The sequence below is a fragment of the Eubalaena glacialis genome, chromosome X, assembly GCF_028564815.1.
Source record: "Eubalaena glacialis isolate mEubGla1 chromosome X, mEubGla1.1.hap2.+ XY, whole genome shotgun sequence".
In the NCBI taxonomy this organism is placed as follows: Eukaryota; Metazoa; Chordata; class Mammalia; order Artiodactyla; family Balaenidae; genus Eubalaena; species Eubalaena glacialis.
The window spans coordinates 133,678,086-133,746,099 of record NC_083736.1 but is presented as its reverse complement, the minus strand read 5'-3'; the positions used below and the strand labels follow the sequence as shown (position 1 = coordinate 133,746,099).

General features: G+C 54.1%; 6 protein-coding genes and 1 pseudogene across 11 annotated transcripts; 4 read left to right on the top strand and 3 right to left on the bottom strand.

The window, feature by feature from the left end:
- Positions 1 to 4,982: 4,982 nt before the first annotated feature.
- On the bottom strand, positions 4,983 to 5,786 carry LOC133082573 (melanoma-associated antigen 10-like). Its single transcript, XM_061179204.1, has one exon. The coding sequence runs from the start codon at positions 5,784 to 5,786 to the stop codon at positions 4,983 to 4,985; it is 804 nt and encodes a 267-aa protein (XP_061035187.1).
- A 4,199-nt stretch (positions 5,787 to 9,985) lies between these two features.
- LOC133082574 (melanoma-associated antigen 10-like) lies at positions 9,986 to 10,786 on the top strand. Its single transcript, XM_061179205.1, has one exon. The coding sequence runs from the start codon at positions 9,986 to 9,988 to the stop codon at positions 10,784 to 10,786; it is 801 nt and encodes a 266-aa protein (XP_061035188.1).
- Positions 10,787 to 20,142: 9,356 nt separating this feature from the next.
- LOC133082464 (melanoma-associated antigen 10-like) lies at positions 20,143 to 21,099 on the top strand. Its single transcript, XM_061179062.1, has 2 exons — positions 20,143 to 20,292; positions 20,443 to 21,099. The coding sequence occupies exons 1-2, from the start codon at positions 20,143 to 20,145 to the stop codon at positions 21,097 to 21,099; spliced, it is 807 nt and encodes a 268-aa protein (XP_061035045.1).
- A 13,595-nt stretch (positions 21,100 to 34,694) lies between these two features.
- Positions 34,695 to 35,494, bottom strand: LOC133082572 (melanoma-associated antigen 10-like; annotated as a pseudogene).
- Positions 35,495 to 38,535: 3,041 nt separating this feature from the next.
- On the bottom strand, positions 38,536 to 49,020 carry EOLA1 (endothelium and lymphocyte associated ASCH domain 1). 6 transcript variants are annotated; one of them, XR_009698923.1, is made up of 5 exons: positions 48,654 to 48,866; positions 47,940 to 48,011; positions 45,395 to 45,675; positions 42,888 to 44,574; positions 38,536 to 40,288 (listed from the first exon to the last, which is right to left on the bottom strand). XR_009698923.1 is itself a non-coding variant. In XM_061178730.1 (5 exons), exons 4-5 carry the CDS (start codon positions 45,645 to 45,647, stop codon positions 44,351 to 44,353), a joined length of 477 nt encoding a protein of 158 aa, XP_061034713.1. In that variant the 5' UTR covers positions 45,648 to 45,675; positions 46,836 to 46,929; positions 47,940 to 48,011; positions 48,654 to 48,866; the 3' UTR covers positions 38,536 to 44,350. The 6 variants fall into 6 exon arrangements, 5 of the variants coding, with proteins under 5 accessions (XP_061034713.1, XP_061034715.1, XP_061034714.1 ...); XM_061178730.1 differs by adding an exon at positions 46,836 to 46,929 and having other exon boundaries at positions 38,536 to 44,574; XM_061178732.1 differs by lacking the exon at positions 48,654 to 48,866 and adding an exon at positions 48,885 to 49,020 and having other exon boundaries at positions 38,536 to 44,574.
- Positions 41,560 to 43,058, top strand: HSFX3 (heat shock transcription factor family, X-linked member 3). The gene is made up of 2 exons (XM_061178240.1): positions 41,560 to 42,033; positions 42,486 to 43,058. Exons 1-2 carry the CDS (start codon positions 41,560 to 41,562, stop codon positions 43,056 to 43,058), a joined length of 1,047 nt encoding a protein of 348 aa, XP_061034223.1.
- A 272-nt stretch (positions 49,021 to 49,292) lies between the features above and the next one.
- LOC133081932 (homeobox protein unc-4 homolog) lies at positions 49,293 to 53,351 on the top strand. The gene is made up of 8 exons (XM_061178239.1): positions 49,293 to 49,299; positions 50,058 to 50,289; positions 50,354 to 50,551; positions 50,627 to 50,822; positions 51,261 to 51,415; positions 51,964 to 52,209; positions 52,501 to 52,553; positions 53,240 to 53,351. The coding sequence occupies exons 1-8, from the start codon at positions 49,293 to 49,295 to the stop codon at positions 53,332 to 53,334; spliced, it is 1,182 nt and encodes a 393-aa protein (XP_061034222.1). The 3' UTR covers positions 53,335 to 53,351.
- Positions 53,352 to 68,014: the final 14,663 nt, after the last annotated feature.

The window sequence follows — 68,014 nt, the reverse complement described above, 5'->3', positions numbered from 1 at the left end:
AGCAACACCTCAAATCAATAGCCTCACCTTGAACACGGACAAGCAAGAAAAAGAGTAAGGCGAATCCAAGCATTCTGGTAACAAATTTTCACGAGAAAAGACAAACTGCACTAATCCACGTATGCGGGGATCAGAAGACATGTACTGGTTTGGAATCTTCACAACATGGGGGAGGGCGCATCTTTCTTACACACTCAGTAACAAGAGCTACATCCACCGACCACTTCATTAGGCCCAGGCCTTTTACAAACAGGTCACATCATGGGGAAACCCACACCAATGCTTTTGCCTTGTACTATTACGAGGCCCATTTTACAGATGGAGAAATCGGGCATAGGGAGTCTCCATGATTTGATCAGCTTATCACTAGAAGGACTCTTATTCAAGCTGAGCTTCGGGTACGTGCAAAGCCCCGTCCCCACACTGGCCTGACTTGTCTCCCCAACAGTCAAGGGGGATTCAGCTGTCCTCCATGGGGTCCTACTACCTGATGCCTCAGGCCACATAATGGAGAAAACACAGGGAAGCCAGGCATTAGTGCCCATGAGAGCCTGACACTGGATTCTGCCCACGTGGCCTCCCCAGCCCCATCAGGTCACCATCTCTCGTGAAACGGACACGAGGGCCAGGGAGGAGGGTGAGGGTCTAGGACTGAGGGTGTGAGGATGGAGAAGGGTCCTGGATGTGGGGGTCCGAGGCACGGCCCTCTGAAGGCGGCTCTTCTGTGCAGGCTTGGGCCCTGCTCTCTCCTTCCACTGCCCACTCTGCTCCCTTCTCTCCCGGCGGCGTGGTGGCCCCACCTTCTCCTGCAGGCTCACTTCCCCGGGCAGACTGGCTGTCAGGCAGGCGGCAAGCCTGCATTCAAAGCACGGGGACCGCCGGGCTGGTGGACCCTCACAGTGTCCTCACGGGCGTGAGTGTCTGTGCCCTTCAGAGCCCTGTGGATGACCTCAGTCTGGGTACTGGAACATACATGACCTGTTCCCTATACATACATGTGGTATGGCGATGCATGTGTATATAGGCACATATATTCTACACACATGTTATATATATATACAGGACACACACTACACTGCACAGACATGTAAAATGTATTACTCACTATGAATGAGGATGAAAAAGTGACAGTCACGTAACTCCAACAGGTAATATGATGTAATCATCAAAGCAAGCGTTTCCCTAAATCACCTGCCACTGCTCAGGCCTCTTCAGCTAAAACTAAACGTTTCTTAAAACAGGTTTCCAAAGTCTGGAGGCTGGTGAGGAGCCCCGAGGGGACGGTGTGCGGTTCTCTGTGCTCCCCCCACGGTCATGGGCGCGGCAGCCCCCCATCCAGCATCTGTGCTGGGACTGCAGCCTTTCTCTCCTCTGCCTGCCCCCAGACCTCATCCCTGTGCGGATCACAGAGGGATTGTCTTCAGCGTCCATTTCTTCCCGTAGAAGCCCTTCTCGTGGCCCAAGAGTGCTCACTTTTGGAACACCTGCGTGTATCCTTTTCCCATCGCCTTCCCAGACCGTCGGATTCAGCCTCCCTGCAGGCTGCCTCGAAAGCCCTGTTTCCTTTCCGCAGTGGGGGGGTTTGGCTTCTGCTGCCCCCGATCCTGGCCTCCCACGTCCACCTTGGGTCTCCGTGGGTACTTGCCCTTTGAAGGACTTGATTTGGGGCTTCAGCGTGTAGCCTGTCCCATTGAAAGCGAGCATTTCACTGGTGCGCTCCCAGGCCAGCCCTGCTCTCCTTCCCCACGCCCGCCCCTGCCCCACCTCCACCTCCACCCCCGGGGCCCTGTCCCGCTGTTACCTTGAGGATACATAGAATGATTTTGTTTGCTTTCAGCTTAGACGCTTTTGAATGGGCCTAAGTGACATGGACTCACTCCCAAGGAAATTTCCTACTTGCCGACCTAGACGTGACCGGAGGAAGCCCCCATCCACGTGCATTTGGAAATAGATGAGGGTCTGGGTGTCAGACGCGCTGAAACCTGAATGAGAGTCGTCCGTCTTCACCGCAGGTGGGAGGATAGGATGGTGGGTTTGGTGATGCGCGTTCTCTGGCCGTTGTGGGCGACTTTGTCCTTCATAGTCACTGTGGAGGGGACAGAGTGGCATCTTGGAAAGGCCCGTCTGCGAGGATCCTAGGTCCCTGTCCCAGCTCTGCCACTAAGCAGGGTCATCTGCCCTCTGTGAGCGCCACTGCCCTATTTCTGAAAGGGGAGAGCTAAGAGGGTGTGGAAGAGGACCTCCCGAGGTGCCTTTCAGCCTAAGGACCGGCATCCTGGATGGAGCTCCCAGGCCTAGATTCGGGCCTGCTCCCTGGTCTTTGTGCTTCTAAAGTGGTTTACAAAGCATTCTTTCAGGTCAGTTCCTCCTGTAGGGACATGACCTCGGAGGCTGCGAATTTCGGTGGAGGCCGTCAGAAGGGGCCCGAAGGCTGGGGCCTCCTTGGGCGGGCCTGCCTGTGTGGCCTTGCCTGCTGCCCCCCTCCTCGGGCCCTCCCTCGCCCCCTGGGTCCCGTAGGAGCTGCCTCCTTCCTGGTCCCCCTCCCTCCCAGGTGCCAGCCAGGCCCCGGCAGTGGGTTTGTGTGGCACCGTGGGGGTCTTTGTCAGCCGGGTCTCGGGACCCCTCAGTTGGGCAGGCACAAGCCCTGGTGACGTCCAAGGCCTGCCTTTCCCAGCCTCGCCCTGCGGCCCCTGCCCTTGGCTTCCGCGCCCTGATGCCCCCAGCCCAGAGGCCCTCCAGCCGCTCCCCTCCCTCGCTGCCGCCAGGGTCTCGGGGTGTCTGCCAGCATTAACTTCCCTCCAGTATCTGAGGAGGCTCCTGGAGGGGCCTTATTCCGGTAGGCACTGGGGCCTTACAGTCAGTCCCAGGCAGTCTCAGTCCCTCCCTCCCCATGGCTCAGCCACGAGCAGCTCAGCAGGCCGGGCTCCCGTTGGGCAGGAGGGCCCCAGGGCAGGAACAGGGACGGGGCGCCGTCACGCGGGAAGGTGGCGGCACTGGACAGAAATGCCGGCACCTGGCAGTGGCGGATCTCAGCAAACCACAGACAAGCCCCACACTGCCTCTGCTTCTCCTTGGCACCTTCCTTTCTTGGGCCTGCTTTTTGTCAACTGAAAGACACCGTGTAGCACTGAGAAGAGCAATGAGTCACCAGTCAGAAGGTCGGCCACGGGCCGGGGGTGGGTGGGAGCAGCGTGGGCTCGAGAGGAATTCAGACCAGGGCTCTGGTCCCCACCCCGTCACTTAGCAGCACGTGATCCTGGGAAGATTCCCAAGCCCCGTGGCCTCAGGTTCTTCACCTGTGAAGCGAGTGGGTGTGACGAGCCGTGTCTTGTAGGGCTGCAGGGATGCGTGTGAGCTTCGTAAAGCAGCTCACAGGACCTGGCGTCTGTGGGAACGTTGATGATTGGCACTTATTTCTCATATTGTTTGGATCACAGACCCTTCCCCTCTCTCCTCTGGCCTTTGGTTGGGCGTTTTCTTGTCCCTGTCATGTCAGAGAATATGCAGCTCAATAGGATGTGGAAAAGCTAATCAGCCAAACAAGATGTTTCATAAATAAAACTAAGTAAATTTTCCCAAATAGAGGATGTGTTAAATTCGGGTGCGGAGGAGTGTTCCCAGCGGGATACAACACGAAGCTCCAGGAAATAGAATCAAGGAACAAGGCTTTGCATCCCTCCCAGATGCTCTTCCATCCAAACCATTCCTTTGCTTCATTTCAGCCCCACCAGACATCGAGTCCTTGATTACAATTGCCAAATTACAGTCACGATAATGATTAAAGCTAATTAACACCTTGGGTTCTGGTTCCCCCCCGAACAGGGAAAAGAGGGCCTGTCCACGGACTTCTGGGCATCACGTCAAGGGAGTGTGACCGCACTTCTCCAGATGTTGCATATATAACACCTACTTCTTCACTATGGTCAACAGCAATGCGACAAGAGCCAGACCCCTTCCTTCCTGCCCGAGTATGAGATTTCTCTCAGGTTTATCCGTGATCCAGAAGGACACCTCACAGCCCTGTCCCATTTCAGACTTTCCCCCCAAACCCAAGACACACCCTCTGCAGGTCTGGCTGCTGCCACCACCCAGCTTCATCACCATCACCTCCCACAGAAGGAAGCCCCGCTTCCCAAAGGCCCAAACTGCCCTGGCTCGGGGCACTTACACTCCAGGGCTCGCTCCTGGAGCCCCACCGCCTCGTCCCATGTTGACTTGTTCTGTGGGACCTGGGGGACGTCTCACCACCTTCCTCATGTGACTGCGGCTCCTAGACCATCCCCCTATGTGTGGGTGTGTCCTGCTTTTCGTAGTGTTCCCGCTACTAACACAGGCCCTTCCAGAGAGCATAGGCTCCGTGGAGGTCTGCCGAATAAGTAAGCCAGAGAGCAGGGGGCTTACTTACTCAAATCAATTTTTTCATACTTTTGTAAATCACCGTGCAAAACCAACTAAACAGAGATAGCTTAGTTTTACAGAATGACAGACAAGGAGGATAAGAAGCAAAAACTCATTACGATTACTTTTATTTTTCTAATTCTTCCCCCATCTATATTACTGCTAAGTGCTTTCACATTTCCAGAGCAGTTTTGATTCCAATTCCATGTTATCTGCTTCAGGGTCACAAAATGAAATGGGAGATTTCCCAATCTCTTTTACAAAAGAGCAAAACTCTTGTTCTTAAACTGGGTAATTATAAACACATTCTAATCAATGTCATTCACAAAGTTAGAGACTGAAGCTTGTTTAGTCTTCCATTAAAACGAATAACATTTGAAAAATTCCTAAAGAAAACAGAGACGAAATTCCATGTCATCATACACAACAGGTACCCAAAGATGCTGCACACCGGGTTCCCCCGACAGGCCCGGGCCCTCACTGCTTAGAAGGCTGACTGCTCCCTCTTCAAACTCAGAGTGAAGGACCAACCTCACTTCCTACCAGTGAACTGGGCCTGGAAGGAGCCTGGCTGCTGCTCTGGCTCAGGCCCCCTCTTCCTCATCGTTCACACCCTCTGCACACAGGGATGAGAAGGACGTGGGATCCAAGGTATTGACCCTGAGCAGATGCTCCAGGACCTGCCACTTGCTGGCCTCCGCGTGGGCCCGGGGACCCCACAGGAACTCGTAGCGGGCGGGGTCGCTGTGGGGCACCTGCCGGTACTCCACGTAGCCCTCCTGCACCCACACTTTGGTGAGGAGCTCCCTGGGCTCCCCATAGATGTAGTGCTGCCTCCCGGCACACACACCCACCTTGCTAAGTGCTCCCCACACCTCCTCCTCAGGGGCAACAAAGTCGTCCTCCAGGAGGATCAGGCCCAGGAGCAACACCAGGAAGCCGGTCTTGGGAATGCTCGGCCCATCAGTCAGCACTGCATCACAGGTGAGGCCCAGGGTGGGGACGAGGACATAGGAGTGATTGCTGGCTTCCACTTGCTTCACGTCGAGGCCAAGGATCAACTGCATGCACTCGGAGGCTCGCCTGAAGACCACGGGGAAGTGGTCCCGATGGTCACGGAGGACCATGTTCAGCATCTGCGCCTTGGAGATCGGCTCCTTGGCGCGATACTTGAGGAGCAGGAATGCCACCAGGTCAGCCATCAGCACAGTAAGTGCCTCCTGGGGCAAGGACTCGGCATAGGCGGAGAAGGAGGGGGCGACGGGGGAGGAGGAGGGCGAGGGGGATGCGGCCTCCTCCCCCGCAGCCCCGAACAGCTGCGCCTCCACCGGGCCCTGGGCCTGGACTGGGTCCTGAAGGTCAGCCTCAGGCTGGCGCAGCTCACTCATCTCAACCAGGGGCCTGATGACTGGGGTCGGGCCACCGACGGGAGTCTGGGCAGGGGTGACAGATACGGACCACGGACCTGGGGGAGAGGGGGTGTGAGCGGCCTCGGCGGAGACACGCACCCTGGGCAGCTCTGACAAAGGCCACTTACAGGGCTCGCCTGGAGGAGTGCCCTCGGGCCTCACAGGGGCGCTCCTCCTGGGCGGCCTGTCCCCTGCCAACCTGAAGAAGGAAGCAAGGGGGCTCCTCAGGGTGCAGCCAGCACAGCCCCAGGTACCGACCGGGGCTGAGAGGGGTGTGGGGAGGTGCGGTGACTTGGGCCTTGTGGGGTCCCCTCTGTTCTGGGAGGGGGAGCCCCTGGGTGCACACTCAGGGCACGCACCTCACCTTGACTCCTGGCGCTGCCTGGGCCTCCTCTGCTCTGTGGCCTGAGGACACGTGCCTCAGACCTGGGCCTTCGCCTCCCGGTTCCTGGAGCCCCTGTAAGAGGAATGGAGGGCGCACCTCTTGTGTAGACTGTGGCACAGCCCTGGGCCCCTCGGTGCTGGCAGGAGGGGTGGGCCGGACTCTGTGAGGTCCCCCCAGTTCTGAGTTCTGGGGTGGGTGGTCCCCTCGGGGCGCGCTCGTAGTGCTCACCGTTCCCCTTAAGGGCATGGACCCTCCCCTTTGCGGGCCTGAGGGGAAACTCACAACAGGACCCCGAGTCTGAACAGAAGGCAGTGAGGGGGCCCCACATGTGGCCGCACCTGCCCAGGGCCTCCCGATGGTCCGAGGATGGGGACATGCTGGGTCCTCACCTCCTCCTCACATCCTGCCTGGCCTCCCAGCACTGACCACAGGGGCAGGTTTCTGTTCAGGCCCCTGTACCAGGGCTGGGGGTCTGCTCAGTCCTCCCTCGGGGTCCTGGGAGTCCACCCTCTGCGGACCTGAAGCCTCACCCCTCACACCAAACACCTGACCTCCCGAGGACCCTGAGCCAGAAGTCAGGAAACATCTCCTCTGCTGACCGTGCTCTGGCGCCTCCAAGACCCCCGCGGAAGGGCAAAGGATCCCTCCCTGTGTGGGGGTCTAACGTCCTCGATCCTTCCTTCCTCGCGTGCAGGCTGGACTCTGGGCAGGACCTGGGACTGTCGCGTCTGCCAGTGTGACTCCCTGCTCCGTATACCAGGTCTCCAGTCTCTCAGAGACCCGGACGTCAGGAAGTCAGGACAGGCCTACTGTGCTCATCCCGCCCCGGGGCCTCCCAGGGCCACCTGCAAGGGCGGGGATCTGGTGGGTCCCTTTTGTCCTCCCTCAGGGTCCCCTCAGTCCTGCCTAAGGGCCCTAACCTTAGTCCACCAGGGACCTGACATTTTACCCTCTGTGCTCATGAGGCCCCGTCCCTTATCCCAGGTCCCCAGCTTCTCTGAGACCCGGATGTCAGGAAGTGCTGCCCGTGCTCAACCCGCCCTATGGCCTCCCAGGGCCAACGCTGTTCTAGGGTCCAGGGTCCCCTCAGTCCTCCCTCAGGGCTCTCACCTTGACTGCACGCATGAGCTGGGATTCTGGCCATAGCACACCTGAGACCAGCCGCTTATACCTGTTCCTAAGCCTCTCTGAGACCTGGATACATAAGTCAAGACTTGCTGCCAAGTGCTCATCCTGCCTCAGGGCCTCCCAGGGCTGAAGGCAGGGAAGGGTATAAGGGTCAGGGTCTCAGACTGTGGAGCGGGTATAAGGGGCGGGGTCTCAGAGAGGCTGGGGAGGGGGTATAAGGGGCGGGGTCTCCGGCGGGCACAGGAGAGCATCCCAGGTCCTGCGTGGAGTCACGGTGAGAGCACTGAGGGAGGACTGAAGGGAACCTAGGCCCCAGAACAGCGTTGGCCCTGGGAGGCCATAGGGCGGGATGAGCGCGTGCAGCACTTCCTGACATCCAGGTCTCAGAGACGCTGGGGAGGGGGAGTAAGGGGCGGGGTCTCAGAGAGGTTGGGGAGGGGGTATAAGGGGCGGGGTCTCAGACGGGCACAGGAGAGCATCCCAGGTCCTGCGAGGTGTCAAGGTGAGAGCACTGAGGGAGGACTGAGGGGAACCTGGACCCCAGAACAGACTTGACCGTTGGAGGCCATAGGGCGGGATAAGCACGTGCAGCACTTCCTAACATCTGGGTCTCAGAAAGGCTGGGGAGGGGGTGTAAGGGGCGGGGTCTCAGAGAGGTTGGGGAGGGGGTATAAGGGGTGGGGTCTCAGACGGGCACAGGAGAGCATCCCAGGTCCTGCGTGGAGTCAAGGTGAGGGCACTGAGGGAGGACTGAGGGGAACCTGGACCCCAGAACAGACTTGACCGTTGGAGGCCATAGGGCGGGATGAGCACGTGCAGCACTTCCTGACATCCGGGTCTCAGAGACGCTGGGCAGGGGGTGTAAGGGGCGGGGTGTCTGGTGGGCACAGGAGAGAATCCCAGGTCCTGCGTGCATTCAAGGTGAGGGTCCTGAGGGAGGACTGAAGGGAACCTAGGCCCCAGAACAGCGTTGGCTCTGGGAGGCCATAGGGCGGGATGAGCACAGCAGCACTTCCTGACATCCGGGTCTCAGAGACGCTGGGGAGGGGGTGTAAGGGGCGGGGACTCAGAGAGGCTGGGGAGCGGGTATAAGGGGCGGGGTCTCTGGTGGGCACAGGAGAGAATCCCAGGTCCTGCGTGCAGTCAAGGTGAGGGTCCTGAGGGAGGACTGAGGGGACCCTGGACCCCAGAACAGCGTTGGCCCTGGGAGGCCATAGGGCGGGATGAGCACGTGCAGCACTTCCTGACATCCGGGTCTCAGAGATACTGGGGACCTGGGATAAGGGACGGGGCCTCATGAGCACAGAGGGTAAAATGTCAGGTCCCTGGTGGACTAAGGTTAGGGCCCTTAGGCAGGACTGAGGGGACCCTGAGGGAGGACAAAAGGGACCCACCAGATCCCCGCCCTTGCAGGTGGCCCTGGGAGGCCCCGGGGCGGGATGAGCACAGTAGGCCTGTCCTGACTTCCTGACGTCCGGGTCTCTGAGAGACTGGAGACCTGGTATACGGAGCAGGGAGTCACACTGGCAGACGCGACAGTCCCAGGTCCTGCCCAGAGTCCAGCCTGCACGCGAGGAAGGAAGGATCGAGGACGTTAGACCCCCACACAGGGAGGGATCCTTTGTCCTTCCGCGGGGGTCTTGGAGGCGCCAGAGCACGGTCAGCAGAGGAGATGTTTCCTGACTTCTGGCTCAGGGTCCTCGGGAGGTCAGGTGTTTGGTGTGAGGGGTGAGGCTTCAGGTCCGCAGAGGGTGGACTCCCAGGACCCCGAGGGAGGACTGAGCAGACCCCCAGCCCTGGTACAGGGGCCTGAACAGAAACCTGCCCCTGTGGTCAGTGCTGGGAGGCCAGGCAGGATGTGAGGAGGAGGTGAGGACCCAGCATGTCCCCATCCTCGGACCATCGGGAGGCCCTGGGCAGGTGCGGCCACATGTGGGGCCCCCTCACTGCCTTCTGTTCAGACTCGGGGTCCTGTTGTGAGTTTCCCCTCAGGCCCGCAAAGGGGAGGGTCCATGCCCTTAAGGGGAACGGTGAGCACTACGAGCGCGCCCCGAGGGGACCACCCACCCCAGAACTCAGAACTGGGGGGACCTCACAGAGTCCGGCCCACCCCTCCTGCCAGCACCGAGGGGCCCAGGGCTGTGCCACAGTCTACACAAGAGGTGCGCCCTCCATTCCTCTTACAGGGGCTCCAGGAACCGGGAGGCGAAGGCCCAGGTCTGAGGCACGTGTCCTCAGGCCACAGAGCAGAGGAGGCCCAGGCAGCGCCAGGAGTCAAGGTGAGGTGCGTGCCCTGAGTGTGCACCCAGGGGCTCCCCCTCCCAGAACAGAGGGGACCCCACAAGGCCCAAGTCACCGCACCTCCCCACACCCCTCTCAGCCCCGGTCGGTACCTGGGGCTGTGCTGGCTGCACCCTGAGGAGCCCCCTTGCTTCCTTCTTCAGGTTGGCAGGGGACAGGCCGCCCAGGAGGAGCGCCCCTGTGGGCCCGAGGGCACCCCTCCAGGCGAGCCCTGTAAGTGGCCTTTGTCAGAGCTGCCCAGGGTGCGTTTCTCCACCGAGGCCGCTCACACCCCCTCTCTCCCCCAGGTCCGTGGTCCGTATCTGTCACCCCTGCCCAGACTCCCGTCGGCGGCCCGACCCCAGTCATCAGGTCCCTGGTCGAGATGAGTGAGCTGCGCCAGCCTGAGGCAGACCTTCAGGACCCAGTCCAGGCCCAGGGCCCGATGGAGGCGCAGCTGTGCGGGGCTGAGGGGGAGGAGGCCACATCCCCCTCGTCCTCCTCCTCCCCCGTCGCCCCCTCCTTCTCCGCCTATGCCGAGTCCTTGCCCCAGGAAGCACTTACTGTGCTGATGGCTGAGCTGGTGGCATTCCTGCTCCTCAAGTATCGCGCCAAGGAGCCGATCTCCAAGGCGGAGATGCTGAATATGGTCCTCCGTGACTATCGGGACCACTTCCCCGTGGTCTTCAGCCAAGCTTGCGAGTGCATGCAGGTGGTGTTTGGCATAGACGTGAAGGAGGTGGACCCCAGCGAGCACATCTATGTCCTGGTGTCCACCGTGGACCTCACCTGTGATGCAGTGCTGAGCGATGGGCAGAGCATGCCCAAGGCCTGCCTCCTGGTGCTGCTCCTGGGCCTGATCACCCTGGACGGTGACCGCACCCCTGAGGAGGAGGTCTGGGGATTGCTTGGCAACAAGGGGCTGTGTGCTGGCAGGCAGCACTGCGTCCATGGTGAGGTCAGGGAGCTGCTCACCAAAGTGTGGGTGCAAGAGGGCCACCTGGAGTTCCGGCAGGTGCCCCACAGCGACCCCGCCCGCTATGAGTTCCTGTGGGGTCCCCGGGCCCGCGCGGAGGCCAGCAAGTGGCAGGTCCTGGAGTATCTGCTCAGGGCCAGTGGATGGGATCCCAGGTCCTTCCCATCCCTGTGTGCAGAGGCTGTGAGCGATGAGGAAGAGGGAGCCTGAGCCAGATCAGCAGCCAGGCTCCTTCCAGGCCCACGTCCAGCAGCTTCTCCCGTGGGGCAGGAAGGGAGGCTGATCCTTCACTCTGAGTTTGAAGAGGGAGCGGTCAGCCTTCTAAGCAGTGAGGGCCCGGGCAGTCGGGGGAACCCGGTGTGTAGCATCTTTGGGTTCCTGTTGTGTATGTTGACATGGAATTTCATCTCTGTTTTCTTTAGGAATTTTTCAAATATTGTTCTTTTTAAAAGAAGGCTTAATAAGCTTCGGTATCTAAGTTTATGAATGACATTGATCACACATGTATTTGCACTAATTGTGTTCAACGACAAGAGTTTTGCTATTGTGTAAAGCAAACTGTAAGATTCCCATGTTATTTTGTGATCCTGAACAAGATAACATGGCATTGGAAGATGAAACTCTTGGAAATAAAAAAGAACTTTAGAATACAATTGATGAGGTCAAGAAAAAGAGAAATACAAGTACAAGTTAGTTAATTCTTACTTCTTGTGCCTTCTCATCTGTCATTTTCCAAAACTAATATGCATACATATATGTATATGTAAATATCAGATTAGCGTGGTTTACTTAAGAAATAGCTGAAAATTAATCTGAGTCAATAAGGCCCCTGCTCACTGGCTTGTTTATTCCGCAGACCTCCACGGAGCCTCTGCTCTCTGGAAGGGCCTGTGTTAGTAGTGGGGACACTAGGAAAAGCAGCACACACCCACACCTAGAGTGATGGTCTAGGAGCCGCAGTCACATGAGGAACGTGGTGAGACGTCCCCTAAAAGTCCCACAGAACAAGTCAACATGGGACGAGGCGATGGGGCTCCAGGAGCGGGCCCTGGAGGGCACGTGCCCCGAGCCAGGGCAGTTTGGGCCTTTGGGAAGCGGGGATTCCTTCTGTGGGAGGTGATGGTGATGAAGCTGGGTGGTGGCAGCAGCAGGCGTGTAGAGGGCATCTTAGGGGTGAGAAGAAAATCTGAAATGGGACATGCAAATTAGAAGTTCCTCTTCTGTCGTGGATAAATCTTCTGGGGCAGGAAGAGAAGGTGCACTTTGGGCAGAGACCCTCAGAGTCCTGGTTATTCTGCCTGCGCCTAAATACGCTCAACATCTTCCAAATGGGGAGGGGTGAGTGGAGTTTGGTTTGGCTCACAATTTACTCAGCCTTGGGGTATACAGTTGAAGCAGCTTTGGTAACCACCCCCGAATTGTTGGTAGGATTTTAATGGGGAGTCTTCTTTGAAAGTGGCTGCTGGACACTTAAACTGATGGATCAGCTTTCCTAGGTGGTCAGACCCCAAAGCCTTAGATGACGAATGGTCATAGAAACCATGGCGGCAAAAACACCGAGTGAAGCTGAATTCCACACATCTCAGAATCCTCCTTGGAGGTGAAGGATGGCTCCTGTGGATATCCTAGCGGGATGTTACCAAGGAAACTAACTAGCCCTCCTCCCACAGTCTGGTGTCTGGTCCCTGCCCCACAGGAAGGTCGCGGCTGTCAGGGTGCCCGAGGGCAGCTGTGCCGGTGCTCAGGCACGTTCCGTCGTGTGGCGGCAGCTGAGACTCCCAGGCTGAGATGTGTCCTTGCATGAGGAGGAAGGGGCACATCCTCAGCCTGCTGAGACTACGGGCTTGATTGCAGAGGGAAGGGCAGGAGGTGCTCTGGAGGGAATAGGGGGAGCCCTCCCTGTTGACATTCACAAGAGCCTTGGAAAGTAAATGGGATCTTGTATTAGAAAGTACCCGTCACAGAGTAGCGACTAGAAGTAGTTGCAGATTCAAGGCACATTTGGCTTTGTCGGAAGCTCCTCCACCTAATGAACGGAATTTTTGTCAACGCAAAGTTATAGCAGCTGCTTTTTGTTGAGCACCTAGTACACAGCATTGCAGGGGAGAGACTCACTCCAAGTCCTGGCCCATATGTTGTCTTCCTCTGCTTCCTGGCAGCTGCCTGCAGGGAATCTGGGATCCTTTATGTAAACCTACAAATATTTTAAAATAAGATGGTGTTTAAATCACTGTCTTAAATACAAAGACAGAAGAAACTTTCCACTTAAATAAAAATAATACATTGGTGCGGAAAAATTGTGGATTCTGGGCAGTGCAGAAGGTGTCCTAGGGGTGGTACATCCAGAGGGACCCAGGAGGGGCCGAGATCCCTGGGAGCAGGGGGCAGGGATGCAGCCTAGGAGCCTGGAGCTGAGCTGCAAGCGAGAACCCCATGAGGACCCTGCACTCCTCTCACCACTAGCCTCCTTCCGGGGACAAGCCTTCTGTCCCCTTCCCTTCCCCACGTGGTAGGGCCTGGCCAGGTGGAGAGCAGACTCGGGGATGGGGAACTGGCACCTGAGCCTCTCGGGAGAGGAGCCCACAGTGCCCAGGTGGGAACCGCGGCTTATAGGTCAGGAGGACCCTTATCGTGTCTCCTGGGGGAAGCATTCTCACTTTGGGAACCATAGGTCCTGCCAGCCCTGTCAATAGGGCACCAGTAGCCACATGAGAGCGCTGTTGAGTACTGACACGTGGTTAGTGTGTCCCAGGGCCTGGACTTCTACCTTAAAACACCTTAAAGTTAAATGTCAATAGCTAGATGTGCCTAATGACTGGACAGCCCAGGTGTGGAACTACAGACCCTAAACTTGGGGGCCAGAAACTCCCCTCTTAAAGTACGCACACCAAATCTCACCTGCTCCAAGACCCTGTGCAGAAGCAGTAATTTGAAAGAGTCTGCGTCAGACCCACCTGCTCATCACAGATAGCCTCCTGCGGAGGAAGTGAGTGGCTGGAGCTGACCCTGGGGCATGGATACTGGTGGCAGCCACGTGGAGGCGCTCGTTGTAGCACAAGGACGCTCCCGCTGGCAAGTGCCATTTTGGAGGCCTCCCTCTACCTTATTGGCAAGGGGACTCAGCCATGCCCACCAACCTGTTGGCATCAGGACTGGGAAGCCTCAGGCCAAGCCGCTAGGTGAGCATGGACACAGCTCCACCACCAGCAGGCCAGCTGCTTTAGGACCCTCTGAGCCCCAGCCTACCAGGACCTGGCCTGCCACCAGAGCACCCAGGAGGTTGCTCCAACCACCTGTGTGGGCGAACAAGCCCCGGGACCCTCCGCCCTGCAGCCAGCTGTCCAGACCCTGCCCCATCCACCAGCAGGCCGACACCAACTTCAGCAACCCCAGGGCTCAGCAGCCAGAGACCCTGGGCCCAGGTCTGCCTACCAGCTGGCTGGCATCTCTTCCAGCACACCAGGCTCTGTAACCAGAGACCCCAGGAAACAGCTCCATCCACCAGTGGTCTGACACTAGCCCCAGGATCGGGCTGTACGCACCAGGGAGCAGGAACCAGCCCCAGGACCACTGTAGCCCTGCAGCCTGCCATGTCAGATCTAAGCCCACCCCCCAGCAGGCCAGCAGCAGACCTGGGACCCCCTAGGCCCTGGATTTCCAGACCAGCAGGCCAACACCTGCTTCAGGGCACCCTGGACCCCGCCACCAGCTATGTCACGAAAGAGCCCCAGCCAACAGCAGGCTGACACTAGATTTGAGAACCCTTGGCCCTGTAACCACCCATCCCAGAACACTGCTCCACCCACCAGTGGGCCAGCACCAGGCCTGGGACCAGCCAGGTCTCAGCAGCCAGACACCTCATGCCCCAGCCCCGGCCACCAGTGATCAGCAGCCTCTGCACAAGGCAAGGCCCGGCAACCAAGCAGACCAGGGGCCAGCCATGCCTACCAGGCTGCCCACGCCAGTCAGCCTGCCACAACAGAAGGGACCACGTGGTCCCCATAGGGGGGCAACACGAGAGCATAGAGCTCTGGTGACAAAAGGACAGTGGAGTGCTGGGATGCATAGGTCGTCTCCTTCAAGACACCACTCCTCCTAGACCAAGAAATATAACCAGCCTGCCAAATACAGAAAAGTAAAAAGAGCGAATTAGGGAAAATGGGGGTGGGGGGAGAGAGGAATATGGTCCAAATGAAGGAATAAGATAAAACCCCAGAAGAAGGACCAAGTGAAATGGAGAAAGCAATCTACACAATAAAGAGTGCAAGGTAATGATCCTAAAGATGCTGAGAGAATTTGGGAGAAGAATGGATGAACACAGTGAGACACTTAACAAAGTGTTAGAAAATATAACAAAGAACCATACAGAGCTGAAGACTACAAGAGCTGAAATGAAAAATACACTAGAAGGTACCAAGAGCATATTAGATGATGCTGAGGAACACGTCACCCAACTGGAAGGCAGAGTAGTGGAAATCACTCAAGCTGAACAGATAAAAGAAAAAAGAATTTTAAAAAATGAGGACAGTTTAAGAGACCTCTGAGACAACATCCAACACACTAACAGTTGCATTATAGGGGTCCCAGAAGGAGAAGAGAGAGAGAAAGGGTCAGAGAACATAATGGAACATGAAATAGCTGAAAATTTGCCTATCCTGGGAAAGGAAACAGACATCCAGGTCCAGGAAGCAGCCAGAGTCCCAAACAGGATCAACCCACAGAGGACCACATCCAGACCCATTGTAATTCAAATGGCCATAATTAAGGATAAAGAGGGAATATTAAAGCATCAAGGGAAAAGCAATAAGTTACTGACAAGGGAAATTCCATTAGGCCATCAGCTGCCTTCTCAGCAGAAATGCTGCAGGCCAAAGGGAGTGGCACCATATTTCAAAAATGCTGAAAGGAAAAAACCTACATCCAAGAATGCTCTACCCCGAAAGCCTATTGTGAAGGAGTGATCAAAAGTTCTGCAGAAAAGCACAACTAAAGGAGTGCAGCACCATGAAACCAGCTTTTCAAGAAATTTTAAAGGGACTTCTCGAAGCTGTAAAGAAAAGGCCGCAATTGGAAATATGAAAATTACGAGGGAAAATGTCATTGTTCAAACAAATGTACAGTAAACGTAGAGGAAGCGTGCAGGAAGGGCACATGACAGAAGTAGTAAAATCATCTGTATCCCCAAAAAGTAGATGAGGGATATGCAAAGCAAAAGGAGATATGATATCCAAACCGTTAAGCATGGGGGAGGAAGTACAAGGCAGTGTTGTGAAAAATGCATTTGAATTTAAGAAATCAGCAACTTAAAATAACCATATGTACAGAAACTATATATATATATACACACACACACACACACACACACCCCATACGTACATACACATATATAAACATACAGCATATATATATACGCTTGTGTATGTATGCATACATATATCCACACATATTTAAACATACAGTAATGTGAAATGTTAGAAGCATTCTTGTGAGGGACAAGTCCTAGAAATATTTTATCATCTCTAATTTTTGAAGCTGCACTGCAATAGGAAGCCAGAGCTATGGATCTCAAAATAAAGAAGAAATACGTAAACGGAAAAGAACTAGTATTTCGTGTTACCACATGATCAACTATCTCGCAAATTCAGAGGAAGGTGCCCATGGAATACTCAAATGAATAAGGGACTTCAGAAAAATAGAGGATGGAAGGTCACCGCCGCCAAATCAAGAGCCTTGCCGTGCAAGAGCAATAACTATTTAGAACATGTATTAGAAAATGCCTCATTTTAAAACGGCAATACATTTTAAAAGTTACCTAAGAAGACGCCTAACAAATATGTAGACAAGGTCTTTATGGAGACATTATACAAGTTTACTGGAAGACTCAGGTTCAAGGGTTCCTAAATAAAAAAGCAGCATAGCATACCCAATGATGGGAAACGGTATACGGCGACCATGTCGATCCTCCTTGTTTATAGATTTACAGAATTAGTGCTATAACTTTATCTGCCAAGATGACAGTCAGTTTTGAGCTTCTGTCTTCTGGTCCCATGATAAATCCTAGAAAACTATAGGAGGGAGAATGAAAGAAACTATATCTATCTATATGTAGATATAGAATATGTCTATATAGATATATAGATAGAATATAGGTATATAGATATAGATGGAAATAAAATGTATCTCTCACCTTGGCTCCTGAGGGGAGCCAAGGTGAGGAGCAGCGGGAGGACTGCGGGCTCCTGGGACCCAGATCACGGTTGGAAGGTGGGTTGTCCCTGCCTTCAGCCCTGGGAGGCCCTGGGGCGGGATGAGCACACGTCCGGACTTCAACATCCGGGTCCCACAGAGACTGGGGACTTGTGGTGAGGGGTGGCGCCTCAGGTGGGCAGATGAGAAGCCTAGGGCCTAGCAGGACAGAAACGGAGGACCCTGAGGGAAGACTGACGGGACCCTGGACCCCAGAACAAAGTCGGCCCTGGAAGGCCAAAGTGTGGGATGAGCTCTTGCAGCACTTCCTGACATCCGGGACTCAGAAAGGCTGGGGAGGGGGTGTAAGGGGCGGGGTCTCAGAGAGGCTGGGGAGGGGGTATAAGGGGCGGGGTCTCAGACGGGCACAGGAGAGAATCCCAGGTCCTGTGTGGAGTCAAGGTGAGAGCACTGAGGGAGGACTGAGGGAACCCTGGACCCCAGAACAGATTTGGCCCTTGGAGGACATACGGCGGGATGAGCACGTGCAGCACTTCCTGACATCCGGGTCTCAGAGACGCTGGGGAGGGGGTGTAAGGGGCAGGGACTCAGAGAGGCTGGGGAGCGGGTATAAGGGGCGGGGTCTCTGGTGGGCACGGGAGAGAATCCCAGGTCCTGCGTGCAGTCAAGGTGAGGGTCCTGAGGGAGGACTGAGGGGAAGCTAGGCCCCAGAACAGATTTGGCCCTTGGAGGACATACGGCGGGATGAGCACGTGCAGCACTTCCTGACATCCGGGTCTCAGAGACGCTGGGGAGGGGGAGTAAGGGGCGGGGTCTCAGAGAGGCTGGGGAGGGGGTATAAGGGGCGGGGTGTCTGGTGGGCACGGGAGAGCATCCCAGGTGCTGCGTGCAGTCAAGGTGAGGGCCCTGAGGGAGGACTGAGGGGAGTCTGGACCCCAGAACAGAGTTGGCCCTGGGAGGGCATAGGGCAGGATGAGCACAGGCAGCACTTCCTGACATCCGGGTCTCAGAGAGACTGGGGTCCTGGGATCAGAGGCGGGGCCTCTGCTGGGGGGAGGGGAGAATGCCAGGTGCTGCCATGAGTCAAGGTGAGGACCCTGAGGGAGGGCTGAGGGGATACTGGACCCGAGAACGTGGGTGGAGTGTGGTGTGTCTTGGAGAAATCCGTCCCTGCCCTCAGCTGTGGAAGCCCTGTGGCGTGATGAGCAGGTGGCAGCCTGTCCTGACTTCCTCATCCGGGTCCCACAGAGACTGGGCACCTGGTATGAGGGGCGGTGTCTCAGGGGGGCAGCGGGGAGAGTCACGTGAGCCCACAGTGAGCGTGAGCACCCTGAGGGAGCGCTTAGGGGACCCCACTGAAACCCGCCCCTGCTGCCAGGCCTGGGAGGCCCTGGGTGGGAAGAGCACACGAGGTGTGTCCCAACTTATGCATCCGGGACTTAGAGAGAATGGGAAGCTGGTGTGAGCAGCGGCGTCTCTGGATGAAGACGGACCAGCCCAGGACCTGCAGGGACGTTAGTTGGAGACGCTGAGGGAGGGTCGGCACTTGGACTCCAGAACCCTGGGGCCTCTCTCCACCCCTGCTGTGCCCCTGGGGCCTGGGCTTTTGGCTCCAGGTGCCGCCCCCGAAGGGCAGCCTTGCAGGTTGGACCCGGTGAGGGTCTGGGTTGAGGGATCAGGAGGCTCAGGCCCGGGGGTGTGGGGAGGGCCTGGGTCTGAGGCGCCCCAGGATGAGCCAGGGCGGGAAAGGCCCGATCCGCCCTCGTGGAGAGCTGTAGGTCCCCAGCTCCCTGAGAGCAGTGACCCCAGGGGCCCGGCTGTCCCCTGTCCCCCGCGGGAGCCCGGGCAGGGAGGCCGGGGTGACGCGCCTTCTTGCTGCCCCATGCTTGGGGGGTGCTGAGCGGCTCAGGCTTCAGGGGGAATCGGTCAGCAGGGCCAGGCTCCACGGGAATAGGGCCGAGGGTCCTGGGGCCGGACTGAGGACGCAGCCTTCCAGAACAGAGGGGGCCCTGCGTGGGGTCGGGGCAGCCTGCTGGGGAGGGGGTACCCGGCGTGGGAGGATGGCGTCGGGGCATCTAGGGAGCACATCTGCTCAGCAGCGGGAGGAGCCCCGGAGCCGCCAGGAGTCAAGGTGAAGACCCTGAGGGAGGGGTGAGGGGACCCCACCCTCACCACAAAGAGGGGGCCCACAGGAATCCCTCCTGCCAGCCCTGGAAACCCCCGTGGGGCCCGCACGCCAGCCTCCTCATCCAGACGGCTGGTCTCGGCCAGGGGGCCTTGCTCCATGGGTCTGGCCTCAGGCCCTGGCAGGGGGCATCGTGAGCACTGGGGAGACCCCTCCTCAAAGAGTACTTGGTGCCCAGCCGGCCCTGCCCCTTTTGTCAGCCGTGGGTGCCCCAGAATAGGTGGGTACATTGACTGCCCCTCACTTCCTCTTCTGGTGTCTTATGGAGGTGAGGCCTTGGCTGAAGGAGATGGGTCACAGTCAGCAGAGGGAGCTGTCCCAGGCCCTGCAGGGTGTCAAGGCGGAGACTGAGCCGACCGCCCATCGTCCCAGCACGGATGGACCCCACGGAGTTTGGTTGTCCCTTGTGAGCCCTGTTAGCCCCTGGGGACCATGGCCAGATGTGGAGGTCCTCCCTTCCTTCTTTTCAGTGCAGGGAATGTGTCTTGAGAATTTTGCCTCAGGACAGCAGACAGAGGGCCCAGGCCCTGCCAGGGGGAAGGGGAGGCCCTGCCCTGAGTGAGCACAGAGGGGGCCACGCCCCCCAGGACAGTGGGAACCTCACAGAGTCCGGCCCACCCCTCCTACCAGCACTGAGGGGCCCAGGGCTGTGCCACAATCTACACCCGAGGTGCGCCTTCCATTCCCCTTACAGGGGCTCCAGGAACCGGGAGGCGAAGGCCCAGGTCTGAGGCACGTGTCCTCAGGCCACAGAGCAGAGGAGGCCCAGGCAGCGCCAGGAGTCAAGGTGAGGTGCGTGCCCTGAGTGTGCACCCAGGGGCTCCCCCTCCCAGAACAGAGGGGACCCCACAAGGCCCAAGTCACCGCACCTCCCCACACCCCTCTCAGCCCCGGTCGGTACCTGGGGCTGTGCTGGCTGCACCCTGAGGAGCCCCCTTGCTTCCTTCTTCAGGTTGGCAGGGGACAGGCCGCCCAGGAGGAGCGCCCCTGTGAGGCCCGAGGGCACCCCTCCAGGCGAGCCCTGTAAGTGGCCTTTGTCAGAGCTGCCCAGGGTGCATTTCTCCGCCGAGGCCGCTCACACCCCCTCTCTCCCCCAGGTCCGTGGTCCGTATCTGTCACCCCTGCCCAGACTCCCGTCGGCGGCCCGACCCCAGTCATCAGGCCCCTGGTCGAGATGAGTGAGCTGCGCCAGCCTGAGGCTGACCTTCAGGACCCAGTCCAGGCCCAGGGCCCCGTGGAGGCGCAGCTGTTTGGGGCTGAGGGGGAGGAGGCCGCATTCCCCTCGCCCTCCTCCTCCTCCTCCTCTTACCCTGTCCTGTTCCAGGTCACCCTGGAGGAGGGGACTGATGCTGGGGAACCCAGTCCCCCCCAGAGCCCCTCCCCTACTGCCATGGCCGCCACTCCGTGGAGCCAATCTGAAGACGATGACTCCAGCAGCCAAGACGAGGAGGGGCCGAGCACCTGGCATGACCAGGAAAATGCGGATCCCTTGCACCTAGACCCACTACCACTGAAGGTGGCTGACCTGGTGGCGTTCCTGCTCCTCAAGTATCGCACCAAGGAGCCGACCTCCAAGGCGGAGATGCTGAATATCGTCCTCAGAGACCACTGGGACCAGTTCCCCATGGTCTTCAGCCAAGCTTGCGAGTGCATGCAGCTGGTGTTTGGCGTGGACGTGAAGGAGGTGGACCCCAGCGAGCGCACCTACGTCCTGGTCCCCACCCTGGGCCTCACCTGTGATGCAGTGCTGAGCGATGGGCAGAGCATGCCCAAGGCTGGCCTCCTGGTGTTGCTCCTGGCCATGATCCCCCTGGAGGGCGACTGTGCCCCTGAGGAGAAGGTCTGGGAAGTGCTGAGCATCATGGGGGTGTGTGCAGGGAAGCAGCACTGCATCTATGGGGAGCCCAGGGAGCTCCTCACCAAAGTGTGGGTGCAGGAGGGCTACGTGGAGTACCGGCAGGTGCCCCACAGCAACCCCGCCCGCTACGAGTTCCTGTGGGGTCCCCGGGCCCACGCGGAGACCAGCAAGTGGCAGGTCCTGGAGCATCTGCTCAGGGTCAATACCTTGGATCCCAGGTCCCTCCCATCCCTGTGTGCAGAGGCTGTGAGCGATGAGGCAGAGGGAGCCTGAGCCAGAGCAGCAGCCAGGCTCCTTCCAGGCCCACGTCCAGCAGCTTCTCCCGTGGGGCAGGAAGGGAGGCTGATCCTTCCCTCTGAGTTTGAAGAGGGAGCGGTCACCCTTCTAAGCAGTGAGGGCCCAGGCCAGTCGGGGGAACCCGGTGTGTAGCATCTTTGGGTTCCTGTTGTGTATGATGACATGGAATTTCATCTCTGTTTTCTTTAGGAATTTGTCAAATATTGTTCCATTTAAAAGAAAGCTTAATAAGATTCAGTGTCTAAGTTTGTGAATGACATTGATCACACATGTATTGTTCATGGACAAAAGTTGTCCTAGTTTGTAAAACAAATTGTAAGTCTCCCGTTTTATTTTGTGATCCTAAACAAGATAACATTTCATTGGAATAGGAATTTTCTTGGAAATCAGAAAGAACTTAAGAATAAAATTGATGGGGTCCAGAAGTACAGAAGTTGGGAATTCCTTGGCGGTCCAGTGGTTAGGACTCAGCACTTTCACGGCTGGGGTCCCTGGTTTGATCCCTGGTTGGGGAACTAAGATCCCAAAAGCCGCATGGTGCGGCCAAAAAAAAAAAAAAAAAAGAAAGAAATAGAGAAATAAAAGCAAAAGTTAATTTTAAATCTTTTAACTTCTTCTGTCATTGTATAAAACGAAAATATCTATATTTAGTTGGATTTGCATGGGCTTTTTACGAAAGTAGGAGATAACTGGTCTGAGTCAATAAGCCCCCTGCTCACTGGTTCATTTATTCAGCAGACCTCCACGGAGCCTCTGCTCTCCGGAAGGGCCTGTGTTAGTAGCGGGAAGGCTAGGAAAAGCAGGACACACCCACACCTAGGGGGATGGTCTAGGAGCCACAGTCACATGAGGAAGGTGGTGAGACGTCCCCCAAGTCCCACAGAACAAGTCAACATGGGACGAGGCGTTGGGGCTCCAGGAGCGAGCCCTGGAGTGTAAGTGCCCCGAGCCAGGGCAGTTTGGGCCTTTGGGAAGCGGGGCTTCCTTCTGTGGGAGGTGATGGTGATGAAGGTGGGTGGTGGCAGCCATCAGACATGCAGACGGTGTGTCTTGGGGGTGAGAGGAAAGTGAAATGGGACATTACTGTCAGATGTCCTTTTGGGTCATGGATAAACCCGAGAGAAGTCTCCTCTTGGGGAATGAAAGGAAGTCATCCTGGAGCCTGTCACATTGCACCTGAACTGAGTGAGGAGCTAGGTGTTTTATACCCATCATCTCCAAGGGCTTCCTTAGACTAAGAGTGAATCTCCCCTGAAGCGACACCCAGAACCCACTGGACAGGAGGTCTTCTTCCGGGTCTCAGAAAGCCAGGATCGACTCAAGGGAACTGACCAAATAGATGTTACCTTGAGTGTCATTTGGCCTGTTTTAAGCACGGTCTAGATTTTTGTGGGGATGAAATGAATGAAAATAGTGTCTTGGGAGGAAGAGAAGCTGCCGAAGACAGAAAGAGTTGGTTAAAAATTCCGGCTGGAGGGAAGCGCTGTCTTAGTTGTGCTTTCTTTCAACTTTATTGAAGTGTAATTTGCATACCATAAAATTCACCCATTTAAAGTGTACAATTCAGTGATTGTTAGTAAATTTACCAAGTCCTGCAGCCATCGTCACAGTCCAGTTTTGGAACATATCCGTCACCCAGGAAGATGACTTCTGCCCACATACAGTTCATCCGTGTCTTTCCAGCCCACTCCCGTTCAATCACTACTCTTCTTCCCATCTCTAATGATTTGGCTGTCCTGGAAATTCCATATAAAAAGAATCACAAGGCTTATTTGGTTGAGCCACACTGTACCGCAGACTTGTACCTCTTTTCTTTTCTTTTTTTTTTCTTCTGAAAGGGCATGAAGCACACCTCTTTACTTTTTTTATTTTTATTTTTTCACACACACACACACACACACACACACTGTATTTTATTTTTACAAGAGATAAATAGACTGACACCAAGCACTGTACATGGATGACCACAACAAAAGCAACAATGATTGCAATTACCAAACATGAAACACACTCATACTATGTCATAATATTGACATTCAGTCCAGTAGTCCTCCACTGTAACAGCTCCTTTACTTTGCAGTGAAAATTGATTTGTATATTCTTTGCCTCTGAGTCCTTGTGGGATTTTTTTAAAAAAATTCAAACAGAAAGTCACAAAAATTATACTCATCCGCATCAGTTCACTCAGTCCCATGTAATTAATTTTTTTTTCATCTTGATCTTTTGTTAGCACTTTTATGAGTTCATCAGTTTTTCATTAGAGTTCTGAAAATGCTTATTCATTCAGTTCAGCAGTACAGTCAGGTACCAGAAACCTGTACTTGTCAGAGTCTTTTCCATGAATTTCCTGAAGATGAAACCCTTTTATAGGAATATATTTGCAAAAGCATCAGAGTACACCCAGAACTGTCTGTAAATGACAAAAGACTTAAAAATGACCACGGTTAAAGATTTGATGAAAGTTCATAATAATGCAGTTGACAAGAAAATTAGTTATTTCTGAGATATACATTTTAAAGTAATAACTAGGATTATGACTTATAACATTATACCAGAACATATAAGATTTTTAGAAATTTCATGTAATATCTGAAACATTTATATTAACATATTTCCATACAAATAACCCAATGAAAGTTTAGTATTAGTTGTTTTGTTTGTTTTTTTATACTGCAGGTTCTTATTAGTCATCAATTTTATACACATCAGTGTATACATGTCAATCCCAATCGCCCAATTCAGCACACCACCATCCCCACCCCACCACAGTTTTCCCCCCTTGGTGTCCATATGTCTGTTCTCTACATCTGTGTCTCAACTTCTGCCCTGCAAACCGGCTCATCTGTACCATTTTTCTAGGTTCCACATACATGCGTTAATATACGATATTTGTTTTTCTCTTTCTGACTTACTTCACTCTATATGACAGTCTCTAGATCCATCCACATCTCAACAAATGACTCAATTTCGTTCCTTTTTATGGCTGAGTAATATTCCATTGTATATATGTACCACTACTTCTTTATCCATTCGTCTGTTGATGGGCATTTAGGTTGCTTCCATGACCTGGCTATTGTAAATAGTGCTGCAATGAACATTCGGGTGCATGTGTCTTTTTGAATTACGGTTTTCTCTGGGTATATGCCCAGTAGTGGGATTGCTGGGTCATATGGTAATTCTATTTTTAGTTTTTTAAGGAACCTCCATATTGTTCTCCATAGTGGCTGTATCAATTTACATTCCCACCAAGAGTGCAAGAGGGTTCCCTTTTCTCCACACCCTCTCCAGCGTTTGTTGTTTGTAGATTTTCTGATGATGCCCATTCTAACTGGTGTGAGGTGATACCTCATTGTAGTTTTGATTTGCATTTCTCTAATAATTAGTGATGTTGAGCATCTTTCCATGTGCTTCGTGGCCGTCTGTATGTCTTCTTTGGAGAAATGTCTATTTAGGTCTTCTGCCCATTTTTGGATTGGGTTGTTTGTTTCTTTAATATTGAGCTGAATGAGCTGTTTATATATTTTGGAGATTAATCCTTTGTCCGTTGATTCGTTTGCAAATATTTTCTCCCATTCTGAGGGTTGTCTTTTCGTCTTGTTTATGGTTTCCTTTGCTGTGCAAAAGCTTTGAAGTTTCATTAGGTCCCATTTGTTTATTTTTGTTTTTATTTCCATTACTCTAGGAGGTGGATCAAAAAAGATCTTGCTGTGATTTATGTCAAAGAGTGTTCTTCCTATGTTTTCCTCTAAGAGTTTTATAGTGTCCGGTCTTACATTTAGGTCTCTAATCCATTTTGAGTTTATTTTTGTGTATGGTGTTAGGGAGTATTCTAATTTCATTCTTTTACATGTAGCTGTCCAGTTTTCCCAGCACCACTTATTGAAGAGACTGTCTTTTCTCCATTGTATATCTTTGCCTCCTTTGTCATAGATTAGTTGACCATAGGTGCATGGGTTTATCTCTGGGCTTTCTATCTTGTTCCATTGATCTATGTTTCTGTTTTTGTGCCAGTACCATATTGTCTTGATCACTGTAGCTTTGTAGTATAGTCTGAAGTCAGGGAGTCTGATTCCTCCAGCTCCGTTTTTTTCCCTCAAGACTGCTTTGGCTATTCGGGGTCTTTTGTGTCTCCATACAAATTTTAAGATGATTTGTTCTAGCTCCGTAAAAAATGCCATTGGTAATTTGATAGGGATTGCATTGAATCTGTAGATTGCTTTGGGTAGTATAGTCATTTTCACAATGTTGATTCTTCCAATCCAAGAACATGGTATATCTCTCCATCTGTTGGTATCATCTTTAATTTCTTTCATCAGTGTCTTATAGTTTTCTGCACACAGGTCTTTTGTCTCCCTAGGTAGGTTTATTCCTAGGTATTTTATTCTTTTTGCTGCAATGGTAAATGGGAGTGTTTCCATAATTTCTCTTTCAGATTTTTCATCATTAGTGTATAGGAATGCAAGGGATTTCTGTGCATTAATTTTGTATCCTGCAACTTTACCATATTCATTAATTAGCTCTAGCAGTTTTCTGGTGGCAGTTTTAGGATTCTCTATGTATAGTGTCATGTCATCTGCAAACAGTGACAGTTTTACTTCTTCTTTTCCAATTTGTATTCCTTTTATTTCTTTTTCTTCTCTGATTGCTGTGGCTATGACTTCCAGAACTATATTGAATAATAGTGGTGAGAGTGGACATCCTTGTCTCGTTCCTGATCTTAGAGGAAATGCATTCAGTTTTTCACTGTTGAGAATGATGTTTGCTGTGGGTTTGTCATATATGGCCTTTATTATGTTGAGGTAGGTTCCCTCTATGCCCACTTTCTGGAGAGTTTTTATCATAAATGGGTGTTGAATTTTGTCAAAAGCTTTTTCTGCATCTACTGAGATGATCATATGGTTTTTATTCTTCAATTTGTTAATATGGTGTATCACATTGATTGATTTGCGTATATTGAAGAATCCTTGCATCCCTGGGATAAATCCCACTTGATCGTGGTGTATGATCCTTTTAATGTGTTGTTGGATTCTGTTTGCTAGTATTTTGTTGAGGATTTTTGCATCTATATTCATCAGTGATATTGGTCTGTAATTTTCTTTTTTTGTAGTGTCTTTGTCTGGTTTTGGTATCAGGGTGATGGTGGCCTCATAGAATGAGTTTGGGAGTGTTCCTTCCTCTGCAATTTTTTGGAAGAGTTTGAGAAGGATAGGTGTTAGCTCTTCTCTAAATGTTTGATAGAATTCACCTGTGAAGCCATCTGGTCCTGGACTTTGGTTTGTTGGAAGATTTTTAATCACAGTTTCAATTTCATTACTTGTGATTGGTCTGTTCATATTTTCTGCTTCTTCCTGGTTCAGTCTTGGAAGGTTATACCTTTCTAAGAATTTGTCCATTTCTTCCAGGTTGTCCATTTTATTGGCATAAAGTTGCTTGTAGTAGTCTCTTAGGATGCTTTGTATTTCTGCGGTGTCTGTTGTAACTTCTCCTTTTTCATTTCGGATTTTATTGATTTGAGTCCTCTCCCTCTTTTTCTTGATGAGTCTGGCTAATGGCTTATCAATTTTGTTTATCTTCTCAAAGAACCAGCTTTTAGTTTTATTGATCTTTGCTATTGTTTTCTTTGTTTCTTTTTTTTTTAAACCCTGCATTTCTTTTTTTATAAATTTATTTATTTATTTATTTATTTATTTTTGGCTGTGTTGGGTCTTCGATTCTGTGCGAGGGCTTTCTCTAGTTGCGGCGAGCGGGGGCCACTCTTCATCGCGGTGCGCGGGCCTCTCACCATCGCGGCCTCTCTTGTTGCGGAGCACAGGCTCCAGACGCGCAGGCTCAGCAGTTGTGGCTCACGGGCCTAGTTGCTCCGCGGCATGTGGGATCTTCCCAGACCAGGGCTCGAACCTGTGTGCCCTGCATTGGCAGGCAGACTCTCAACCCCTGCACCACCAGGGAAGCCCTCTTTGTTTCTATTTCATTTATTTCTGCTCTGATCTTTATGATTTATTTCCTTCTGCTAACTTTGGGTTTTGTTTGTTCTTTCTCTAGTTTCTTTAGGTGTAAGGTTAGATTGTTTACTTGAGATTTTTCTTGTTTCTTTAGGTAGGCTTGTATAGCTATAAACTTCCCTCTTAGAACTGCTTTTGCTGCATCCCATAGGTTTTGGGTCGTCGTGTTTTCATTGTTATTTGTCTCTAGGTATTTTTTGATTTCCTCTTTGATTTCTTCAGTGATCTCTTGGTTATTTAGTAACGTATTGTTTAGCCTCCATGTGTTTGTGCTTTTTACGTTTTTTTCCCAGTAATTCATTTCTAATCTCATAGTGTTGTGGTCAGAAAAGATGCTTGATATGATTTCAATTTTCTTAAATTTACTGAGGCTTGATTTGTGACCCAAGATGTAATCTATCCTGGAGAATGTTCCGTGCGCACTTGAGAAGAACGTGTAATCTGCTGTTTTTGGATGGAATGTCCTACAAATATCAATTAAATCTATCTGGTCTATTGTGTCATTTAAAGCTTCTGTTTCCTTATTTATTTTCATTTTGGATGATCTGTCCATTGGTGTAAGTAAGGTGTTAAAGTCCCCCACTATTATTGTGTTACTGTCAATTTCCTCTTTTATAGCTGTTAGCAGTTGCCTTATGTATTGAGGTGCTCCTATGTTGGGTGCATATATATTTATAACTGTTATATCTTCTTCTTGGATTGATCCCTTGATCATTATGTAGTGTCCTTCCTTGTCTCTTGTAACAGTCTTTATTTTAAAGTCTATTTTATCTGATATGAGTATAGCTACTCCAGCTTTCTTTTGATTTCCATTTGCATGGAATATCTTTTTCCATCCCCTCACTTTCAGTCTGTATGTGTCCCTAGGTCTAAAGTGGGTCTCTTGTAGACAGCATATATATGGGTCTTGTTTTTGTATCCATTCAGCAAGCCTGTGTCTTTTGGCTGGAGCATTTAATCCATTCACGTTTAAGGTAATTATCGATATGTATGTTCCAATGACCATTTTCTTAATTGTTTTGGGTTTGTTTTTGTAGGTCCTTTTCTTCTCTTGTGTTTCCCACTTAGAGAAGTTCCTTTAGCATTTGTTGTAGAGCTGTTTTGGTGGTGCTGAATTCTCTTAGCTTTTGCTTGTCTGTAAAGCTTTTGATTTCTCCATCAAATCTAAATGAGATCCTTGCCGGGTAGAGTAATCTTGGTTGTAGATTCTTCCCTTTCATCACTTTAAGTATATCATGCCACTCCCTTCTGGCTTGTAGAGTTTCTGCTGAGAAATCAGCTGTTAACCTTATGGGAGTTCCCTTGTATGTTATTTGTCATTTTTCCCTTGCTGCTTTCAATAATTTTTCTTTGTCTTTAATTTTTGCCACTTTGATTACTATGTGTCTCGGCGTGCTTCTCCTTGGGTTTATCCTGTATGGGACTCTCTGCGCTTCCTGGACTTGGGTGGCTATTTCCTTTCCCATGTTAGGGAAGTTTTCGACTATAATCTCTTCAAATATTTTCTCTGGTCCTTTCTCTCTCTCTTCTCCTTCTGGGACCCCTATGATGCGAATGTTGTTGCGTTTAATGTTGTCCCAGAGGTCTCTTAGGCTGTCTTCATTTCTTTTCATTCTTTTTTCTTTAGTCTGTTCCACAGCAGTGAATTCCACCATTCTGTCTTCCAGGTCACTTATCCGTTCTTCTGCCTCAGTTATTCTACTATTGATTCCTTCTAGTGTAGTTTTCATTTCAGTTATTGTATTGGTCATCTCTGTCTGTTTGTTCTTTAATTCTTCTAGGTCTTTGTTAATCATTTCTTGCATCTTCTCAATCTTTGCCTCCATTCTTATTCCGAGGTCCTGGATCATCTTCACTATCATTATTCTGAATTCTTTTTCTGGAAGGTTGCCTATCTCCACTTCATTTAGTTGTTTTTCTGGGGTTTTTTCTTGTTCCTTCATCTGGTATATAGCCCTCTGCCTTTTCATCTTGTCTATCTTTCTGTAAATGTGGTTTTTGTTCCACAGGCTGCAGGATTATAGTTTTTCTTGCTTCTGCTGTCTGCCCTCTGGTGGTTGAGGCTATCTAAGAGGCTTGATGGGAGGCTCTGGAGGTGGGTAGAGCTGACTGTTGCTGTGGCTGTCAGAGCTCCGTAAAACTTTAATCCATTTGACTGTTGATGGGTGGGGCTGGGTTCCCTCCCTGTTGGTTGTTTTGCCCGAGGCAACCCAACACTGGAGCCTACCCGGTCTCTTTGGTGGGGCTAATGGCAGACTCTGGGAGGGCTCACGCCAAGGAGTACTTCCCAGAACTTCTGCTGCCAGTGTCCTTGTCCCCACGGTGAAACAGAGCCAGCCCCCGCCTCTGCAGGAGACCCCCCAACACCAGCAGGTAGGTCTGGTTCAGTCTCCCCTGGGGTCACTGCTCCTTCCCCTGGGTCCCAATGCCCACACTACTTTGTGTGTGCCCTCCAAGAGTGGAGTCTCTGTTTCCCCCAGTCCTGTCAAAGTCCTGCAATCAAATCCCGCTAGCCTTCAGAGTCTGATTCTCTAGGAATTCCTCCTCCCGTTGCCGGACCCCCAGGTTGGGAAGCCTGACGTGGGGCTCAGAACCTTCACTCCAGTGGGTGGACTTCTGTGGATAAGTGTTCGCCAGTCTGTGAGTCACCCACCCACCAGTTATGGGATTTGATTTTACTGTGATTGCGCCCCTCCTACCGTCTCATTGTGGCTTCTCCTTTGTCTTTGGATGTGGGGTATCTTCTTTGGTGAGTTCCAGTGTCTTCCTGTCGATGATTGTCCAGCAGCCAGTTGTGATTCTGGTGCTCTCGCAAGAGGGAGTGAGAGCACGTCCTTCTACTCTGCCATCTTGCTTGGTTAATCTCTGTACCTCTTTTCTTTTTATTCCTAACCAGAATTCCATCGCAAGGATATGTGAAAACAGTTTTAATTCTCGATGAATTACAATGTATTGATATTTTTTCCTTTCATGGATTGTGCTTTGGTGTTGTATTTGATAAAATATTGTCTAAAGCCAAAGTCATGTGAAGGTTTTCTCCTATGAATTCAGTTTTGTGTATGTTCTGAGGAAGTGGTGTAATTTCACACTTTGGCAGGTGGATACCCCCTTTTTCCCAGAAATATTTGTTGAAAAGTCTATCCTTTCCCTGTGGATTTAGCATATTAGCACCTTGAAAAAACCCATGAAGCATAAATAAATGAGCTTATTTATGAACTCTCAATTCTGATACATTGATCTCTCCATCTACACTTAGAGCAAAACTATATTGTCATGGTGGCTATATCATTATTTTAGGTTTTGAAATCACGAAGGGCAAGTAAGACCTCCCCCTCCCCCCACCCCCAAGTTTTGTATCTGTTCTGAGTCTTTTGCATCGTAATATAAATTTTAGAATCGGCTTGTCAATTTCTACATAAAGGTCTGCTGGAATTTGGGTGGGGATTGTGGAGAATCTGTACATTTGGAGGGAACAGCCATCTGGCAACACTGCATCTCCTGACTCATGAATAGAGGGCATCTCTCTCTTTTAGGTGTTTTGTAAACTCCTCTCAGCCACGTTTTGTACTTTTCAGTGTAGAAGTCATGTATTTCTTTTGTTAGTCTGTTAGTCTTCTTCCTATGTATTTTCTTCCTTTTGATGCTATGGTGAATGGAATGGTTTTCTTAATTTCACTGTGGGATTATTCATTGCTAGCATATAGAAATGCAGTTGATTTTTGAAAAACATTGATCTTGTATCCTACATCCTTGCTGAACTTGTTTACTGGTTCTCATAAGTTTTTTTTTTTTTTTTTTGGTGGGTTCCCTAGAATTTTGTATATACAAGATCATATTGTCTACAAATAAAATCAGTTTCCCTGTTTCCTTTGCAACTGTGTTAACAGTAACAATTTAAATTTCACCAATTGCACTCACTCCTGCCTGATATGGGGTCACTGTCCTCTTAAAACCATGACAGGGTTGATCTGTAGAAATCCTGGAGCTGCCTCACGTGTGGTCACGACTAGTGCCCGAGTGAAATTTGTTCGTGCTCCCCTGGGTCAGACCACGGGAAGCCGTAGGAGGGCAGCACCCACAGAAGTACCTGTGGTCAGGGAATTCTGGCGTTAGGGATGTGCAGGTGGTGACTCCAGAGTCCCTATTTCTCGTAATTCCATCAAAAACCTGGAAGTTTTGAATCACTTGCCCCTTCAGTTCAGGAGGTGGCACTGAAATTTCAAAAGGAAGGTGGTCACAATTCTTATAATGAGCAGCAAAACTGACTTAGCAGCCAGAGGCTCTGACCTGCAGAGAGGTACAGAGATTGTTAATAGGACAGCTACTGCCGCTGCCAGATGTTTACTCTGCCAGCAACAGAGACAGGTGCCAAATCCTCAGTGTGGCACCATCCCTCAAGAGGAACAATGAGCCAGGTATAGCGAGTTGATTACAACAACTCACTTCCATTCTGGAAGCGGGAGAGGGTCATCTTGACTGCAATGTGTATCACACATTCTAGATGTGGGTTTGACTTTCCTTCTTACGGTGCCTCGTCTGGCGCCACTAACTGAGGGCTTAGAGAAGGCAGCATGGACTGACACAGGATATTTCACAGGACCACCCGGGACTCGTACAGCAAGCGAGGGGTTCGGAGGGCACGTGGCCAAGAGATCCAAAGCTGCTATCTCCGCCCACACCTTCCCGAGGCTGCGGGTCTTCTGGAGCAGTGGAATGGCCTCGACAAAGCACACAGGAGGTGTACGTTTGGAGATGAGAGCCCATGATGATGGGGTGTCATCCTCCAGGTTATCAGACACAATCGACATCTGTCGTCGTTGTTCTACCACTAGATGGGATACATGGTCCTTGAACCAGAGGGTAGAGTGACCCCACTTGCCGTCACTCCCACTGGCCCACACGGGAAGCTGTGCTTCCTGGCCCCCAAGTTTAGGGTCTGTAGTTCCACACCTGGGCTGTCCAGTCATTAGGCACATCTAGCTATTGACATTTAACTTTAAGGTGTTTTAAGGTAGAAGTCCAGGCCCTGGGACACACTAACCACGTGTCAGTACTCAACAGCGCTCTCATGTGGCTACTGGTGCCCTATTGACAGGGCTGGCAGGACCTATGGTTCCCAAAGTGAGAATGCTTCCCCCAGGAGACACGATAAGGGTCCTCCTGACCTATAAGCCGCGGTTCCCACCTGGGCACTGTGGGCTCCTCTCCCGAGAGGCTCAGGTGCCAGTTCCCCATCCCCGAGTCTGCTCTCCACCTGGCCAGGCCCTACCACGTGGGGAAGGGAAGGGGACAGAAGGCTTGTCCCCGGAAGGAGGCTAGTGGTGAGAGGAGTGCAGGGTCCTCATGGGGTTCTCGCTTGCAGCTCAGCTCCAGGCTCCTAGGCTGCATCCCTGCCCCCTGCTCCCAGGGATCTCGGCCCCTCCTGGGTCCCTCTGGATGTACCACCCCTAGGACACCTTCTGCACTGCCCAGAATCCACAATTTTTCCGCACCAATGTATTATTTTTATTTAAGTGGAAAGTTTCTTCTGTCTTTGTATTTAAGACAGTGATTTAAACACCATCTTATTTTAAAATATTTGTAGGTTTACATAAAGGATCCCAGATTCCCTGCAGGCAGCTGCCAGGAAGCAGAGGAAGACAACATATGGGCCAGGACTTGGAGTGAGTCTCTCCCCTGCAATGCTGTGTACTAGGTGCTCAACAAAAAGCAGCTGCTATAACTTTGCGTTGACAAAAATTCCGTTCATTAGGTGGAGGAGCTTCCGACAAAGCCAAATGTGCCTTGAATCTGCAACTACTTCTAGTCGCTACTCTGTGACGGGTACTTTCTAATACAAGATCCCATTTACTTTCCAAGGCTCTTGTGAATGTCAACAGGGAGGGCTCCCCCTATTCCCTCCAGAGCACCTCCTGCCCTTCCCTCTGCAATCAAGCCCGTAGTCTCAGCAGGCTGAGGATGTGCCCCTTCCTCCTCATGCAAGGACACATCTCAGCCTGGGAGTCTCAGCTGCCGCCACACGACGGAACGTGCCTGAGCACCGGCACAGCTGCCCTCGGGCACCCTGACAGCCGCGACCTTCCTGTGGGGCAGGGACCAGACACCAGACTGTGGGAGGAGGGCTAGTTAGTTTCCTTGGTAACATCCCGCTAGGATATCCACAGGAGCCATCCTTCACCTCCAAGGAGGATTCTGAGATGTGTGGAATTCAGCTTCACTCGGTGTTTTTGCCGCCATGGTTTCTATGACCATTCGTCATCTAAGGCTTTGGGGTCTGACCACCTAGGAAAGCTGATCCATCAGTTTAAGTGTCCAGCAGCCACTTTCAAAGAAGACTCCCCATTAAAATCCTACCAACAATTCGGGGGTGGTTACCAAAGCTGCTTCAACTGTATACCCCAAGGCTGAGTAAATTGTGAGCCAAACCAAACTCCACTCACCCCTCCCCATTTGGAAGATGTTGAGCGTATTTAGGCGCAGGCAGAATAACCAGGACTCTGAGGGTCTCTGCCCAAAGTGCACCTTCTCTTCCTGCCCCAGAAGATTTATCCACGACAGAAGAGGAACTTCTAATTTGCATGTCCCATTTCAGATTTTCTTCTCACCCCTAAGATGCCCTCTACACGCCTGCTGCTGCCACCACCCAGCTTCATCACCATCACCTCCCACAGAAGGAATCCCCGCTTCCCAAAGGCCCAAACTGCCCTGGCTCGGGGCACGTGCCCTCCAGGGCCCGCTCCTGGAGCCCCATCGCCTCGTCCCATGTTGACTTGTTCTGTGGGACTTTTAGGGGACGTCTCACCACGTTCCTCATGTGACTGCGGCTCCTAGACCATCACTCTAGGTGTGGGTGTGTGCTGCTTTTCCTAGTGTCCCCACTACTAACACAGGCCCTTCCAGAGAGCAGAGGCTCCGTGGAGGTCTGCGGAATAAACAAGCCAGTGAGCAGGGGCCTTATTGACTCAGATTAATTTTCAGCTATTTCTTAAGTAAACCACGCTAATCTGATATTTACATATACATATATGTATGCATATTAGTTTTGGAAAATGACAGATGAGAAGGCACAAGAAGTAAGAATTAACTAACTTGTACTTGTATTTCTCTTTTTCTTGACCTCATCAATTGTATTCTAAAGTTCTTTTTTATTTCCAAGAGTTTCATCTTCCAATGCCATGTTATCTTGTTCAGGATCACAAAATAACATGGGAATCTTACAGTTTGCTTTACACAATAGCAAAACTCTTGTCGTTGAACACAATTAGTGCAAATACATGTGTGATCAATGTCATTCATAAACTTAGATACCGAAGCTTATTAAGCCTTCTTTTAAAAAGAACAATATTTGAAAAATTCCTAAAGAAAACAGAGATGAAATTCCATGTCAACATACACAACAGGAACCCAAAGATGCTGCACACCGGGTTCCCCCGACAGGCCCGGGCCCTCACTGCTTAGAAGGCTGACCGCTCCCTCTTCAAACTCAGAGTGAAGGATCAGCCTCCCTTCCTGCCCCACGGGAGAAGCTGCTGGACGTGGGCCTGGAAGGAGCCTGGCTGCTGATCTGGCTCAGGCTCCCTCTTCCTCATCGCTCACAGCCTCTGCACACAGGGATGGGAAGGACCTGGGATCCCATCCACTGGCCCTGAGCAGATACTCCAGGACCTGCCACTTGCTGGCTACCGCGCGGGCCCGGGGACCCCACAGGAACTCGTAGCGGGCGGGGTCGCTGTGGGGCACCTGCCGGACTCCAGGTAGCCCTCCTGCACCCACACTTTGGTGAGCAGCTCCCTGACCTCACCATGGACGCAGTGCTGCCTGCCAGCACACAGCCCCTTGTTGCCAAGCAATCCCCAGACCTCCTCCTCAGGGGCGCGGTCACCGTCCAGGGTGATCAGGCCCAGGAGCAACACCAGGAGGCAGGCCTTGGGCATGCTCTGCCCATCGCTCAGCACTGCATCACAGGTGAGGTCCACGGTGGACACCAGAACACAGATGTGCTCGCTGGGGTCCACCTCCTTCACGTCTATGCCAAACACCACCTGCATGCACTCGCAAGCTTGGCTGAAGACCACGGGGAAGTGGTCCCGATGGTCACGGAGGACCATATTCAGCATCTCCGCCTTGGAGATCGGCTCCTTGGTGCGATACTTGAGGAGCAGGAATGCCACCAGCTCAGCCATCAGCACAGTAAGTGCTTCCTGGGGCAAGGACTTGGCATAGGCGGAGAAGGAGGGGGCGACGGGGGAGGAGGAGGACGAGGGGGATGTGGCCTCCTCCCCCGCAGCCCCGAACAGCTGCGCCTCCACCGGGCCCTGGGCCTGGACTGGGTCCTGAAGGTCAGCCTCAGGCTGGCGCAGCTCACTCATCTCGACCAGGGGCCTGATGACTGGGGTCGGGCCACCGACGGGAGTCTGGGCAGGGGTGACAGATACGGACCACGGACCTGGGGGAGAGGGGGTGTGAGCGGCCTCGGCGGAGACACGCACCCTGGGCAGCTCTGACAAAGGCCACTTACAGGGCTTGCCTGGGGGGGTGCCCTCGGGCCTCACAGGGGCGCTCCTCCTGGGCGGCCTGTCCCCTGCCAACCTGAAGAAGGAAGCGAGCTGGCTCCTCAGGGTGCAGCCAGCACAGCCCCAGGTACCGACCGGGGCTGAGAGGGGTGTGGGGAGGTGCGGTGACTTGGGCCTTGTGGGGTCCCCTCTGTTCTGGGAGGGGGAGCCCCTGGGTGCACACTCAGGGCACGAACCTCACCTTGACTCCTGGCGCTGCCTGGGCCTCCTCTGCTCTGTGGCCTGAGGACACGTGTCTCAGACCTGGGCCTTCGCCTCCCGGTTCCTGGAGCCCCTGTAAGAGGAATGGAGGGCGCACCTCTTGTGTAGACTGTGGCACAGCCCTGGGCCCCTCGGTGCTGGCAGGAGGGGTGGGCCGGACTCTGTGAGGTCCCCCCAGTTCTGAGTTCTGGGGTGGGTGGTCCCCTCGGGGCTCGCTCGTAGTGCTCACCGTTCCCCTTAAGGGCCTGGACCCTCCCCTTTGCGGGCCTGAGGGGAAACTCACAACAGGACCCCGAGTCTGAACAGAAGGCAGTGAGGGGGCCCCACATGTGGCCGCACCTGCCCAGGGCCTCCCGATGGTCCGAGGATGGGGACATGCTGGGTCCTCACCTCCTCCTCACATCCTGCCTGGCCTCCCAGCACTGACCACAGGGGCAGGTTTCTGTTCAGGCCCCTGTACCAGGGCTGGGGGTCTGCTCAGTCCTCCCTCGGGGTCCTGGGAGTCCACCCTCTGCGGACCTGAAGCCTCACCCCTCACACCAAACACCTGACCTCCCGAGGACCCTGAGCCAGAAGTCAGGAAACATCTCCTCTGCTGACCGTGCTCTGGCGCCTCCAAGACCCCCGCGGAAGGGCAAAGGATCCCTCCCTGTGTGGGGGTCTAACGTCCTCGATCCTTCCTTCCTCGCGTGCAGGCTGGACTCTGGGCAGGACCTGGGACTGTCGCGTCTGCCAGTGTGACTCCCTGCTCCGTATAACAGGTCTCCAGTCTCTCAGAGACCCGGACATCAGGAAGTCAGGACAGGCCTACTGTGCTCATCCCGCCCTATGGCCTCCCTGGGCCTCACCTGTGATGCAGTGCTGAGCGATGGGCAGAGCATGCCCAAGGCCGGCCTCCTGGTGATGCTCCTGTGCCTGATCACCCTGTACGGTGACCGCGCCCCTGAGGAGGAGGTCTGGGAAGCACTTAGCGTGATGGGGGTGTGTGCCGGGAGGCAGCATTGCATCTATGGGGAGCCCAGGGAGCTCCTCACCAAAGTGTGGGTGCAGGAGGGCTACCTGGAGTACCGGCAGGTGCCCCACTGTGACCCCGCCCGCTACGAGTTCCTGTGGGGTCCCCGGGCCCACGCGGAGACCAGCAAGTGGCAGGTCCTGGAGCATCTGCTCAGGGTCAATACCTCCTTCTCATCCCTGTGTGCAGAGGCTGTGAGCGATGAGGCAGAGGGGGCCTGAGCCAGAGCAGCAGCCAGGCTCCTTCCAGGCCCAAGTTCACTGGTAGGAAGTGAGGTTGGTCCTTCACTCTGAGTTTGAAGAGGGAGCAGTCAGCCTTCTAAGCAGTGAGGGCCCGGGCCTGTTGGGGGAACCCGGTGTGCAGCATCTTTGGGTACCTGTTGTGTATGATGACATGGAATTTCATCTCTGTTTTCTTTAGGAATTTTTCAAATGTTATTCGTTTTAATGGAAGACTAAACAAGCTTCAGTGTCTAACTTTGTGAATGACATTGATTAGAATGTGTTTATAATTACCCAGTTTAAGAACAAGAGTTTTGCTCTTTTGTAAAAGAGATTGGGAAATCTCCCATTTCATTTTGTGACCCTGAAACAGATAACATGGAATTGGAATCAGAACTGCTCTGGAAATGTGAAAGCACTTAGCAGTAATATAGATGGGGGAAGAATTAGAAAAATAAAAGTAATCGTAGTGAGTTTTTGCTTCTTATCCTCCTTGTCTGTCATTCTGTAAAACTAAGCTATCTCTGTTTAGTTGGTTTTGCACGGTGATTTACAAAAGTATGAAAAAATTGATTTGAGTAAGTAAGCCCCCTGCTCTCTGGCTTACTTATTCGGCAGACCTCCAGGCAGCCTCTGCTCTCCGGAAGGGCCTGTGTTAGTAGCGGGAAGGCTAGGAAAAGCAGGACACACCCACACCTAGGGGGATGGTCTAGGAGCCGCAGTCACATGAGGAACGTGGTGAGACGTCCCCCAGGTCCCACAGAACAAGTCAACATGGGACGAGGCGGTGGGGCTCCAGGAGCGAGCCCTGGAGTGTAAGTGCCCCGAGCCAGGGCAGTTTGGGCCTTTGGGAAGCGGGGCTTCCTTCTGTGGGAGGTGATGGTGATGAAGCTGGGTGGTGGCAGCAGCCAGACCTGCAGAGGGTGTGTCTTGGGTTTGGGGGGAAAGTCTGAAATGGGACAGGGCTGTGAGGTGTCCTTCTGGATCACGGATAAACCTGAGAGAAATCTCATACTCGGGCAGGAAGGAAGGGGTCTGGCTCTTGTCGCATTGCTGTTGACCATAGTGAAGAAGTAGGTGTTATATATGCAACATCTGGAGAAGTGCGGTCACACTCCCTTGACGTGATGCCCAGAAGTCCGTGGACAGGCCCTCTTTTCCCTGTTCGGGGGGGAACCAGAACCCAAGGTGTTAATTAGCTTTAATCATTATCGTGACTGTAATTTGGCAATTGTAATCAAGGACTCGATGTTTGGTGGGGCTGAAATGAAGCAAAGGAATGGTTTGGATGGAAGAGCATCTGGGAGGGATGCAAAGCCTTGTTCCTTGATTCTATTTCCTGGAGCTTCGTGTTGTATCCCGCTGGGAACACTCCTCCGCACCCGAATTTAACACATCCTCTATTTGGGAAAATTTACTTAGTTTTATTTATGAAACATCTTGTTTGGCTGATTAGCTTTTCCACATCCTATTGAGCTGTATATTCTCTGACATGACTGGGACAAGAAAACGCCCAACCAAAGGCCAGAGGAGAGAGGGGAAGGGTCTGTGATCCAAACAATATGAGAAATAAGTGCCAATCATCAACGTTCCCACAGACGCCAGGTCCTGTGAGCTGCTTTACGAAGCTCACACGCATCCCTGCAGCCCTACAAGACACGGCTCGTCACACCCACTCGCTTCACAGGTGAAGAACCTGAGGCCACGGGGCTTGGGAATCTTCCCAGGATCACGTGCTGCTAAGTGACGGGGTGGGGACCAGAGCCCTGGTCTGAATTCCTCTCGAGCCCACGCTGCTCCCACCCACCCCCGGCCCGTGGCCGACCTTCTGACTGGCGACTCATTGCTCTTCTCAGTGCTACACGGTGTCTTTCAGTTGACAAAAAGCAGGCCCAAGAAAGGAAGGTGCCAAGGAGAAGCAGAGGCAGTGTGGGGCTTGTCTGTGGTTTGCTGAGATCCGCCACTGCCAGGTGCCGGCATTTCTGTCCAGTGCCACCACCTTCCCGCGTGACGGCGCCCCGTCCCTGTTCCTGCCCTGGGGCCCTCCTGCCCAACGGGAGCCCGGCCTGCTGAGCTGCTCATGGCTGAGCCACGGGGAGGGAGGGGCTGAGACTGCCTGGGACTGACTGTAAGGCCCCAGTGCCTACCGGGATAAGGCCCCTCCAGGAGCTCCTCAGATACTGGAGGGAAGTTAACGCTGGCAGACACCCCGAGACCCTGGCGGCAGCGAGGGAGGGGAGCGGCTGGAGGGCCTCTGGGCTGGGGGCATCAGGGCGCGGAAGCCAAGGGCAGGGGCCGCAGGGCGAGGCTGGGAAAGGCAGGCCTTGAACGTCACCAGGGCTTGTGCCTGCCCAACTGAAGGATCCTGAGACCCGGCTGACAAAGACCCCCACGGTGCCACACAAACCCACTGCCGGGGCCTGGCTGGCACCTGGGAGGGAGGGGGACCAGGAAGGAGGCAGCTCCTACGGGACCCAGGGGGCGAGGGAGGGCCCGAGGAGGGGGACAGCAGGCAAGGCCACACAGGCAGGCCCGCCCAAGGAGGCCCCAGCCTTCGGGCCCCTTCTGAGGAGCCACCGATGGCCTCCACCGAAATTCGCAGCCTCCGAGGTCATGTCCCTACAGGAGGAACTGACCTGAAAGAATGCTTTGTAAACCACTTTAGAAGCACAAAGACCAGGGAGCAGGCCCGAATCTAGGCCTGGGAGCTCCATCCAGGATGCCGGTCCTTAGGCTGAAAGGCACCTCGAGAGGTCCTCTTCCACACCCTCTTAGCTCTCCCCTTTCAGAAATAGGGCAGTGGCGCTCACAGAGGGCAGATGACCCTGCTTAGTGGCAGAGCTGGGACAGGGACCTAGGATCCTCGCAGACGGGCCTTTCCAAGGTGCCACTCTGTCCCCTCCACAGTGACTATGAAGGACAAAGTCGCCCACAACGGCCAGAGAACGCGCATCACCAAACCCACCATCCTATCCTCCCACCTGCGGTGAAGACGGACGACTCTCATTCGGGTTTCGGCGCGTCTGACACCCAGACCCTCATCTATTTCCAGATGCACGTGGACGGGGGCTTCCTCCGGTCACGTCTAGGTCGGCAAGTAGGAAATTTCCTTGGGAGTGAGTCCGTGTCACTTAGGCCCGTTCAAAAGCGTCTAAGCTGAAAGCAAACAAAATCATTCTACGTATCCTCAAGGTAACAGCAGGACAGGGCCCCGAGGGTGGAGGTGGAGGTGGGGCAGGGGCGGGCGTGGGGAAGGAGAGCAGGGCTGGCCTGGGAGCGCACCAGTGAAATGCTCGCTTTCAATGGGACAGGCTACACGCTGAAGCCCTAAATCAAGTCCTTCAAAGGGAAGTACCCACGGAGACCCAAGGTGGACGTGGGAGGCCAGGATCGGGGGCAGCAGAAGCCAAACCCCCCCACTGCGGAAAGGAAACAGGGCTTTCGAGGCAGCCTGCAGGGAGGCTGAATCCGACGGTCTGGGAAGGCGATGGGAAAAGGACACACGCAGGTGTTCCAAAAGTGAGCACTCTTGGGCCACGAGAAGGGCTTCTACGGGAAGAAATGGACGCTGAAGACAATCCCTCTGTGATCCGCACAGGGATGAGGTCTGGGGCAGGCAGAGCTCAAAAGAAGACTCGATGCCCAGCGGAGGGCACGAGGCTATGCCCTCCCACGCGGCATCGGTTGCATGGGCTGGGCTGTGTATGAGGTGCTTGGGGAACACTCGAGTTGAATGTGAGGTCACGCACAGCCCTACTCTGGGGACAGCTTGACCTGGGAGGCAGGAAATCAGGACTCTTTGTTTGGGCCCATCTGAGCGGGACCGACCAGCTGGCAGGATCAGCTGCAAGCGACCAGAGCCGGAAGGGGGATGGGGCGGTGGGCACCGACTCAGGCTAGGCCAACCAGCCCGCTAGGGACCCCCATCTTCTGGGAGGGACAGTCGCCAGGGGCCCACGTGATCCCTGTGGTCTCAGTGGCAGCCAAGCTACGCCTCGCCAGGGCCTGGCCCTTGAGCAAATCGGAAGCCAGCATCAAGGGATGGGAGTGGGGACAGGATCACGTTTCTCAACCCATCCGGGGCCTGGCCCCTTGAAACAAGGTGCCTGGCGGCAGACGGGAGGCTTTCCCGGGAACTTGAACCATACTTTTCGAGACTTTTAGAAAAAAAGACAGACGCCGGGGACCCCCCGTCCCCATCCCCTCCCCCACACTTGGCCAGGGCTCCCTCTCCAGACCGCCTTTGTGACATCATGTGACCAATAAAGAAGTCTGGGACTTAAGTGGCTGGTTGCCCCACTACCGAGATTCTAGAACCTTGCGGACAGTATTTACTGGGCATCCCCGCTCTGGTCCAAGGCATTTCTGCCCTGACAGTTCAGTGATACGGTCTCGGGTGGAGAATGCTCCCAATCTAGACTGGCTCCATGGCTAGTCAGAGTAGCGACGAGCTGTGTACAGCCACGCTGGCCCCATCGGCTGACGCAGAGCCAGCAACGTGGGTCCCCTCTCGTGCGTCCCTGGATACAAATGTGGATTCAAGGGAGAGTTCGGAGAAGCAGGGTGACCAAGCCGAGAGCCCAGATCCTGGCTCCCAAGACAACCCGCCACCACAGGGCCCAAACAACGGTGTGGCCAACGAGAGTATTCTTGAGCTCTCCTTCCCAAGAAAGCTCTGGAGGATGGTGGAGGATCCCGCCTTCACCTCTGTGTGCTGGAATGACGAGGGAGATACGGTGATCATCGAGCAAGACCTCTTCCGGAGGGAGGTTCTTCGCTGCAGAGGCGCAGACAGAATTTTCAACACGGACAGCTTGAATACTTTCATCCGCCAACTGAACCTGTACGCTTTCAGCAAAATACGCCTGACCAGCCGCCCTCCAGGGAAGAAGAGGCTGATGGTAAAGTAGAAAGCCCTTCCGTTGCCCATGTTCTCTTGTTATTCGAACACCTTCCAGGGAGGCCAGATGGGCCACATGCTGAACGGGTTTCATTTCCGAGAATAACTTTCTTCACGTGAGAAGGTAGTTAAAGAAAGATGAGAAAGTAGAGCCCGTGGCATTCAGCCACAGCCCCTTAGAGAGAACCTGCAGGTGTGCCTACAGACCCTCTTGAGAGGCCACGAGATGTCAGGTAGCCACAGTAACTCCTCGACCGAGGCTCGCCTCGGGGAGCTCTAGGGAGCGCACACTCTAGGACGGAATAACCTGCCAGGAACTTAAAGAGACCTTTTCTCCATAGTCAGATAAGACCATTATGATGGACCGGGGTGGGGGTGGGGCGGCGTGGGGCGGGGGCGGGGAGGAATGGGTATTTTCTCCCAGAATGGCTAAAGTGATTCGTTTCATTTCAGATCTACCGCAACTCCAACTTTCAGAGAGACAAGCCTCTGCTCATCGAGAACATTGAGAGAAAAGGCAACCCGGGAGCAACTGCTCAGCCCCGGACCAGCGCAACAGCCCCAAAGAGAAAGAGGCCAGTGGCTGCTACCAGAAGCTCCCCACGAATCCATTCCAACGACTCCACCACCCAGAAGAAAGCCCCAAGTGCTCAGGGGCCCAGCGGTACGCAGTCTTCGCTGTTCTCTAGCATGTGCCCTACGAGCGGTGGGGCGGGACGGGCCAGGGAAAACCCTCCCCCCAGTGAGCAGGGCGGCCCGAGTGGGGAGGGCACTCCCCGGAATGTCACTTCTGTGCCCCCGGCTACCGCCGGAAGGGACGGCGCCAGGGAGCTGCCCGCCAGCCCCACGGTTTACCCGGCTTATGACTCGGAGATGCCTGTGGACAACGGCCGTTCCTCCCTCCTGCCGGCGGCCCTTTTCGCCTTGTCCCCGAACGAGGTCCCTGAGGTGGACGAGGAGCAGGGGGGCTCCTCAGATCGCAGGTGTGCTCTCCGAGAACAGTTCAAGGACAACTGCGATCCCTGAGCTCGCAGGCCCCTGGGGACACACGAAAATCCCCATCTCATAACCAAGAATCTGTTTTTGTCTCTAATAAAGAAATGCCAAAGTCCACGGGAATAAATAAAGAATCGAACAAGAAGTGCGAGTCTTGTGTCCTTTCTAACTGTCCGTCCTATTCACACATCTCAGTGGACGGGCCCGACGAGGCTGGAAACCCACCCCCCCGGCAGGCTTTGGTCCCTGCCGTCCCCTTTCATTTGAAGCAGCAGCATTTCCCACGCTCAGCCACGGACGTGGCTAGGGAGCGCTGAGGCCGGCCCAGGACAGGCTGGCCCCTGGGCCTTGCCTGCTAGTCAGGAGGCAGCACAGCCTGGCTCCTGACCTCAGGGGTGTCACCTTCCATTAGTCATGCATCCTGAAGCAGAAGGGGCTTCCTCCTGGGTCCCCCTATGATGCCAGAAGTTTCTGACCCGCAGCTGAGCGTGTGTCCAGCCCACCATCCAGGGGCCTCCCAAAGAGGCCCGCCGGAAAGGAGGGCCATCCCACCCGCCAAGGGAGGCGTGCACACTGCCGTCTGCCTCAGAAGAGACGGGCCGTTCCAGCCGACACCTGGGGGAAAGCCTAGCACCCTCAGAGGTAACAACCCCTAGAAAGCTTGCTAACAAATGACCCCAAACCCCACAGAGAAGTAAGAGATTTCCACAAAGTGAGCGCCAGCCCTTCTCACTTGGCCGTCAGAGCTGTGTCTAGGAGCCTGTCTTCGGCCGTGAAGTGGCCGGGTAGCACGTCTTAACACACACGCGTCGTGAGCCAAGGGACACTTTACAACAGGGCCAGGGTCACCTGCAAGGACAGACCGCGCCCTGTTTCTGGGCCTGCGGTCCTCTCCCACGTGCACGAGGCCCGCCACCGGCCTTCCCCCATCGTTCGTTCCCCACACGCGGTCCAAACATCTGGGAGTTCTGACCAGGACAAAGAGGGGAAAACGCTAACCGGTCCTCTCAAAACACATTTCTCTCAACCACCCAGAATCAGTAGGGCCAAAACGAGTGGCACTGCCATCTTTTCCTAAAGGTCAAAGTCCTCGAGACTCTGTCGCTGAGCCCAGAGCGGCATCGCACGAGGAGAGTCCCAAGCCCTGTCCCTGCACCAGGTGGGCACGTCTGCTTCCGTGAACAGCACGGAGCGGGCAGCGCTCCCCAGGGCAGGGCCGACTCAGACCGAACCAGACGTGCACGTCCAGGGCGTGAAGGCGAGTGGACGGTGGCACGATGAGCTGCTCTCTCGGTCACCTTCCTCTCGAGAGCCCAGTCTGGTCAGGCCTCCTGCCCAAAGGGGATCAGGTGCTCGGGGATGTCCACCTGGAAGACGTCCTTCCCGCCTCTCCTGGGGACAGGCTGCAGCAGCCAGCGGGGGTTGGCAAGCGCCGTCAGGTACTTCTGCCGCAGGTTGGGCAGCAGGGCTTGATTCTCCAGCTCCGCAGCCTCGTTGGGACCTAAGTTTTCTGGGCACAGCAAAGTGTCCCCAATGTCAACCAGCCCTGTGCACAAAGACAGAAGCACACAGATGGAGAACAAGGTGATTCAAAGTCACGACCGCTAGAGACTAAGACCACATCATCGAGGGGACCCGGGGTGAACTGGGTACCTCTGGCTGAGCATTTCCCGCCTGCCAACCTCGGCTCAGGGAATTCGGGGCGAGGCCGAGGGAGGGAGGGAGGGAGAGCAATGAAAAGGAGAGGCCTGGTCCTCCACGACCCCACCAAGGCCCGGGCAGCTCCCAGCCCGACCGCTGCAGGCAGCAGGTACAGGTTAGGAGGGCCCCCGGCCGCCGCTGCGGGGAGCCTACGGGCAATCAGGTCCCTGAGTGACTCACCGGGGGCCAGCGGTTGATGCGGGACCAGCCCCCCCACCCCGGGGGGATTTAGGGGACTTCCTCAGGATGCCGCGGGCAGCGGGGGTGAGGCAGGCGCGTGAAGCCGGGCAGGCAGCCCGAGTCCCCAGGTCCCCCTCACACGCAGCTCTGGCTGCCGTGCTGCCTCCCGCGGGCTCTGCCATTGCGCGCACACACACGCGTGTACACGTGCGCGCGCACACGTACACACACGAAGACGAGCGCCACGGGCAGAGCCGTACCCGCCTCTGCCTCTCAGAGCACAAAGGGGGACTGAGGCCCAGAGTAGCGGGGAGGGGACCTGGGCCCGCCGACCCCCAGCCCAGGGACCTTCCCGGCCCCTCCGAAGGCGAGGTGCCTCAGGAAAACTAACCCTAACCCCACATCGACCGGTTCAAAAGAAAACGAGACGCCAAAGCCCCGGGTGAGACCCTGGGGGGCAGCCCCGGGAGGCGGTCGTCACTTGCCGGCTATCACTCCGCGGCCGAACTTCTCCCCGTCCCGCAGCAAGGCCTGGATCTGCGCGGGGCTCATCCCCAGCCTCTCGGCCAGCAGCTCCCTCCAGGCCGTGTCCTCCCAGTCCCTGCGCGCGATGTGGACGGCCAGGGTGCGGTGCCGGTGGCCGCTGAGCACGGGCCGCCACCGCGTCTCCAGCGTCTTCACCCCATTTAAGACGAAACCCGCATGAGGCTGCCGGAAGGACAGGCAGCCGAACTTCATCTCCCAGAGCTCCCACGGCCTCACGCGGCTGCGGAAACACAGAACCGGAACGGTCAAGGAGCCTGGCGTGCCGGCCTCCGAGCTCATGACCCGTGGGCCTGACCTCAGCCCCGTGGGCCCCCCGGGCGCCAGCCCCTTCCATCCGTCTCCGCGCCGTCAGCTGACAGGGGGTGCCGACCGGGGGGGATCTGTCCATCAGATGGAGTCCGCGGGGAGCTCACAAGGGAGGCCGGGACGGCGAGAGAGAGGCGTGTGGGCAATTCCACGACAGAGGGCACTGGGCCCCGGGCGGCAGAGAGGAGGGAGGGAGGGCCCCCTGGCTTCACAGCCCAGGGGCCGGGCTCTGGCCCTCTCCCGGCACAGACGGGGACAGTCCTGGGCCTGGCTTCTCCCCTGCCCCCGGCCCCGCAGCTCCCTGGCCCTGCCACTGCCCATGCTCTGAGGATCCCCCATCTTACCCCAGGGCTGTTGAGTGCAAATCCTTGGCAACCAACCTTGGCTCGGCCCTGGGGACGCCCTGCCTCTCACATGGCCCTGCCAGGTGTCTCTTCCCCGCGCCTTGGGAGCCACCCTCCTCCCACCCCTTCCTGCACCACTGCTTCCACCCCGGCCTGGAGCCCGAGAAAGGATACGTGACGGCAGGAACTACTGGCACTGGTGCACGCTCCGTCTCCACGCCAGGACCTGGGACGGGCACCATCCAGGGAGCATAGACTTCAATCCTCAAATAACCCTGGAGGTTACCGTCACCCCGCTCTGCAGCTGAGGCGCCGCCGAGGGATAGAGAGACAGCGGGTGGTTCCAGGGGACCTGACTCCACGCACCCCCGTCCTCGCCTGCTTTCCTTGTACCTGGGGGGGGGGGCGCGGGGAGGGTCCCTGCTCACTGAGGACAGAGGAGCAGGGGAGCCGCGGGCCTGAAAGTCAGCCGGGTCACGGCACCGCACAGAGCCTCCACTTCCACGTGGCTGTGAGGACGGGGGACAAGGCCGCAAAGGCAGCCAGCCCAGGACCTTCCAGGGCTTTCCTTCCCCGAGCAGAGCGGAGCCACGTTTCTCTCCAGGGCCCATGAGGCCCCACATGATCTGGCTCCTCCCCCTGGCTGCCTGCTCTCCTCGCCCCTGGATTCACCCCCTGCAGCCATGAAGGCCTTCCTTCCATCCCTGGAACGTTCCACGTGTGCTCCTACCTCAGAGCCTTTGGAGGGTGTTAGGGGTCACACCGTGCCCCTGAAATTCACGTGCTGGAATCTCAACCCCAAGTACCTCAGAGCGTGAGCCTACCTACAAAGGAAAGGTCTTCACACAGGTGATCAAGGTCAGATGAGCTCATTAGGGTCGACCCTCCTCTAACAGGACTGATGTCCCCATAAACAGGGGCCAGTTAGAGACAGACCGGCACACAGGAGAGCCAGCAAAGCCCCGGGAGTGAGGGGGGCGGGATGGGACAGATTCCCTCCACAGCCCTCACGAGAGCCACCATCAGCGGCACCTAGATCTCGGGCTTCTGGCCTCCAGAATCGCAAGGCAATATATTCTGTAGTTTAAGCCACCCAGACTGTGGGACTCTGACACGACTGCCCGGGCAAGCGATCACAGAGGGTCAGCCCTGTCCTGGACACCTCTCCACGCGGGGGTGGGGGATGACTTCTCCACTCACAGCACCTCAGGAACACTGCTTCACGTCTGTACGTCTTCATCTGTCCTATTTTCACCGCCCACACGGTACCCCGTCGTCGGCTGTCCCACAGGTTACTGACTCTTCCCCCTGCCGATGGGGACTCACAGACTGCTTGGCGCTTTCTGCCCCTCTAGACACTCAACACGACCACACACTCGCTAACTGAAGCCCCGGGTCGGAGGAGGCCCGCGTCACACGGCACACATCCCGAGATGCTGACACACGCCAGCAAACGGCCTTCCGCAAAGGCTCCCCCACGTACACTCTGCCAGCCACAGGCGAGGCTGCCGTGCCCTCACGCACTGGCGGGCCCCCGAGCATCATCATCCCGCTTAACCTCTGCCAACCTGATGGGTGACAAAGGGTCGCCCTCCTCACTGCGCTCGGGTTAGTTACGAGGGAGGCTGGCCAGTCCCTGGGGCCTGGCCGTTTCTCTGGCTCCTGCTGGGGTGTGTGACTGGACCCCAGGCTTGCCCGCGGTTTCCGCCACTCAGCTTCTCAGCCAGCCCCTTCCTCACGGGCGCCACCAGATCACAACCATGGGACCCGAACCGTGCGGGCGGAATCCCTGGGGAGAATCCTTCGGGAAGAAGGGGGCTGAGTGCCCTCCTACCTCTCGACGCAGAGGGTGCCTGCTTGGCGGCCAGAGGAGAAAACACTCTTCCACTTGTCTGGGCGTCTTCACCTGCACGAGGACCAGAGGGACAAGGAGAAAAGTCATCAGCCACAAGACAGCAATGCTGGCCAAGGAACCACAACGGTCTTCTCCTCGGCAGGGACCGGAGACCACCAGGACCCAGGAGGGCCCAAACGATGAGAAACACACGTGCCGGCTCCCTCAGGGTTGGTTCTGCTCATCAAGGCAACGGCCCTGTCCCTGCCCGGCTGGGTCGGGGACCCCACGATGCCTCAGCCCGCAGCACAGAAGCCCATCCCACAGGAGTGACGGTGATCTTACAGCCCAGCAGCTCCCGCATCCAACAGGGGAAAACGACACCTCCCCTCACACTGCCACGCGGGAAGGATCTGGGGAGCCCCACAGTCCTTGCCCCTCAATGGACTCCTGGGTGGGCCCCAGCGGGAGGCGAGCCGCGGACAAGCAGCTGAGCCCCGCAGGGCAGGGAGGCGGGTGGGGGGTTGCCCGCGGGAGGCGGGAGGGCAGGACTGAGGGCGGCTGGTGCGTGTGGACCAGCGCGCATTGCGGGACACACACGTGGAAGGACGGCGGGTGGGGACGGTGGCGGTGGAGGGGACAGGAAGGTGCGGCCTCGGCCGCCCCGCGCGCGCTCCCCGACACAGAGCCCGGGAAACTCCCGCCTGGAGGTACCGTCCGCGGGCGCGGCGGGTCCTGGCTCCTTGCGGGCGGGGCGAGTCGCGGGCGCGCTGGGACGGCCCGGCTGCGGCCACCGGGTAGGACGGTCGTCCGCCTCGGGGAACCGGGACCGGTGACACGTGGCCGCGTCCACAAGCGCTGACGCCCCTTATTTCCGGGGTGAACGCATGGACGTACACACGTACGCACGCACGTACGGAGGCACGCAGGTACGTAGACACGCACTTACGAACAATCGCGCATTAGACGCAGGCCCCGGCCGCTAGGAGACAGAGTAGGAGCCGCCAGGCCGTGCGGCGGCGCGCGGAAGGCCAGGCCGCTCGGAGGCTCGAGACCGGCGGCGTGGAGCGGCACCCCGAGGAGGACCAGGAAGTGGGCGGGGGAGCGGGTCGGAAGCGAAGGGGCGGGGCTGCGGCGAATAGCTGGGGAGGAGCTGGGGGAGGGGCAGGGCGCAGGTGGGAGGAACTGGGGGAGGAGTATCTGGGGCTGAAGTGTGGGAAAGAGCTGGGTGAGGAGGAGCTTCTGGCGGAGGAGGCAGAGCTGGGGAGGAGTGGGGCGGAGCTGGGGAAAAGCCGGGCAGGTGCGGGGCGGGGGCGGAGCTGACAGGGCTGGAGCTTGGGCCCCTGGGAACCCATGGAGGGTGGGCGAGGCCAGCTCAGTGGCGGAGGCCAGGCGGTGCCCTTTTGAGTCCCTTGCCTTAGGCGTCCAGTCCGCGCCGCAACAGTCGGCAAGGGTCAAAGTGACAGCGACCCAGGGTCCTTAGCGACCGAATCTGAGCCTCAGAATGGACCCCAGGGGACAGGGAGGCGGGGCGGGGGGAGGGCAGGGGGACGGGGGAGGGAGGCGAGGGGGAGGGAGGGGAGGGGAGGGGGAGGGGGAGGGAGGGGGAGAGGGCGGGGCCTCTGGGCTGAGTCTCGCACCTCTGGGCTGAATGCCCAGGCCAGCTCCCTTCCAAGCCACCCTGGGACTGCTGCTGGCCGAGTCCTGAGGAACAGTCTTTATCTGGCCTTTTCTGAGGTGAGAAGAAAATTTCTCACTCGGTTTCCTGTTGCCCCTGGGACCTGGCATGTCCCAAACAAAGCCAACTTCCCCTGCAGAGCTGTTTCCTGTCCTCTTCCTTCCAGTGGGGGGGGGCGGGGGGCGAGGGGGGCGGGGCCTCAGCCCACTCAGTGCTTCCCACCTGGCTCTGCTCCTCCTCGCGTTCCTTACCGCCGCCCTCCGTCCCGTTTCCTTGGTGACCAAGTCCTGTGTCCCTGCCTCCCAAGTGCCTGATCAGAATAAATGCTCCTCTTTCTGTCCCCACTGCTACTGGCTGACTTCAGGCCTCATGACCTAGGGCGGGTGCTGTCACCTGAGTCTCCCCACCGGCCGGGACGCCTCCTGTCGCTCCTCATCCAGTGGGTGCCCCACAGGCCATCGGTTCCGTGTCACACCGCACATCTGTCCTCGTCAACCCCGGACTGAAAACCCTGCCGAGCCCTCTCCTGTTTAAGCCCCAACACCTCCTTGGTGCCCTGGGAGGGCCTTCGAGTGGCCCCGGCTCTCCGTCCTTGTCGCCCAACACCCTGGGTGCCTGTGCTGTCCCTGCACGCTGCGGGCACGCGCTCTGCGGGTCTCTACACTTTGGCACGTGCGGTTCCCGCTCCTGGAGCCCTGGTTCCTCTTGTGCTGGCAAGCTCCTGTCCTCCTTGCAGGCACAACTGTAACGTCCCCTTCTCCGCCCGCCGCGAGCGTCTGGGCTTCCGGCAGCGCCCTGTACCTTCCTGCTGCGTTCCTTCGCTGGGCTCCTCCTCCCGGGCTGGAGCTGCTCTCCAGGAGTGCCGGGAAGACAAGGACAGGGTCTCACTCGTTCCTGTAAGCCGGGCGCCTGACACGGCTGCTGCCGAGGGAACGTTGGCTCCACAGAGCACTGCTTTCTCTTCCAGCGAGCTGGCCTCCCCTCTCCTTGCAGAAGCCTGAGGAAACAGGAGTGCCGGCCCCGAGGTGAGGAGCAGAGGGTGCCTTCGTGGATTCGGGGCCGCGGGGGACCTGAGCGATCAGCAGCTCCAAGACCCTCCATGCCGGTGTCCCCTCCTCGGCTCCTCGCCCCAAGAGTGGTTACCAGCTGCGTCCAGACACCCCAGAGCCTCGTCGTCGTGCTTTCAGATCCTGAGGGAGGGTCCCGTGAGTGGTGGGTGTGGGCTGCTGGTGTTCCTCCCGAACCCCGTTTTTGAAGAACTAGAACTTGCCCAGCGAGCTAGGGGCGCGTGATAGGTGGCCGCTGGTTGGGGGACAGCTGTGATGGCGCTACATAAGGACTCCCTTCTCTGACCCTCCCGTGTGTGCTGAGAGGCGGGGAGCCCCAGGTCCCCGGGGCGGGGAGGGAGGTCCAGGGTAGTGGCTGCCAGGCCAGTTCGCTGCCGGATGGGCGGGCCCAGGAGGAATGGCCTGGCTGTGTTGCAGGTGGGCGTGGGGTGGTGTTTGGCTGCCCCCATGAGAGGGGCCCCTTTGCAACTCAGCCTTGATCTTCAGTACAAGTAAGTCAGCGCCGAGCCTTAAAACCATCTGATTTCTGACTTCCCGGTGACGTTTTCTCCACCTGCCGCTTCCCACACCCTGCAGGAACAACGTCCTGGCAGGAACGGGCCTTCTCTCCTTTCTCTCTGCTCATCTGGGTGTCAGCCTTGGCCTCCAGCCTGGCCGCTCCCGCCTTCCGCTGCTCGGGGCTCCTGCTCCCTCCCAGCCCCTGTGACTGGGCTGCAACCCACATCACAGGAGTGAGTCTCCTCCTCAAGCTCTGCTTCTTCCCCAGACACGCTTCTGTCCCCACGAGGCACCCCGTCTTCCTTTTAGGAAGCCCTTGTCGTTGGCGCCACTGCTCTTTGGGGGACGGTGCCCCCAGGACATCGCCTCCTCTCGGAGCCCAGGGCACCTGGTCTGAGTCCACTTCCCTTTCTGGCCCCTTGCCCGTGGCCCCAGCAGACCTCACTGGCCCTGCGACCCATCTGGGCACTCGCCTTTGCGGCTGCATCCCCTTCTCATCCCCGGTGGCCTGGGCCCCTCTAGCCCCCCACCCCAACTGCGTCTTTGAGGCCCGGAGAGGGTTCCAGTTTGCTCCTGCCGCACGTTTTGGGGCGCCACCGGTGTGGGACGGGCTCGACCCAAAGTCTCAGTTGCCCTAGTGTCCTCCTTGGTAGGGCTGGTTTCCTCTCTGAAGCGCCTTTTGCCCATCTTTCCACTGAGCTGCATGTCCTTTTTGTGCCGAGTTGTGGGAGCTCCTTTCGGGGTCCGGGTACTGATCCCGCCCTGGTTGTTTGTGTTTCAGATGCCTCCTCCTGCCCCTTGGGGGCTGGTTTCCTCCTCTCTTTGAAGGCCAGCTTTGTACTCCGCATTCGCCTACACCCTCTCCGACTTGTGGAAGTGCCCCAAACGTCAGGGCGTGTCCCGCCGGCCCTCCCGCTGGAGGCTGCCGTCCACTCCCAGGCCCGCCCCCTGGGGCTAGTGGTCCCCGAGGAGACAGTGCCCTGGCGTCCAGCGCTCTGCCCGTGAGAAAGGGCTCCTTCTTGACTGGGTAAGTCACTCGGTCACCGCCTGGCTTTAGTTCCGTGCCCTGGACTCACGCAGGACCAGCCCCGGGGTGGCCGTGCAGCTGCAGGAAGACGGCCGGCGGCCTTGTTTTCTCTGCCCCAGCTCCCGGTTTACCTCCTGCCGTCCCACATCTGGCCTGTTTCCAAGACGTGCTCCCCTGCCCCCGCCTTCCCCTCTGTCCCCTGGGCAGCTCCTGTTGGCCGTGCCCCTCTCCACACGGCCCAGATTGAGGGGTCCAGCCTGAGAACCGCAGGTATTTCTGACTCTGTCTTAGTGACTGGCGCTGCAGGACCTCGGGAAGAAGCTGCACACAGGGGACCCGCAGACGTGAGCAGCCACTTTGCCGCCACTGCTTGGGGTGGTGCCTGCGCAGGGAGCGTGGCACAGCACAGGGGGACTTCTGTGCGCTTCTGGCGATGCCCCCACTTGCCTTCGCGTTACAGACCGTTATGTCACCTTTGGCTGGGGGCGGGAGATGCTCGGCTCCACGTCTGCGGCACTCCTGAGCCCTCGGGTCTACGTCCTCTTTAGTGTCCTCAGTCTCTGGGCGGATCAGCAACGACCCGGGCCCCGGGCCCCCTCCGCAGCTGGAGGGGGCCTTCCCGACATCAGGCCATGGCCCAGTGAATGGGTCCAGCTTACTTGTTTGAGAGATTCAGGAGTGGGGCCCGGGTGCGGGTCTGGGGGTCTGGAGCGAGTGTTGCCATCCCGTAACCGGGGTTACAGGGCTCGGATGACAGGACTGATGGGCTCTGCGTGTAGGGCCCGTTCAGCCGCCTCTTGAGTATCTGTGTGCTCTCTGTGGCGACTTTACAGAATGCAGAGAGGATGTGAAGAGTCAGGAGCAAGGGACGCCCATAAGGCATCACCTGGAGGCAAGAAGGTTCACGAGTTCACGAGTGGGGTGCATCTCCCCTGCTCTTTCCCTACACGTTTCTCCTTTACTCGCTGGAGTGCGTGCAGGGTTACCATTGGGCCTTACATCTTCTCACTCACGTTAAGTGTTACCCCAGGTTCTGAAGGATTCCTCGGCAGGCATCTCACTAAGCCCTGCACCTGGTTCTGGAGGATATTGGATCGCAGCCTCTCCCTGCTCAAGACCAACTGACAAATCCTCGGGAACGGCCCTGCGTACCTTGGACCAGTGACAGCCTCTGCTCAGCCTCTGCCCAGGGGTCCTCCTGAAGCGGCCGCAGAGACAGAGTTTATTGCGTCTGCCACATCAGGGTCAAGCTGGGCCCGGTGTCCAACAGCCTCCAGCTGTCTGGTTGTCCCGCTTCCCGGTGTTGGGTCGCCCAGCGCGGAGCCCGAGGTCCCTTTGGGAGGGGCTGGGGTGGGGGGGTCATACGAGTGCCTGCTTGCCGTGGTGCTGCAGCGTCCTTCCCCCTGGGGACCCGCCACGTCCCTGGTCCACGGCTCCACGTCTGAGAACTGGCTCAGGGGCAGGACCTGGGCGAGGCATCATGACTTGTTCACTGGGGCGGCTGCCCTCGGCCTCCTGCCGCCCGTCCTTGCTCTTTTGAGTGTCCGTTTTAGACTGTATCTTGGTCAGTTGCCCATCCATCGAGCCCCCGGGAAGCTGTGTTGTACTGACCACCTGCCCCGCTCGGTGGGTCAGGCCTCCTGGTCAGTGGCGGCCATCGTCATAGCCCCTGGTTTCTGGCCGCTCAGTGGCGCCCACGACCTCTGCTGCAGTCCCTGGGCGGCGGGGGAGGGCAGGGGGTCGTCCCTTTCCTCCCTCACCAGGCCTGGCACGCCCGGCCTGTGTTGTGAGGTGACTTCGCTCTGCTTGGGGGCCTGGCAGTGGGCTGACCACCTCGCCCCATTTTTCCTGCACGCTCCTGCTTGTAGCGCTCCAGGTCCCACAGCAAATCGGGGCGGCTGGCTACCCTGTCTCCTGGGACGGAGGGCACCTGTGGGGAAGGACTCGGGTCATGTTTGCTCCCTCGGGGGTGAGGTGGGGACACCAGCTCTTTAGGCGGAGGGGTGGGCCGCTGCCGCAGGCTCAGAAGTTCAGCGACATCTGGGGAGTCCCGGTCTTCTGGGGCTTCCTCCCAGTCTCCCTGGTCCTCGTGTCAAGGGTGCAGGTTTTCCCAAGTGGGCTTCCGATGCTGGCGGGACAGACGTGCCTTGGTTGAACATTCAGCGTCTTTGAGGTTCAGCCACTTCTCTCGAATCCTGGGTTGGACGATTGTCCGCTGCCTGAGACGGGGGCTCCTTTGTAAGGTACTAGGGAGACCCTGGGGCCCCCTTTTTTCTCACTTTGCTCTTCACCCTAAGCTGCTCGTCCCCTGTGGTCGGCAAAGCAAAGAAGTCACCTCCCCCTGTGCCCCCCACGTTCCGCATGCCTGGATCTTCTCACCTGCCAGGAAATTCCTCTCCCCCTGCCAGCCCAGCGAAAGTTCTAGCATGAAAGTTGTAGCTACTGGGCTGTGGCCTTGTGCCCGGGGCTGTCCGCACACCACCCATCCCCGGGGTGGGGTCCTCATTGCCAGTGGGGCGGGTGATGACAATCCCGTACCAAGACCCCATCTCATCACCAGCTCCTTGGACCACTCCAGGGCCGGCCGGCTCGGGTTGCGTCCCTCGGGAAGCTAATCCCGGGAGAGAGTTAGTGCCAAAGGCTGGCTGGGGACTCACACCCACTAAGGGGACAGGGAGCAAGCAGGGTTGGGCAGGGTGTCCCTTCAACCTGCGATGTCGACCTGACAGTTTCTGCCAGCCCGTCGGGGAGCTGCAGAGCACGGACGGGCATTAGAGGTCCCCGCAGTGGGCCCCAGTGGTCAGGCCCTCGCAGTGCCTGAGGCCTTGCGATCCACATCGTCTGACCGGGAGAACCAGCACCCAGAATTGGTGCCTGAGGGGTGGCTGCGTGTGCACACAGGGCGCCAGCTGCCTTGGCCCGGGCAGCACCTTGCTCTCCCCTGCGGGCGGCCTGGTGGGAGGTGCTTTGGCTTCTTGTGCATCAGACAACCGCTGGGTTGGGCAGGGGATGTGCTTCCAGGGCGTTGGCTAACTGGCCATCTGTTAGCATCATCGGTGTCAGCGCAGCTTGATGGGAGAGGGCAGATCTGGATGCCAGACATCATAAGGCAAAGCCCATTTAAGTCCGCAGACGTCCGTCCTGTGAGAGGGTCCTCAACTGTGCAGGGACACAGGTGTCCACTCACCCTTGTGTTACTCAGGGCTGGTGGGGGAGGGGCATCTTCCAGGCAGACCTGTAAAGCACAGAGTCTGAAACGAGGCAGAAGGAGGGGAACGTGAAGAGCGGGGAACGCCTGACTCAGAGCAAGGGGCTGCGGAGGGCTTCAGAGAGGAGGGCCGTCTGGGCTGGGTCTTGAAGTGAGAAGGGTCTCCTTAGCTGGGAGATGGGGGACGGGACCCCTGGAAGGGCCAGACACATTCAGGGGACTGAGACCAGGTGTGTGGCTGGAGCAGATGAGTTTTTGGAGGGCCACAGCCTGACACCATCACTTCAGGTCCTCTGAGCGATTGTTGGCATAGGAGTTTTAGAGATTTTGATGTGCTGTGAAGTTTCATTCATTGCCTGTAGAGGGAAGTGTGTGTGCAGAGCTACCCAGGTAGGCTGGGCAGGCTCCTGTCGGCCACAGGGAGCAGCGTGGGAGGAAGCACAAGCTCTGCTCTGCCATCACAAACCTGGGATTGATCCCTGGCACCACCACTGCTGGAGTGTGAGTCTAAGCAAATCACTTTACCTCTGTGAGTCTCGATTTCCTCGTCTGAAGGATGGGCATAATGTGAAAGGCTCCCCATAAGGACTATTTTTTTTTATTCTGTCTGGTGGGGGTGAGGGTGACACGGAATGATTCACCTGAGAGCAATCTGTAAACCAGAAAGCACCTACTACGAATAGTGTTTGGAGAGGCGTCTCTGTTTTCCCAAGAAGGATTTGCCAGGCTAGAAAGAGTGTGGGAAAGCAGGCCTGTGCCGTGAAGCCTGCAGCTGGGAGACAGGCAGACACTGAAAAGCCTCCAGCTTGGAAAGGAGGAAGAGGACAGTGACACTATCGGACCCCAGTCCCAAAGGTCCTACAGGATATGGCCTGGGGACTTGGGAGCCATGGGTAGGTTTTGACCAAAGATGTATAGTGGCCCCTGGACACAATAGGAGGCAGCGTGAACTGAGTCAAACCGACAGGGTTTGAGAATTAGGGTCTGTAGCTGCGCCAGGAATCGCTGAAGCTAGGAGCTTCCCTGAACTGTGTGGGAGTTGATGTCAGCCTGCTGCCTCGGGTAATACGGGTCTATGATCTGCTCTCCACGATTCCATCAGCCATGATGCTTTGGCAACCAAAAGTGTTTTCACCAGCTTGACCTAAACCCTTTTGGTGGTAAAACCAAAAATGGATGATGGCACAAAGCTATTTATAGCATTCTGAATTTTCTTTATTTATCCCATTTGGTGTTAAGAGTCATGTGGTTCACTGCAGAGAAGTCAGCGTGTTTGCTAGACCCTGCCAGGGTGTCACTGATATATGCTCTCTGTCCCCATCATCTTTATGAATCCTGAAACTCACGTGGCCCCCAAGGCTTTTGGACGAAGCATTGTGCGCATGTGATATTAACACCAGTAAGAGCCAACATTTTGACAGAGGCCCAGGGTTCCTGGGTGTGTGACCTTCCTCCAGCCTTCGGCCAGCAGGGATGCCCTTCCTGGGACAGGCAGGACTGAGGCCCAAGCCCCAGGTCAACCTAGATGACTAGACACCCCACCATCTGTCAAACTGCATCAGGATGTGGAATCTCGTTTGGTACCAACCACGGTCTTCCATGGTAGAAATGGGATGAACCTAGAGCTAAAAAGAGGAAGGGCTCTTGGAAAGCGTGTGTGTCCACTAGTTGTTTATATCTCTGAAAACCTGTCCACTGTCTTGTTTCAGGAAATCCCGAGCCGTGTGCCATCTCCCAGTGCCGTCCCACAAAGCCTGGGTCCCCCACACAATTCTGGCGTGTTTTGGGATTTAGGAGTCTCTGATTTTGAGAGCTCGGTGATGACACAGGAAGCTCGGCAGCGTCAGGCTCACCTGGTTGCCTTGCTTTCATAGCACACTTCACAAGAGCCCAGTGGGAAACGCAGCTGGAGGAGATGAGCTGAAAGGGCGCTGTGCTGCCACAGGTACTAGTTGCTCTGCTGGGCGGCTCCCTCTGTCACCGAGAAGCCTGTCTGTTAACTTTGGACAGGATGGAAAGATGCCTTCAGGGAGTAGCACCGACGTCTCACTTGCTCCATGCTTAGTAGCTAATAATATTATTAGTATTAACCTGGACCCTAAATTGCAAAGTCCATGTTTTCCCTGAGCAAAATTGGGGTTTTCTGCCAGCCAATGATCTGGAAGCTCGCTCTTGCCTGCTCACCCCTGCTTCTGTGCCTTGGTGACTCTCCATGTACCCTGGTTGCCCATGAGGATGCATGGTGATCAGCCTCACACACAGGGCTGAGCGGCCCAGACCAGTGCCCTGGGCTGGGTTTGTCCTTGGCATTGTGGCCATCATGGCTCAGAGGCTAGGGTTTAAGTTCCAGCTCTGCTGGCGGTGAGATCTTGAGCCAGTGCTGACCCTTCTCCAGCCTCAGTTTGCACATCTGTATGCTGGGCGTAGTAACAGTGCACAGTCCCTGGGGCAGCAGGGAGGATTCCATGAGTTGAAAGGCTGGAATGAATTTGGTGCACAAAGATGTTATGGGGAAGAGAAGCAGGAAAATTATGTTGGGGTCTTTTGCCTGCCTTTGGGCCCCACCACCGGCTGACAATTGCAGAAAAAGTGCTCAGTGCTACCTTGCTTCCAGCCTGTTGTCGTGTCCCTCTGGGGTTCTGAGGACTGGTTCTTTAAGCAGCTTGTTGTTGACGTAGAAGACAAGTTACACTGGAAATGCGAAACCAGAGTTGCTCTGCGCGTAGTGCCAGGGACAAGGCACCAGGAAGATGCCCCACTTGCTCCCTGGAGCCTGTCAGGCAACTGGGTGGGCATCACCTGAGTAAGGCTGAAGTCCCCTGTGCCACAGGCTGCGGCTTCAGAACTGGAAGCATTTCACTGGCCCAGCTGGCATTTCTCTGAAGTTCACGAGCCATGGTGTGGGACTCAGGAGAGCCAGCAATCGCTGCGGCTATGCCCCAGTGAGGCTAGAGCTGGGGCAGGCCAGGTAGGGCAGGATCTGGAACTCTATTGGCAGAACCTGCTACCCACAGCCCCAGATTATTGAGTACCTGCTGGACACTGGGAACAGACCCCTAGGCAGTCCCTTTGTGGGAATTCACATTTCCTGATGCGGCCAAGGGAAGTTTAGCAGCGGGTCAGGACCACCCTGTGGAGCTAGGATTGAAATTACATCTGTCTGAAGGCAGAGCCCATGCTCATTTAATTGCCCCATCATGTGACCACTCCACGTGCCATCACTCAGAGAGGTGAGGGCCACATGGCCAGCTGGAGGCCAGCAAGCTGTCAGGGGCAGTGACGTTGGGCAACTGGTGGTTTCTGCCGGGGTACAAGGTGAAGGCTAGGACTGGGAGTTTCAAGCTTTTGCTCCTACCCGGGGTTCAAAGGCAACACTTGGGCTCCAAAATTCAATGGAGAGAAATCCCAGCTTTAAGGACTTTTGCAAGCTGTGTTTTGCCTGTGAACACACGTCCTTTAGCAAGAATCCCCTCTGGCATGCCTTCCACCCAAGTGTTTTTATTGGTCCCTTAGAGACTCTTACAGAAGTTTCCCATATTGATAGACTTTTAAATGATGTTACAGAAATATCACATCACACTGATTACACAAGGGGTGACATCCGCTGCTTCCCAAATGCCACATTTCTTCAAGTAAAACGCAGATGACAGCCTGCAGTATATAGGGAAATCACATCCTAGTAAAGACAGAATTGAAACTCTCATCCCTTTTACTTATTTTAAAATTATTAGTGCCATATAAAATGAGGGCTTCCTTTTCCTCACCAAGCCTGTGCTCCCCTTGCTACCTTTCTGGCGTAAACTACTAACTGCATGAGGACACCGGTCTGATGAGGCACGTGCTAATTTGCTGTACCACCGAAGATTCCTTCCACACTTCTGTTCCTCCCCGCCCCTGAAAAGGGCCCCGTTTCGGGCCGTCTTTAGCTATTCCTTCTGTAGATGGACCCAGTCGTGCCTGAGGTGTGTTTCATGGCACAACTATGAGAGGGGCCCCAGAGGGATGTCACCCAAGACTCACGCTGTTTCCCAGCTCCACTCGTCCCCTGGCTTTGACTGCAGAAGTGCAGAGGGAGAGGGGGTTGCCCTGGCCATCCAGCTGTGGGCTCCCCTTCGCAAGAAACACCCGATTGTCAGAGTCTAAGAGCACAGGTGTGCGATGCCAGACAGGCCTGGGGCTGGCTCGCAGCCCCTCCCCTCACACAGGAAGCCCCCCCAACTGTGAGAGTCCTCCTGGAGGTCTCATTATTTCCCTTCCCTGAGGCTCTTAAATCTGGGGGAGTAAGCCGAAATCCTCCCTAGATGGAAGAGGAACGGGGAAAACCAGGAGGAAGGGGGTGACCAAACGTAACCTCCTCAATTCGGATGCATGCAGCGCAAATGGGGGAAAAAAAAAGATCTGACTAGGCATTTGTAGTTTGTTTTGTTTTAAGCGTGTGCTTCATCTATATATTATTTTAAGGACATGAATCACCAATGAAGTAGCGCCAGCGAACACCAGCGCTTGGGCGGCCCCTGCTGGAGGCTTTTAGAAATTCTCCATTTCCTGGCTCTGACAGCCCTAGAGTTGCCTGCTCCAAGCTAGAGGCCTGTCCTCCCGCCCAGAGCCATGCTCGCTGAATCAATGAATGGCAGGATGGAAAAGTCTGGGCTTGAAGGGAAAATGAAGGAAAAAGAGAGTAGAGAGAAGGGAAAGGAAAGATTGTTCACAGGATGTTGCAAGATGTCCAGAGACAAATGGGCCTGGGACCAACCTCTTCCACAATGAGAGAATCATCTCACCTTATAAAGTCCTTGACTTAGGGCAGGAGCTCAGCAAATGTCAATGCTGCAGTGATGCCCAGTCCCTCTTCTGCCCCCTCATGTTCCATAAGGCTTTACTTCAACAGAATCAGATTCTGGTTGCGATCCAATTCACCTTCACTCCCCCGGGAGTTCCCAGCCAGAAACCAGCCTATTCCTGCTGTATCATCAACCTTGGGGCAGCCCAGACCCAGCTCCATCCACTTGGCACTCCCCAGGCAGTTAGAGAACAATCCAGCACATCTTGAGACAGCCACTTCCGGGAACAGGGCCCTCGGTATCCAGCACATGTGGTGGCAATTGCAGCCCACATCAGGTTCCTTCTCAGATTCAGTTCACATGCCCACAGAGACAAGGGTGCTGCCTGCCTCTCTGTGCAGGGTGAGCTCTGCCTTCTCATCCAAGTAATTCTGCTCATGCTTGTCATCCCAGTGATCCCTCGAAACCCAACAAATAGTGCCAGCCCTGCGGATACAGCGGTGAATGGAAGGGGCAGAGCCTGCCCTCGAGGAGTGCCCGTCCGAGGATCCCAGATCTGGAATGAAACAAGCCTTGAATTCTCCCCCGAGTCCTCATCCTTGTGCTGTGGCAGGGTATTGTGGAATATTGACCAATAGACCAATATGTTCTGCTCTCCCTCCCTGAGAGCACCTGTGAGAGGGCCGTCTGGCAAGGAACTGTAAATGGTCTCTAGGAGCTGAGAGCAGCCCTGGCTGATGGCCAGCAAGAAAATGGGGACCTCAGCCTACAGCCACAAGAAACTGAATTCTGCCAACAACCTGAATAAGTTGGAAGAGAACACAGAGCCTCAGATAACATAGCCCTGGCTAACACATTGATTGCAGCTTTGTGAAACCCTGAGCAGAAGACCCACTTAAGCTGCACGCAGACTTCTGACCCAAGGAAACTATGAGGTGATAAATGGGTGCTGCTTACAGCCACTAAGATTGTGGTTACACAGCACTTATTGGTCCCTCTCCCTCACTCATTGAAGACTCGGGCACCCGGCTCACTGGTTTCCTTGGCATCCTGAGTCCTGCCATCATCCTGGGTGACTTCAGTGTCTACCTGGGCAGCTTGTGTTACTCACAGCTCCTTGACTTCTTCCTTGCCTTTGACAATCTCTTTCTCTCCACCTCAGCCCCCCCCCCCATCTTCAAGGCCACATCCTAGACCTTTTCATCATCAGGATCTGCTCCACCGACCGCAAACATCTTAACATTTGCTCTCACTCTTGTCCTGCTGCTGCTACTGCCCAGCAAAAGAATAATAATAGCAAAAACGATACAGTTATGCCAACTGGTACATGTAATTTTCTATCTCAGCTTACATTCTGCACAGCCCATCAATCTCATTACATTTTGAAATGTTTTTAAGTTGTATTTCTCTGCTAGGGCTGCTGTGACTAAGTACCACAAACTAGGTGGCGTAGAACAACAAAAATTTATTCTCTTACAATTCTGGCAGCAGCAAGTCCGAAATCAAGGTATTGGCAGAGGTATGTTCCCTCTAAAACCAGTACGAGAAGGATCCTTCCTTGCCTCTTCCAGCTTCTGGTGGTTTACTGGCAATTTTTGCCATTCGTTGGCTTGTAGATTCATCACTCCAATCCTCCATCTTCACGTGGGCATCTTCCTTCTGTGTGTGCCTGCCTTCTGTGTCCAAATTTCCCCTTTTTATAAGGACATCAGTCACATCAGATTAGGTCCCACCTTAATGACCTGATTTTTTTTTAAAGGTATTTTTAAAAATTTATTTATTTTATTTATTTATTTTTGGCTGCGTTGGGTCTTCGTTGCTGCACGTGGGCTTTCTCTAGTTGCGGTGAGTGGGGGCTACTCTTCGTTGCGGTGTGCAGGCTTCTGATTGCGGTGGCTTCTCTTGTTGCAGAGCACAGGCTCTAGGCGCCCGGGCTTCAGGAGTTGTGGCGCATGGGCTTAGTCGCTTCGTGGCATGTGGGATCTTCCCAGACCAGGGCTCGAGCCCATGTCCCCCGCATTGGCAGGCAGATTCTTAACCACTGCGCCACAGGGAAGCCCTAATGACCTGATTTTAACTTGATTACCTCTGTAAAGACCCTATTTCCAAATAAGGTCACATGCTGAGGTACTGGGGGTTAGGACTCCAACAAATCTTTTTCTTTTTTGGGGGGGTGGGGTGGGCAGGCACAATTCAACCCATAACGGAAGTCAAAGAGAACAAAAGGCATATAATACAAAGCAAAGGTCCTGTGCTCTGCCCCTCAGCACCCCATTCTCATTCTAAATGTTTCTAGTTTCAGTTCGTCTGAGAGTTTGCCTCTGCCTTTGTAAATACTATGCTTATATCTATATCAACTTTTTTATGTTGTCAACTTTAGACATTATCTGCTGACTTCCTGCTATGCTAGATGAGATTATAGTTCAGTCATCCTTTCATCTTTTTGCCTATATTTTAAACTTTTGACTATGGTAATTGATCAAACATATACAAAAGTACAGAAAATAGTATAATAAAACTCACATGCCCATCACTGAAGTTCATCAGTTATCAACTCATGACGAATTTCCTTTCATCTCTCCCTACCATTATCCCTTTTCCTCATAATATATAGATATATCACTATTTTCAGGCCTTCTATTGGCTACTTTTATATCTTTAAATAATATCCCTATACCTCTATTTCTCTTTCCCTCAACTAGGAACAATAACTATTGATTTTCTACTTTGTAATGATATTAATGTGCCTCCACTTCCCTCCACTTCTCTTCCTCCCTTCCTCTTCCCAACTGTCTGTCAATTGTTGTTGCAGGTTGGATTCCCACAGAAGCAGGCTCTAAGGTGAGATTAATATGCAGGAGTTTCTTTGGGAGTTCTCTCAGGATCAACACCTGTGGAAGGGAAGGAAGGGAAGAGAAAGGAAGGGAAGGAATCAGGATTGGGTAGATGGAGAAGGTGGGCTGTAATGCCATCTCAAAAAAGGCTTCAGCCAACCCTACAGGGATTTCTGAAGCTGGGATGGTCTTTCAGAGATAATTTGGTTTTATATTAATTTTATTAATAGATATAATTTCCTAATATATATGAATATATTATATAAGTTATGGTGGGGATAGCAATGGTGGTGTTCTTCCATACTTCCTTTGGTTGCTAGAGTACATCCTTAAGTAACCTCCTAAGAAAGGGTCGAACAGGAAGTAAGTTTTTGAATTCTTGCATGTCTGAAAAAGTCTTTATTCTATTCTCATACTTATTTGACAGTTTGGCTATGTATAAAACTTCACTCTGAAATTTTGTATAATTTTTTAATCTCTGCAAGCTTTTAGAATCTTTCCTTATCCTTGGTGCTCTGAACTTTCACAAAACTATGCATAAGCTTGGGTATGTGTTCATTCATTGTGCTAGGTACTCAATAAACCTTTTCAGTATGAACTATTTTTTCTTTAGCTCTAAAGTTATTTTTCTAATATATCTTTAATTTCCTCCCCTCCATGTTTTCTCTGCCATTTCTATAACTTAGTAAGATGTTAGTCTTCCTAATTGTCTCATATTTTGTTTCATACTTCCGAGATTTTGTTTGCCTATGTTATTGAGTAATAACTTACATACACTAAAGTGCACAAATCTTAAGTGTAGAGCTTAATTGTTTTTCATATGTACTCACTCATATAATCACTAATCAGATAAAATACTAGAACATTTCCAGCACCCGTGAAGACTTCCTCATGCCCCACTCCTGTTCCATACCTTCCCCCCAAAGGTAACCACTATTCTGACCTTATCACCACAGATCTGTTTTGCTGTTCTAGAACTTCCTATAAATGTCATTGCACACTATGTACTCTTTGATGTCTGGCTTCTTGCAATTAACATGTTTTTTGAATTTAACTATGTTGTTGCATGTATCAGTAGTTTGTTCTTTTTACTGCTGCATTGTATTCCATTTTGTGATTATATCACAGTTTATCTATCCAAATTATTGGATACAATTGAAGGACCTTTGGGTTGCTTCCAGTTGGGGGCTATTACGAATAATACTATGAACAATCTTGTCCATGTCTTTTGGTGGCTAGAAGTCTCACATCTGTTGGGCATATGCCTTGGAGTAGAGTTGCCAGTTCTTGGGGAAGGCACATGTTTAACTTTAGCTTTGGCAAATTCTGCCACAGAGTTTTCCAAAATGGCTGTATCAATGAACGCTCCTACAAGCAATGTGAGAGAGTTTGAATCGCTCCACATTCTTGCCAGCCCTTGGTGGTGTCCTTTGCTATATTCCTGTTCAACATTTTAAAAGTTTTTCTCAACTTGACTTTTCAATTCTTTTATTGAATGTTGAACTTTACAACCATAATTCTAATTTCCAAGTGGTCTTTAATGTTCTGTTGGAATTTTTCCATAGCAATCTATTCTTGTTTCATATATTCAATCGCTTCTCAAGTCTTTCTGATGATCTTAATAAAGGGTATTTTTGTTTGTCCTTTAAAAATTATTCTTTTCGGTGCCTTAGTCATCTCTTTCCTTTAGGGCCAGCTTTGCTATTTGTTTTTCTTGATATTTCTCTGTCATCTTGTATGCCACCTTCAAATGTTTGGCCTTTCTTTGTTGTCCGATTACACTTAAGAACGAGGCTGACTGGCAGCTTTGAGTACATGGGAGGGAGTTATTGATTTGCAGGCTTTGTTTTAAGATGAAGAGGCAGTGTGCTGATAGTTTTGTTGGGGGTCCTCAAAAATGTCATAATATGGAGAAATTTTTTTGGAGGTGGTGGTTTCAATACTGACTCCAGTTTTCCTAGCCCTCCCCGAGACAAATCATTCAATTTCTTTAGAGAAGAACCCTTCTTTTTTTTTCATTCTTGGGTTAAAGACTGGCTTTGGGGCCTTCTGGGGGAGGTTAACGGCCATATAGAAACCTTCAGTTAATCTGTCTGGGTTAAGTCCCATGTCTTAATCTGCCCACTGTCATACCTGCTGTCTCAGAATTGGGAGACTGTCTAAGCTAAGTTTGTTCCCTCCTTAGCTGAAGTCCCTTTGTAGGTATTCTAGGCTGTGGCTTCATCAGTCTCCACTGTGGCAGCTTCCAGGAATTTGGGGAAGTTTTTAAGCCATTGTAGGTCCCCCTCCCTTTTTTTTTTTTTTTTTACTTTTTAAAAATTGAGATAAAATTCACATAATGTAAAATTAACCATTTTAAAGTAAATAATTCAGTGACATTTAGTGCATTCACAGTGTTGTACAACCACTACCTCTATCTAGTTCCAAAACATTTTTATCATCCCTAAGGGAAACCCTGTACACATTAAGCAGTTGCTCCCCATCCCCTCTCCCCAACCCCTGGCAGCCACCAATTAGTGTTCCGTCTCTACAGATTTATCTCTTGTGACTATTTCAGATAAATGGAATCATACAATATGTGACCCTTGGTGTCTGGATTCTTTCAATTAGCAGGATGCTTTCAAATTCATCCATGGTGTAGCATCGTCCATGGTGTAGCATGCATCAGTACTCCATGCCTTTTATATGGCTGCGTGATATTCCATTGTATGTATCTACCACGATTCATTTATCCAGTCATCTGTTGATGGACATTTCAGCTTGTTCTACTCTTGGCTATTGTGACGTGCTGCTATGAACATGCATGTGCATATATTTGTTTGGGTACCAGTTTTCAAATCTTCAAATCTTCTACCTAAGAGTAGAACCACTGAGTCAAATGGTCATTCTATGTTTAATTTTTGAGGAACTGAAAACTGTTTTCCACAGTGACTGAATCATTTTACATTCCTAAGAGCAAGGTATAAGGGTTCCGATTTCTCCACATCCTCACCCATGCTTATTATTTTTAGTTTTTCGATATTAATCAGTCTAGTGGGTGTAAAGTGCTACTTCACTGTGGTTTTGATGTACAGTTTCCTAATAACAATTGAATTTGAGCATCTTCTCCCATCCTACCTTGCTGTCAGGTTATATTATTTTTGTTCCTTCATGATGATTTCAAAGGGCAGAAGAGATGTGAACACAGAGATGTGCCACTTAAGCCCCCTCTCAATGAAGGCCTTCGTGCCCCAGTGGCTGAGAGGGCAGCCCTTTAGGGCCATCTACCCCTTCAGGGCTTGCCTCAGCTGCAGAGAGCCACTTTGCCCAGGATCACAGCCCTCCAAGGGTAGCCACATTCAGTGACTTATCCAGGTGATGTACAAATACCTGGCCATCTCGGCCTAACTCGAGACAACTCTGAAGGCCTATTCTAGCTCTAGACTGCCCCGTGGGGTTAGCCAAGGCCTGTAGCACCACTCGACTGCTCTTTCTGTCCATTCTTACGCCCTTCCCACCCTTTCCACAGGTATTTCTCCTAAAGGCACTCCCTAATAAACATCCTGCACACTTAACTCTGTTTTAGAGTCAGCTTTCTGATGAACCCAACCCATAAGAGACAATAAATGCATGTGTCTTGTTAGTCAATTTGAGCTGGAAGTGGAACCAATTATTATTTCTTTAATATTCCAGAAATATAGTTAAGATTGGCTTGTATAAAGTACTTTATATTGAAAGATTGGGACTCTGTGCTCTGGATGCCCCTATTAAATCTCACGTAGGCATTGAGCTACAAAGTGATGCCAATCTTGAGACATCCAAGGCCTGATTTTATGATGTTTCCAGCTAAATATTTTAGTTTTTAGTGAAACTAGGTTACTCCCTTAACTGCTCAATGAATTGGAGCCACTGTATGAACGCAGCTGATATTGAAGAGGGCATTCACATTCTGGTCTGTTGGGATGTTTAAGTACTTTTTTAAAACTCAGCTTTGAAATTTCAATCGTGGGAGTCATTAAAGTCCAGGGTATCTAGAGCAGTCAGGGCTGCTTTGCGTTCCTGAAATTGGACTATGTGTCCAACAAAGTCAGTCTTCAGTGTTTGTTTTCACTTCTCCTCCACCATGATCTCCCTCTACTTCTGCATTTCATTTTTCAAGCCTCGTCGGTTGCCCTCCAAGTTCAATCTCAGCTGTGCCTGTGGCCTCTTGGCCTTTGTTGGAACATTGAAGGCCTCCCCTCTTCCCTCAGTCTTTTTTTTTTAATTAATTAATTATTAATTAATTAATTAATTAATTAATTTATTTATGGCTGCGTTGGGTCTTCGTTGCTGCACACGGGCTTTCTCTAGTTGCGGCGAGCGGGGGCTACTCTTCATTGTGGTGCGCGGGCTTCTCATTGCGGTGGCTTCTCTTGTTGCGCAGCATGGGCTCTAGAGCACAGGCTCAGTAGTTGTGGCGCACAGGCTTAGTTGCTTCGCGGCATGTGGGATCTTCCCGGACCAGGGATCAAACCCGTGTCCCCTGCATTGGCAGGCAGATTCTTAACCACTGCGCCACTAGGGAAGTCCTGCCTCAGTCTTTTCTTTGATGACGGCCATAGCAAGGTTGAGGACAGAGAGGCCATCTTTTCTGTCCAGAATTGTGTAGCCTTCACACACCCTGGCGGAGCTGGTGGATTGGTGTTAATCGGCACGGTTTCTGTGGAACCATTCCAACCTGCTCTCATGGACTCTTATGGCATCAATGCTTTCATAACCATAAGAAGACTCTTCCACATCTGCTTGAGTTTTGTTAGGGTCTCCCTAGGAAGGGATCTGACCTTGCAGTCAAAGGTCTATTCATTTTGTGAATGAGCAATGTTGTATTCACCTTGTATTGCTTCATAATAAGTTACCACAAATTTAGTGGCTTAAAACAACACACATTTATTAGTTCACAGTTTCTGTGGGTCACGAGTCCAGGCACAGCTTAGCTGGATCCTCTGCTCAGGGTCTCACAAGGC

Bases quoted from the DNA above. Each gene is read 5' to 3' on its own strand.
- LOC133081932 (XM_061178239.1), top strand. The intron at 51,416-51,963 runs GTGAGTCTCCTC...TTTGTGTTTCAG, and splicing joins CTGCAACCCACATCACAGGA to ATGCCTCCTCCTGCCCCTTG. The intron at 52,554-53,239 runs GTGAGCAGCCAC...GTGTTACCCCAG, and splicing joins CACACAGGGGACCCGCAGAC to GTTCTGAAGGATTCCTCGGC.
- EOLA1 (XM_061178732.1), bottom strand. From the start codon at position 45,647: ATGAAGTTCGGCTGCCTGTCCTTCCGGCAGCCTCATGCGGGTTTCGTC. The intron at 44,575-45,394 runs GCAAGTGACGAC...CTTTGTGCACAG, and splicing joins CGGCCGCGGAGTGATAGCCG to GGCTGGTTGACATTGGGGAC.
- LOC133082464 (XM_061179062.1), top strand. From the start codon at position 20,143: ATGAGTGAGCTGCGCCAGCCTGAGGCTGACCTTCAGGACCCAGTCCAG. The intron at 20,293-20,442 runs GTCACCCTGGAG...TGGCATGACCAG, and splicing joins CTTACCCTGTCCTGTTCCAG to GAAAATGCGGATCCCTTGCA.
- LOC133082573 (XM_061179204.1), bottom strand. From the start codon at position 5,786: ATGAGTGAGCTGCGCCAGCCTGAGGCTGACCTTCAGGACCCAGTCCAG.
- LOC133082574 (XM_061179205.1), top strand. From the start codon at position 9,986: ATGAGTGAGCTGCGCCAGCCTGAGGCAGACCTTCAGGACCCAGTCCAG.
- HSFX3 (XM_061178240.1), top strand. From the start codon at position 41,560: ATGGCTAGTCAGAGTAGCGACGAGCTGTGTACAGCCACGCTGGCCCCA. The intron at 42,034-42,485 runs GTAAAGTAGAAA...GTTTCATTTCAG, and splicing joins CAGGGAAGAAGAGGCTGATG to ATCTACCGCAACTCCAACTT.